Source organism: Triticum dicoccoides, chromosome 2A (genome assembly GCF_002162155.2).
Source record: "Triticum dicoccoides isolate Atlit2015 ecotype Zavitan chromosome 2A, WEW_v2.0, whole genome shotgun sequence".
Lineage (NCBI taxonomy): Eukaryota > Viridiplantae > Streptophyta > Magnoliopsida > Poales > Poaceae > Triticum > Triticum dicoccoides.
This window is the reverse complement of record NC_041382.1, coordinates 272,910,665-272,982,753: the sequence shown is the minus strand read 5'-3', so window position 1 is coordinate 272,982,753 and position 72,089 is coordinate 272,910,665. Positions and strand designations below refer to the sequence as shown.

Sequence of the window (72,089 nt, the reverse complement as noted above, 5' to 3'; positions counted from 1 at the left end):
AGCATGACTCAATCTTGCTCTACTTTTGCTATAAAATGTTCCTGGCGGATTGTTTACATGTTAATCAATTTTGCCAAGGTTGTTGTAGTTGATCCATGAATGCTATGAGATTGTTCTTGCCATGTTTAGATTCTTGATCATGTCTTCTTGCTGGGTGTATGCTTAGTTTGTCATGAAATGCTTTGTGTTGAGTGCGTCGAGCTCGCAAACATGCCTTTGTAATTCTGTTTATGCCATGTCCAGTTTTCTGCTAAGTTTGAATCTGTTAACGAAACTTGCTATATTTACATGGGTGCCATCATATCTTCTGGTCCTTTTTGGCTTATGGTCAGTAAGAGACTTTTGTTATATGCTTTGAGTAGATTCATGCCATGACTTGTATTGCTATGTATTGTTCCTGTAGCATGTTGTTATCTTGCTCTAAACATTGATTCCTGATGTCAAATCCTGACATGTTAGTATTTTCACTAAGTCTGTGATGTTGATATCTTTTGCCCTTTTGCCATGCTTGTTTGAACCTACTCTTGTGTGATTTAGCTATAGCTCAGTGTTCATCTTTTGTCAAGCATCTTGAGTACATCTCTGCCATGTGCTTTGTTGCAATATTGGAGTGCAGTAGCTTAGTTTCTGGTTGCATTCTAGATGGCATCGTGCTGTTAATCGCATATTGTGCCATTCTTGTTTTGCTTGCCATTTGCAAACCGTGCATCCGATTCCGGTGATCTTTATATCGATTTTGACCAAACTCAACTCATCTTTCCAGCGGCACACTTGGTTTGCCAAGTTGAGGCCTGGTTCAATCTTTCCCTTCCGGAGTATGCATATGCATTGCATTTCACATCCCGCATATCATGCCATGTTTTGCATCATGTTGATTGCACATTGCACCGTGGTTGATTGTGGTTTCCTTTGCTTGTGTACTTGCCTTGAGTAGAGCCGGGAGATGAGTTCGTGTTCGAGGAACCCGTTGAGTATGCTTACGAGGATCAAGCCTTTGTCAACTCGGAGGAATTTGCAGGCAAGATGACCATACCCTCGAAATCACTTCTATCTTTGCTTGCTAGTTGCTCGCTCTTTTGTTATGTCGCGATACCTACCACTTGCTATATCATGCCTCCCATATTACCATGTCAAGCCTTTAACCCACCTTGTCCTAGCAAACCGTTGTTTGGCTATGTTACCGCTTTGCTCAGCCCCTCTTATAGCGTTGTTAGTTGCAGGTGAAGATGGAGTTTGTTCCTTGTTGGAACATGATTATTGTTGGGATATCACAATATCTCTTATTTAATTAATGCACCTATATACTTGGTAAAGGGTGGAAGGCTCGGCCTTATGCCTGGTGTTTTGTTCCACTCTTGCCGCCCTAGTTTCCATCATACCGGTGTTATGTTCCTTGATTTGCGTTCCTTACGTGGTTGGGTTATAATGGGAACCCCTTGACAGTTCGCTTTGAATAAACTCCTCCAGCAAGGCCCAACCTTGGTTTTACCATTTGCCACCTAAGCCCTTCCTTTCTGCAAACTCAAGGGTCGTCTTTATTTTAACCCCCCCCCCAGGCCAGTGCTTCTCTAAGTGTTGGTCCAACCTGAGCGATGTCCGGCGCCCCCTGCGCAACCAGGGTCTATGCCAACCCGACGTTTGGCTCATCCGGTGTGCCCTAAGAACGAGATACGTGCGACTCCTATCGGGATTTGTCGGCACATCGGGTGGATTTGCTGGTCTTGTTTTACCATTGTCAAAATGTCTTGTAACCGGGATTACGAGTCTGATCGGGTCTTCCTGGGAGAAGGAATATCCTTCGTTGACCATCAGAGCTTGTGATGGGCTAAGTTGGGACACCCCTGTAGGGTTTTGAACTTTCGAAATCCGTGCCCGTGATTATGGGCAGATGGGAATTATTTAATATCCGGTTGTAGAAAACTTAACACTTAACTTAATTAAAATGCATCAACCACGTGTGTAGCCATGATGGTCTCTTCTCGGCGGAGTCCGGGAAGTGAACACGGTTCTTGTGTTATGCTTGAATGTAAGTAGTTTCAGGATCACTTCTTGATCACTTCTAGATTCACGACCGTGCTTTGCTTCTCTTCTCGCTCTCATTTGCGTAAGTTAGCCACCATATATGCTAGTGCTTGCTGCAGCTCCACCTCACTACCCTTTCCTACCCATAAGCTTAAATAGTCTTGATCACGAGGGTGTGAGATTGTTGATTCCCCGTGACTCACAGATTACTTCCAAAACCAGTTGCAGGTGTTGTTAATACCAGTGCAGATGACGCAGCCGAGCTCAAGGAGGAGCTCGATGAAGATCGTGTTCATTGTCTTGTTTCGTTTTCTAGTTGATCAGTAGTGGAGCCCAGTCGGGGCGATCGGGGATCTAGCATTAGGGGTTGTCTTTCTTTATTTTGGTTTTGTAGTCGGACCTTGATTGTATTCTGGATTATGTAATGCTATATTTATGTATTGTGTGAAGTGGCGATTGTAAGCCAACTATGTATCTCTTTCTTATTCAGTACATGGGATGTGTAAAGATTACCCCTCTTGCGACATGCCTACAATGCGGTTATGCCTCTAAGTCGTGCTCCGATACATGGGAGATATAGCCGCATCATGGGTGTTACACCCCTTTAAGTTCTCGGCATTTATCAATGCCATTTATTTTTATGCCACACCTCGGGTTTGAAGTTGTTCCCGGGCTGCAGCGTCCTCTTGCGTCCGAGCTCCAACGCCGGACTGCATTCGAGGTATCTTTTGCAGCCGAGCACCAACGCCGGACCGCTTCCAAGCTCCAACACTGGAATGTATCCGAGCTCCAACGCCGGACTATGTCCAAGCTCCAACGCCGGACTGTATCCGAGCTCCAACGCCGGACTATATCCGAGGTGTCATAAATCACCTTGGTTCAAAAAAGTTGAAGGAGTTTAGCCAAGCTTAATGCCGGAAATGCCCTCTATGGAGCCAGCCCCTAGCACCCAAGCTTTATGTCGGACTGCTTCCGAGGTGGTGCACCACCTCGACTGCGGGCCGATTTTTTGTGAATATTTTTTATTGGTGCAATTTATTCTCTGCCGAGATATATAGCCAGTAGCCCTCAAGGTGTGCATCGGTCTAAAACCCGAGATGCACCTGAAGGATGACATAAGACCGCTGATCCCAGTAGCCCCTGAGACTCAGGTTGATTCACAAAATCGGCCTGAGGATCAACTCCTAGCTCGGCAGAATACTTCGGGACACAAAAAGCGGTGTGCAAATTCCTCGAGACTCAGGTTGGGTGCGGCCGACCAACCTGAGGATCATAATCTCCTCGAAAGCTATATTGCACTTTAAATTTTCTTCATTGGATTGTCAATGCAGTAGCCCCCGAGACACTGGTCGGGTGGAAACACCAGACCAGGGGATCGATACGCCCCTTTCAATATTAGTGAATGATAAGCCCGAAGCCCAGTAGCCCCCGAGCCTTAATGTGGGCACGGGTGGCTAAATTAAGGATCGATATCCAGAGTAAAACCACAAATTATGTGTAATGATTCTACGTATCCAAGTACTTTACATCATTAATGCTCGGATCCGCATTGTACAAAACTTTGTTGACCGACCATCGGCTTCAACCTCCTCATCCAGAAGCCGGGGAGTGTTTGTCCTACTTTATAAAGCCATTATAAGGGAAAAGATTTATGGAAAACAAGGCAATCCGGCCATACGGTTTTATAAACAAAGGTACGCGGAGAGATATGTTATATTACTTAATGTAAGAAACATCTTCCAAGGAAAATAGTCCCACTATCGGTTCCTTTCTTTGGGTCATCATGCTTATCATGATCATGAAACCTCACCTCCAATCAATGTGGGAGGAAAATATTGAGGATTTAGTTCGGGGAAAGTTCCCGAACTCTGTGGTATTAATGAACCAAAAAATTTACTTTCGTCGTTGCTGACCAATGTGATCCTTTAAGATCGCTAGCTTTCGGCTTCACCCAGTCTGAGGTACTAACTCGGATGACCCGGTAGTAACAATCACAGAGGTGCTCCCTTTACCGCCTAGTCGAACAATCGGGAACGTAGGGGTAAGCACAGGAGCCAGGCAACCCAGCTTGGCAAAAATCTTAAGTCAAATTGATGCATATTTATGGCTTTATAACGATGATTATGGAAGGCAGCCCTTGTATATTAAATACAAATGATGATGATATGTTTATTTTGACTCCGTTGCGACCGATTATCAATTGAAAGTGGCCCATCATTGGCTTCTACCCCTTTGTAGATACTACACGAGGTGTCTCCGCAATAACAAGACAACCCTTAGCCGACATCTCAGTGCCCGAAGGCGGTTCTGTTAGCAGAAACGGGGCAATTAGATATGCGGGCTTCATAACTTTCACTTAGTCATAGGAGCTTTAAACTAGGGAAGCTAGCTATGAGCCCCCGATTAGTGTCTGGCGACATCCGAGGTCAAGCCGTAAACACTTCGGCCAATGTTATGAACGGCCCGTCATTTAACGTAGTCATCGGATCGCTGACCAGTTTACGCTTATTGTGACAGTCAATTTTCGGCTTTCTCCACTGAGGTGCTTAACCAAGCGAGCTGGAAGCACAATCACAGTGGTTCTCCCTTTGCACACCTAGCCGAACAAAGCGGAACGTAGGAGGCAAGCGCAGGAGCCGGGCAACCCAACTATTGACCGAAGACACAATTCGAAACCGATGCATATTTAGCAATATCCGAGAATGTTTTGCCGAATCTCTAAAGGTGTCCGGCGTTGCACTGCGAGACTTGTGCTGAAAACACACAAATAGTTTAAAAGTGCCATAAGCTTGGAAAACCAAAAAACGTCAGTAAAAACTTGACGTCCGAACAAGATCAAGTGTTCAGTGCCAATCCGAGAATTGGAAAAAAAGAAAAAATTGTGCTTCTGCCGTGTTTTAACATGACACACCCGATCTCAACACTTCAAGTGGGCCAGCCTACGGCTTTGAGCTCCTTATCCCAAAGCGGAGTACTTCTTCGAGGCCAGTTTAGCGAACTAAACTCAAGCGGCTTTTTAGAGAGAAGACAGGCTATACGGCTATTGACCATACACTCGAGTCGAAAAAGGAGCGGTAGAAAAAGACTTTACAACGACCAAGAAGAAAACACATTTACTATAAAACAGCTCATATAAATTTTAAGAGCCCCCAAGTGACTTGGGTAAAAGAATTTTATGTATAATGATTGTATGTACCGATGTACTTATATCATATTTGTGTTCACCTAAACTTTAAATGTGTATTAACCGACCATCGGCTTCTCCCTCTTTGGTCAAGGACCGAAAAGTGTCATGTACTCCACCTGTCGAAAGCATCGACGGTGTTTCCGATAACCAGGCAATCAGGACATAAGGCTGTAACAGACAAAGCGCGCTCAGGGAACTTATGCTATATTACTGATGAAGTGTAAGAAGCATCTTCGAAGAAAATAGTACCTCCACCGATACCTTTCATCGGTTGCTCATTGTTACTATGAGACTTCTGCAATAGATTTTTTGTACTCATGAGTTCCGTTGTGTGCCGACCATTATTGAAAACAATAAGAGCGCTAGCTTTCGGCTTCACCCAGTCTGAGGTACTAACTCGGATGACCCGGTAGTAACAATCACAGAGGTGCTCCCTTTACCGCCTAGCCAAACAATCGAGAACGTAGGGGTAAGCACAGGAGCCAGGCAACCCAGCTTGCGAAACACTTAAGTCAACATGGTGCATATTGTGGCATAATACACGAACAAGGAACAAAGTCGTACAAGTATAATCAAATGCAAGAGGAAAGGCTTCATAAAGGAAGCCCCCAAGTAAACGGGGTATTTGAATTTTCTTGCAACAAACAAGGTTTTGACAAAGAAAGTTTTTCGCAAATGACTTTTTGTCAAAAAAGCATAATGCTTGGTCGAACCGAACGAAATTTAAAACTGAAAGTTTTTAAGCATGGAAGCGACTTAGCTGGTTAATGTGCTCGGTGTCGATGCATGGCCCGAGCTTACGGTGGGACAAGGTCCCAGCCCCCAAGCCGGTCCCGAGGTGGCAGAGCGAAGTGCTTGGCACTGCAAAGTGGCGACATAGCATGGCCAATGCAGGCCGGCAGTGTGACGCTGAAGTCCCCGGCGTGGCTTAATGTTGTAATGACGAAGCCCTTGGTCCAGCCGAGGTGACATGGTACGTCGGTACGCCGAGGTGACAGCGCTGCCCGACCCGGATCCTTTACGTGTGCACAGAAAATAGTGCAAGCCGGAGATAATAGGAATAATAATAATAATAAATTGTTGCATAATTAATAATTTACATAAAGTGAGTAATAAAAGAAATATGGCCCGTGTGTCGAACACTCGATGGGGTAGATCTCTCTCAGCGATGCCAAAGTCCCCGAGGCAACCGAATATGTCGATATGGCGATTCGACCAACAAGGTGATCACGCAAGCCAATTGGGACAACGACGTCGACTTGCCAAAGTGACCGCGTGATGCAGTCAAGTCGATCACCTACACACATAAAATAGTGCGGTCCAAAAAGGATAATTGCTTTTCGCAAAAATAATTTATTGAAAGGGATGTGGCCTGGCGCCGAAGTCATATCGATGCAGGGCGTCGGCGTGACGCGGTGAAGGCGTGGCCAAGCCTGAATTCGCAGGCCGGTCTGAGTTCCGGATGCGGCATTTGCCGAATTGTATACGGAAACTGACCAAACCACCACGCGATCGTTGTTAATGCGGCCACCATTTGATATACCTATCTACAGATGATGCAACAAACCAGAGTAATAATTCCTTGGGAAAAGTAAACCCAAGCAAGAAAAAATACTAGGATTAATAGCTCCTGGTTTATCTATTGTAGCAATCTGAAGAAAGGTTACTCTGAAAATTGGGACTCGATCCGCACACCCATTGCCTGATGGGCGATAAAGCGACGGCATGGCGATGCTGGCAAAGGTGGGCTCACTGAGGCAAAGCCCCCGGTCCAGCTAATGTGATGAAGCTAGTCGGCTGGTGACGCCGAAGTCACCGGAGTATGTTGATGAATAAATAACAAAGTCACTGGTCTAGCCGAGATGACGGAGCGGGTTAGTAAGGATACATTGTAGCTGCCATGTCAGCCGAGGTGTTCAAGCAGTTCGGTGTGATGGACATCGGCTTAAAAAAGCAACAGTGCGGCCATGTCGACGCCGGTCATAACTTGTGACGCAGTTAATGCCGGATTGATGAAGTGACCGAGCGGTGATGTCGGCGCGCCTGACCCGTGCAATCTGTGAGGCGATGGTGTTGGTGATGATTTATCCTTCGCGATGCCGAACTCTTGTTCGGCTTGCCGAGCTAATGATCCGATAAGGTTAGGCTCGGCTCGATGAAGCGACGATCTGTCTAGCACAGGTCGGTAGACGTGGAGCAATGTTACTGGACTGGTGTGACACCAGCGCGATGGTGAAGAGTGCCTCAAAGAAGGCTTAAAATTTTATGGGCACGTGTTAGAAACAACGCACAATACCGTAGAAGAAAATTCCTTTAAAAAGGTTGTCCAATATCACGTTCATAAAGAAACATGAATTCTAGTCAGATCTGTATTCGCGTAGAAAACAGATCCAAAAAGTGATGCACTAATCGGAAGGTTCTCGGAGTTTGGACGGTCGGATCGAGCTGAAATTTTGAGGGGTGGTAGATATAGGATTCCGCAGTCGTTCAACGGTTGGATCTTCCAAAGGACGTCCGAGCTAGGTGCTGGAGACCATGCCATAAACTCGTCCAGATTCCCGTCGAGATTTGACAGGGCTCCGGTATATCGTAGATTGCTGGAGATTCCTCCATTAGAACTCGATGAAGTTTTGCATGGTTGTTGTATACTCAATTCCGCCCAATTCCACCTAAGGAATCATCAAAGCAATGATCGAGGAGGTGGTGTCAGCTTATACAAGTTCAATGTTTGGAAAAACAACACGGTCGCCCGAGGGCAATGTTGACGTTGCCCCCGAGCTCCATGGACGGTTCCTCCATGATCTTGATAGAGATCGGAGTTGATGTTGATGAAGGCCCTGGTCCAAACATGACGACCAGAGATGGAGCACGGTCCTCAGCCGAGCCAAGGTGACCAGTCGAGCCGGCGACGAAGATGTCGGTGTAACAGTTGATCTGCGGGCGAGCCATTGATCCTTTGCCGCTCACACAGTGGAACTCTCGATGAAAGCACCATTGTCGGTGTCGAAATCGGCGGATCTTGGGTAGGTGGTCCCGAACTGTGCGTCTAAGGATCGATGGTAACATGAGACAGGGGACACGATGTTTACCCAGGTTCGGGCCCTCTTGATGGAGGTAATACCCTACTTCCTGCTTGATTTACTTTGATGAGTATAGGGGTTACAAGAGTTGATCTACCTCGAGATCGTATGTTGTAGTCTAAACCCTACAGGTATGATGAGTAATGTCATAATAATCTACTGACTAGCCTGGCCTCGGCTTATATAATGTACTAGAGGCCTAGGATAACAAGAGTCCTAGTTGAATACGCCGGTGGAGAGGAGTCCTTGTCTTGATCACCAAGTCTTGTGGAATCTTCCTCGTGTATACATCGGCTGTCCGAACTGGCCCATGAGCATACGGCCATGGGGGTCCTCAGCCTAATCCAACTGATTGGGAGACGACATGGTGAGTACCCCCTAGTCCAGGTCACCGTCACGCGGCAAGGATTGGAGTGCCAAAGGCCTTACCGAGGATAGGTTGTGCCCGGCAATCAATAGGATTACCCTTTTGGCGATTGTCGGGCTAACCATTAAGCACGTGGCGGCAGATTTTTCTTCTCTGCCACATCTCGCCACTACAGGGAAAGGGACAGACCTGCGTGGCTGTATGGTGACGCTGTAGATAGGATGAGGTTGCTCCCAGGGTTGGCCAATAACTTGTCAGTTTATGGTCATGGCTGGTTGTGTGACCAACTGTTTGGTTGCTTCGAGTTGTTCAAGCTCCCGGCAACCATCATGCCTCTAAACATCAATTCTACCCGGGACTAGATATAGAAATGGATGCCGGCCTGCAATGCTGAAGGGGTATCGGGCACTTGGCAGCTCCCTACTTTGGATGAAGAGCTCCAGTGGTCGAACACCCTGGTGGAGAGGGCCACCAGGACTGAAGAGGGGATGTATAAACACACCTCTGCTGTGGAGGTGGCTTATATTCTAAAGAGGGTCGAGGCAGACAAGGCTGCCCGCCGTGTAGATATGGAGAAGGCCACAGAGGCCAGGAAGGGCAAAAGGAAAGCTGGGGACGGAAGTTCTTCCCACGGCAGCGTGGCACAAGCCACGGAAGATGCTGCCGGAGAAGAGCTTGCCGGGGACAATTTTGTCGGGCTAGACACCCTAGCCACAGTAGCAACGGAGTTTCAAGAGGGAGAGGAGGAGGCGGAGGATGCGGTGGTGGCCCCTGACGACGAGTGGCTCACGGCTGGACCGCAAGCCCCGCACTGAACCCAGATCAGTGCACCCGCAGGCGTGTCGCATCTCGAGGGGCGGCAACTTCCAACCCAACGCCAGCCACCAATAGAGTGAAGAAGACCTCCACCAATCCCCTCATTTGGCCCAGAGCAAGGCCTCCTCCGTCTCAAGCTCCTCGTAGAGCTCATCTTCTCCGAAGCTCCTAGCGCCACGGCAAGCACCGAAGCTACCGGGGAGTTCCGCCCTTCCGTCTCTGCAGAGGGGTCGGGAGTCTCCTCCTCCCACGGAGTTCAACTTGAATTCCATGCTAATCGCGGAAGAGTAAGGAAGATTTCCCTTTTTGATAGATATCCCTTAGGTAGGCATGAATGCTTTTGCTGAACAATCCTCTTGTTCTTGTTGTTGCCGGCAGGGAAGTGGAGGAGGACACGGAGACCCTCGTCCATCATTCCCGGAAGAGGCTCCAATGCCTCGGGTCGCTGGAGGGCGTGGAGAGCTCGGCCTTGGTGGGGAAGACGCAGAAGACCCCATGTCGAGCCCCCAGTCCAGCCCTCAGCCCAGGAGCAGAGACTTGGTCCCATCTGCCAGAGGTGATGGGGATGGTCTCCTCGCCCCCCCCCCCTGATGGAGGAGGAGGAGAGGTGACGCGGGGCGGGGCCCTCCCCGAGGGGCGTGCTTCCCCTGCTTCTCAGGCCGAAGATCTTGCCACGGAACACTCCGTGGATGAAGCTGCGCGGAAGGCTGCTGAGACTACCACGGCAGGGGGCAAAGCTCACGGCCTGACAACGGTCATTGCCGGCGAGACAGAGGCTCCTACGCGGCAGACCTCTCCAGGTACCCCACTCATTCCTTCTTTTATTTCTTGCTCTGGTTGGTTCTCCTGATTTTTTATCTACTCAAGACTTTCATTTCTCCGTTATTAACTAGCCCTTTCATGTGTAGCCCCTCAAGCCGATGAACCAGAGCTGTTGGAGGTGGTGGCTGATATAGGAAGGGCTGTCGCGGATGAGGCCATGGAGATTGCTGTTGCTGAGGGGCAGGACTTTGCTTCCGAGAATGCACAGACCTCTTTGGCGGTGGTGGAGCACTCTCTGGAGGATGCCCCGGTAGAGGAAGTGGTTGTCGAGGCGAAAATCACCCTCCAAACCATGGACCCACTTCCCTCCTCCGGGATCATCACTGAGGCCCCGCCGTATTCCTCAAACACATTGTCCATGGTGTTGGCGTTACCTAATATCGGAGCCCCTGGTCTATCTTCGATAGCGGACGCGGAGCTCGATGAAGAGCTCCAGCGCCTCCTGGCATCATATACTTGGGAGCCAGGGAGGCCGATGACTCAGCCGCCATCACAATGGATTTGTCCTTCATGGCGTCCACGGCGGCAGGCATGAAGGAGATGCAGGCCCGGCACTGTTAAAAGTGGCAGGAGCTCAAGGAGCGGCGCGAGTCCACCGGCAAGGTGGACTAGAAGTTGAAGGACAGGTGCCTGGAGCTGCGCGACTGGAACGGCAAGCAATTTAAGGTGCTCGTGAGGTAGCAAGAGATGCCCCTGATGGCGAGGGAGAATTTCATAGCATGGGAGGCGCGACTGGCGAATCACAAGGCATCTCTAAATGCTAGAGAGCGAGAGATCTCCCTTCGGGAGGAGAAACTCGAAGCCATCCTCCGTGCCAAGGACGAAGGCTTAGAGGCTCTAGTGCAGCAACACACCAAGGAATTGGAGGACAAGCATGGGGCTGCTCTGGACACCCGCCACTGACCATGCTGCCCAGTTGAAGAAGCTTACTGAAGATTTGGATGCCGCATCCGCCACCAAGATTGATCTTGACCGGCAGGTGGCTAAGCTGAATGAGGTGCTCACTAAAAGTGCCAAAGAGGTGGAGGCACTCAAAGAGGGAGCTCGGCAGGCACAGATCCACTTGGCTGATGTGCAGTCGCAGCTCTCCTCCAAGACCAGAGCCTTGAGATTGCCAATGGCAACATCACGGATATGAAGGCGAGGATCGGCTCGCTGGAGCGGTCGGCGGAGTCCCTTGAGTCCCGACAGCAGTTGTTGTCCAAGGATTTGGAAACCGCCAAGCGTCTCCGGCAAGATGCAGAGGACAGGTTGAAGAATCAGGTTGATACGAGCAACCTCTGGATCAAAAGCCTGATTGACATTGCTGAACGCCTCGGGGCCCAAGCTGCGATGATGGTCATGGGCGGCCCAGTCTTCTCAGCTAGCATGCAGGAGGTCCCGAGCATCAAGTTGGGGCTCTTCTTCAACGAGCTGATCGACAGGCTAAAGGTGCATGAAGAGGGGAGGCATGAGCGCTTCGCGACCAAGTCCCGGAAGCTTGCCCGCAACGCCCTCTTCATGGTCCTGAGCAATATCATCTGCCGCCATCTAGAGCTCGACCTCGATGATGGATTCAAGAAGCCGCCAGTGGGTGCCGACATTGCAGCTGCTGAGAAGAAAGCCACTCCCCGCGCCAACAGGGTTCTTTGCGTTTAAGCTATTCCTTCTGGACACCGGACCAAGTATCAGGCCACTGTCGTTTCCACTGCGCTCTATAAAGGAACATGATACGTATTTTGCGTTTAGTTATTCTATCTCTAGTGTTTGTGCAAAACTGGTATTTCTAGCTAGATTTTTAAATGTGTGTTTATCCCTTTGAGCCCTACATGTTTGCGTTCATATGATCAATTCATATATATGCTCTGGATGCCTGCTGATATCATATTGTCGCGATTGTCGTAAGGGTCCGGCCCTTAACAGTCATCTTGGCGTGGATGCGTCTCGGCAGGTTTTTCCTAGGTACCTCTCGATGCAGCCTCTCAACCTGTGAGCATGGCTCTAGACAGGATGATGGTGCAATCAAAGAAAATAGCCAAGGTTTCGTCGCATGAGGGCTTTCACGATATGAATGCTCACTAGGGTTAAGGGATAAACGACTGCGAGGATTTGAAAGGCATCAATAGGAGGTGATAATGCAAACTTAGTTTTTGTTTCGAGCCCCCTTTTTCCTCTTCCAGACCGCGCTCCCGGGCGCGCCCGTGGCACTTGGAGGAGCATAAGCCAATCAGGTGATTTCTTTGTTCTCGGCAGGAAGTGATATGCATTTCTTGCGGGTGGCGGGCATTGGGGCATAGCACCCGGATCCTCTGGTTCCTCTCCCTTTTGTTCCCTTCCCTTCGAGTTAGTCCAGCGGCCGCCGTTGCAGAGGTCGTGCCAATGCAGGAGCCTCACTGAAGCATGCTTGCCGAGGCATCAGTCGGCGGACTTGTACCAGTGTTCTGCTCAGGATTACACAAAGTAGGGGGAATACTGGACCGAGCGTCGTGCGGTAATCATCGACACCAACGACGCCGAGGCTGAAGCAGTTCGACTGATGACGAGGGGAAGGGACAGGAAGGAGGGATCTCGCGCCCGCACATCTTGTGCCCCTTCTCCGAATGGTGGGTACGTCATACGGGCCGCCGTGATGGGCATATTGCCACTAGCAATGATCTTTGCCATAACCGCGGCTACGGCGAGGCATGGAGACCAACAAAAATGGTGCAAGGATAGCCCCGCTTTGCTTCTATGTCTCTTTGGGTGCCATGATCGATGGTGTCATCGAAGATGACGATGGTGATGAAGTCGACGCACTACGCACGCCTTGAGGTTCGTGCAAGCGCGCCCCCATCCCTGGCGCCCAAAGATGTCGTGGGAAACCACGGCCACCTATGGGACTAGGAGGTCCCTTGCTGGTTCGGCAGGGGGATGATGCATTGCACAAAGAGCAGACGAGCGTGGGGCAACACGACAGAGATCACACGGGAAATTTACCCAGGTTCGGGCCGCCGTGAGGCGTAAAACCCTACTCCTGCTTTGGTGGATTGATGGTCGAAAAGGTGTTGTCGAGCGTAGTACACTTGCCGAGCAGGGGTCACCTTGGGGTAGTAGCGACTATGCGCGTATGGGGGTGTGAGTTATCCAACCTTCTAACCCTTTCTACAGTTGCCATGGGCCTCCTTTTATAGATCAAGGGGTAGCCACAGTGGCAAAGTGGTCATTACGCACTGATAAGATAGCAAATAGTGCTATCATACTTAACTCTGCGGGCTAACAGGGTGCATTAAATGCACCGCTTAACGTCACATCGTTGGGTGCCCGGCAAGGCTTGCCGGGCTATCTTGCCAGCTCCGCACATGTTCTCTTGACATGTCGCATGATGGGTGTCATCTGTGGGTTTCTCCTGTAGGAAATGGCTACCATGTGGCGAATGGCTGCCACTTAATCACTTTGCGGCTTGACACCGCACTGATCGATGACATGGGTCGTGGTAGAGTGGTTGGCGAGGTGGTTTTGCCTCCGTGAGCCCCGGCAAGCCCTACCAGGGTGCTTTGGTTGTCCGCTTCTAGAGGTGGCCCCACCCCTTGCTGGGCTCACCTGCCCGACAAGGGAGACGTTTCTCTTGACAGTATCCTGCTTCCTTGGTTCATTCTCGGTCCCTCTGATCTACATGTTGATCCTTCAAATCTCTTGGTTTCTTGTATATCTTGGCTCGATCTTGGCTTGTCCGTGCACGAGTCAGGGGAAAACATATACCCTGGTATATTTTCCCCGACATATTGGCTAGCCAACCTAGTCATGGTGTCGAACAAGGATAAATCATGGCGCCTTTGTGTCAATTTCAAAGACCTAAATAACGCTTGCCCCAAAGACCCTTTCCCGTTGCCCCGCATTGACCAGATTATCGATGCGACAGCGGGACATGACTCATTGTGTTTCCTTGATGCTTACTCCAGATACCATCAGATTAATATGAAGGAATCCGACCAGGCCACAACGGTGTTCATTACCCCTTACGGGCCTTTATGTTTCAACACTATGCCTTTCGGGCTTAAAAAGCCGGTGCCACTTACCAGCACATGATTCAAACATGTTTGGAAAAACAAATTGGCAAGAAAGTGGAAGCATATGTGGATGACGTGGTCATTAAGACTAAACACGTTGAATCATTGGTGGACGATCTCCACCTCACATTCGATAACCTCCGAACATACGACATACGGCTCAATCTGTTCAGCGTTCCAGCCGGAAAGCTACTCGGGTTCATTGTCTCCAATAGAGGAATTGAAGCAAACCCAACCAAAATATGAGCCTTGTCGCAACTGGCCATACCAACAGACTTAAAGCAGGTCCAAAAACTAGCAGGGTGCATGGCAGCTTTGAGCCGCTTCATCTCTAGATTAGGAGAAAAGACATTAGAACTTTATAGACTACTTAGACGCACCGACCACTTGGAATGGATGGATGCGGCTACAGTTGGATTGGAAGAAATAAAAACCTTATTAGCAGGCAATCCAATCCTAGCCGCCCCAAGTGTTGGAGAGCCTATGTTACTTTATATATCCGCAACTCACCAGGTAGTGAGCGTCGTACTCACCGTCGAGCGAGGGGAAGAGGGACATAAATTCCCCATCCAGAATCCAGTATACTATGTATCGGCGGTCCTTACACCATGAAAATCCCGATATCCTCACTATCAAAAGATAGCTTACGCGGTCTTTATGGCATCCCGAAAGCTCCGGCACTATCTTCAGGAGTGTTCGATAACGGTGGCATTCGAAGCACCACTCAATGACATTGTAAATAATAGGAACGCCACCAACTGCATAGCTAAATGGGCCATTGAGCTCTTACCATTTGAAATAACGTACAAGCCGCGTGATGCGTCTCCAACGTATCTATAATTTTTCATTGTTCCATGCTATTATATTATCTATTTTGGATGTTTATATGCATTAATATGATATTTTATATGATTTTTGGGACTAACCTATTAACCTAGAGCCCAGTGCCAGTTCCTGTTTTTTCCTTGTTTTAGAGTTTCGCAGAAAAGGAATACCAAACGAAGTCCAAACGGAATAAAACTTTCGCGATGATTTTTCTTGGACCAGAAGACACCAAAGAAACTTGGAGTGCAAGTCACAAGAGCCACGAGGCGGCCACGAGGGTGGAGGGCACGCCCAGGTGTGTGGAGTGCACCCCCCGACCTTGTGGGCCCCTTGATGACCTCCTGACCAAGATCTTCCTCCTATATATACTCACACTGGTACAGTGACGTCCTAAACAAACGGTTTAAAACCCCTTTCCATGATGGCATTTGGAACCGTTGCCAAGTGAGTGTGGGCAATAGGGGGTCCTTCCCACATGACCCAGAAATCGTCGGGGATAGGCCCTCGTGGGATCCAGGCTGGGCCCGTGTGCGATCGGGTGAGGCATGGAAACCCAATCATTTCCGTAGGTATGTACATCCCACACGGTGAATCCTAGAAATCATTTCCGTAGGTATGTACATCCCACATGGTGAATCCTAGAAATCATTTCCGTAGGTATGTACATCCCACACGGTGAATCCCAGAAATCATTTCCATACGTATGTACATCCCACACGGTGAATCCTAGAAAATCATTTCCGTAGGTATGTACATCCCACATAGTTCTTTGTGTGGAAACATTTGTGCAATGTGGCCTAACGCAAACAGTTCGCTGCCGGAAGCCATGTGTGATTGTTAGTTGATCGAACACGCCTACTTTTTAGAAACAGTGCGGGTTGTTTGAGTTCATCGCCCATGGTGCTGTCTGAGTAACCATTTGCAATAGAAAACCCCAATAAGCAGGGTAATTATCCTATTATTGATAATCCATGTACTAATCAAACTGGTATTTCTTATAAAACACGCCAGATATTTCATATCCGTATAAAAGCAACCAAGATTTCATAATCAAATTACATCAGATAGCTTCGGAACTCAGTTACGCCATTACACAACAGCACCAAGTTTCACATGCAGGATCAAAAACCTTTGGAAAGTAGCATCATACACCGTAAATAGACAGATGAATCTCATCTGGGAAACTGCAGAAGCGGGAGGCAAATATTCAGCCTTCAGTGATGTTGAATGTCCTTGCAACTTTAGGCCAGTGGTTATGGATAATTGCCCGCCCAACCTTCGTCCTCTTCAGCAAGACTTCAATATTGTACCGTGGGTGTTGAATGAATACCTTCCTCGCCTCTTGACCATGAAGGTGGTTTGAGAGGTAATCATCGGTGAACTGCTTTGAAAAGTACTGAAAACAAAGCTATGCATAAATCGCTGTTGTAAATTTTGAAATGGCGCAAGGGGTAAAAACAAGGTAAAAGAGTTGGTACCTTCCTATAGTTGACTGGTGTCTTCTTCATTGTGCAAACAAAGATCTTGCTATTATTCGTCGCAAGCTTCTTCATCCTAACAATCTTTCTGAGTTTCTTGACTTGACTGATATTCATGGACATCTCATTTCCCCATATGCAAAATGGGTCGAACAGTGGGTCTAAGCCTCTGACTACTGGACCTACATGTGCAAGATCAAATTGTAAGAAACATAAATATTAGAATGATTCCTGCAACTGCACAATAATGTGCTATTAGCCAAAGGACCCTACTTGAACAAACCTCGATGGTAACCCGCAGTGTCTCCCATTGTTTCCCTGCAACACACATAAGGAAGATTTTGATCAGGTTAACTGACAGTTGCCATACTATCAGTGGAATGTGTATTGAGTACAGCCAAATTCGATTGGTGCCACATGCATAACAATACAAAATTTTACCAACGGCAAATGAAAATCAAATTGCAGAACTGAACCAAACAGTTAAATGGACAGCAGACCAAATGAACCAAAATTGTTAGCTAAGCACGACATTGTAGAGTAGAAACATGTATGAGAAGATAAGACAGTTAACAAAACAAAGAATGCTTGAGAACAGTACTACGAAATGTAGCAATTGTTGGACCAAAGTGTTAACTGAACATTACATTTCAGAGGACCAAACTGTTAACTGAACATCAGATTGCATATTAACATTACAGACGACAAATCACTAGAAGGCACTGGCGATGGCCTCGAGAAAACATCACGAACTGTATTTTAAAGTAGACAACTGCGCGGTGGTGTCGATGGTGGCCTCGAAGACGAGGTGCTCCTCCAAGATCTGGCGGTCAACATGCATGTCAGCCATAGCGACCTCGTTCGCGTGTGCGGCCGCATGCTACTCAGCTCCATGTTATACTGCGTGTAAAATGGTTGTGGCGGCGCTTAATTGGAGGAGGGGGCAGTGATTTCGGTGGAAGGTGTCGCTCCGTCGGTCGGGGCATGTGGGACGGGAAAGGAGGAGGATGGTGTGGGTGGGTGTGGATTACCTGACCATATCAACGAGGCCGCGCAGCAAGAAGAATGGTCGGCAGCGAGGAGGCCACGCAGCAAGAAGAAGGGTCACCGGCGAGGAGGCGGCGCTGCAAGAAGAAGGGTCGCCAGCGAGGAGGCGGCGCTGCAAGAAGAAAGGTAGCTGGCGAGGAGGCGGTACTGCAAGAAGAAGGGTCGCCGGTGAGGAGGCTGAGCTGCCCGTAAGTAGCAGTGAAGGTTTGAACTTGGAAAGCAAGGAGGAACAGTGGAAATGTGGATTTTGGTAGGAGGAAGGGGCGGGGAGATAGATATTTCTGCGGTGGCAAAAAAATTCGCTCGGTGCGGCGAGAAACTGGCGCGCAAGTGTGGTTCAAGTGGAGGCGGTGGACTATACACGACGAAGCTTCCTGCGTAAGCCAGACAAGACGGTGCGCCAAGATATTTTATATCGCATCCCACACGATTCTTTCTAGTAAACTGTTTGTGGTATACCTGATTTTTTTCATTATGTTTTGAAAGACAAAATGGTGTTATGGAGGGAAAGGATGGTGTTTGAATTGCTAGAACATTTACATACAGTGAACATGCAACTAGTACATGAGTGTCGTGTTTAAATTTGAAATTATTCCGGGTTCATTTGGCATTTTTATGCATTAATTGAGTTTCTAGGAATTTAATGTGCATAATTCAAATTTGAACTACAAGCACATGCTCCAATGCACCAAAGTTTGCTGAAAAATCACATGTGTGTCTTTGCGTGAACTTATAGGTCCCATGCAAGAAATGGGAATAAAATTCAAAGATCTGGGTGTCGTGGCTCGGCCGGAATGATTGAGAAACTTGGATTTTTAATTCCTGTAAATCCAAAACACGGCTGAAAATCATGAAACTTGGCACGGTGTCATGACATGGGACCAACATACTGTAGTAAATTTTTTGGCCGAATTGGGACAAGCTTTGGTGTAAGATTCTTGCAAACCGGAGCTTCCCTCAAGAAGGATCATGGTTCCGAGAAGGAACGTGTCACCTCCGTGTGCGAAACGACATACGTACACTGCCTTCTCCCGCCTTAATTTTTTTTACACAGGCACATTAGACCAAATAGAAGTATCTTGATAAATTTTGGAATTATTCCGTGTTCGTTTGGCCTTTTTATACATTAATTGAGTTTTTGGGTATTTAATGTGCATAATTCAAATTTGAACTACAAGCACAGGCTCCAGTGCACCAAAGTTGTTTGAAAATCACATGTGTATCCTTGGATGAATATCTAGGTCCCATGCAAGAGATGGGAGTGAAATTCAAACATCTGGGCGTCGTGGCTTGGCCGGAAAGATTGAGAAACTTGGTTTTTTAATTCCTGTAATTCCAAAACACGCCTGAAAATCATGAAACTTGGCATGGTGTCATGACATGGCACCAACATGTTGCGGTAATTTTTTTGGCCGAATTGGTACAAGCTTTGGTGTAGGCTTCTTACAAACCGGAGCTTCCCTCAAGAAGGCTCGTGGTTCCGAGAGGGGACGTGACACCTCCGTGTTTGAAACGACATAGTACACTGCCTTCTCCCGCCTTAATTTTTTTACACAGCCAGCTTAGACCAAATAGAACTACCGTGCTAAATTTTGGAATTATTCCAGGCTCGTTTCGCCTTTTTATACATTAATTGAGTTTCTGGGCATTTAATGTGCATAATTCAAATTCGAACTGCAAGCACAGGCTCCAATGCACCAAAGTTGTTTGAAAAATCATATGTGTGTCCTTGGGTGAATTTCTAGGTCCCATGCAAGAGATGGGAGTGAAATTCAAACATCTTGGCGTCGTGGCTCGGCCGAAAAGATTGAAAAACTTGGTTTTTTAATTCCTGTAATTCTAAAACACGCCTGAAAATCATGAAACTTGGCATGGTCTCATGACATGGCACCAACATGATGCGGTAATTTTTTTGGCCAAATTGGGACAAGCGTTGGTGTAGGCTTCTTGCAAACCAGAGCTTCCCTCAAGAAGGCTCGTGGTTCCAAGAGGGAACGTGTGACCTCCGTGTGCGAACTGACATACGTACACTGCCTTCTCATGCCTTCATTTTTTTACACAGCCAGATTAGACCAAATAGAAGTATCATGTTAAATTTTGCAATTATTCCGGGCTCATTTTCCCTTTTTTATACATTAATTGAGTTTCTAGGCATTTAATGTGCATAATTCAAATTTGAGCTGCAAGCATAGGCTCCAGTGCACCAAAGTTGTTTGAAAAATCACATGTGTGTCCTTGGGTGAATTTCTAGGTCCCATGCAAGAGATGGGAGTGAAATTCAAACATCTGGGCATCATGGCTCGACCGGAAAGATTGAGAAACTTGGTTTTTTAATTCATGTAATTCCAAAACACGCCTAAAATCATGAAACTTGGCATGGTGTCATGACATGGCACCAACATGCAACGGTATTTTTTTGGCTGAATTGGACAAGCTTTATTGTAAGCTTCTTGCAAACCGGAGCTTCCCTCAAGAAGGCTCGTGGTTCCGAGAGGGAACTATCACCTCCGTGTGTGAAATGACATACGTACACTACCTTCTCCTGCCTTAATTTTTTTACATAGCCAGATTAGACCAAATAGAAGTACCTTGCTAAATTTTGGAATTATTCTGGGCTCGTTTCGCCTTTTTTATAAATTAATTAAGTTTTTGGGCATTAAATGTGCATAATTCAAATTTGAACTGCAAGCACAGGCTCCAGTGCACCAAAGTTGTTTGCAAAATCACATGTGTGTACTTGGGTGAATTTCTAGGTCCCATGCAAGAGATGGGAGTGAAATTCAAACATCTGGGCGTCATGGCTCGGCCGGAAAGATTGAGAAACTTGGTTTTTTAATTCCTGTAATTCCAAAACACGCCGGAAAATCATGAAACTTGGCATAGTGTCATGACATGGCACCAACATGCTGTGGTAATTTTTTTGGCCAAATTGGGACAAGCTTTGGTGTAAGCTTCTTGCAAACCGAAGCTTCCCTCAAGAAGGCTCGTGGTTTCAAGAGGGAATGTGTCACCTCCGTGTGCGAAACGACATACGTACACTGCCTTCTCCCGCCTTAATTTTTTTTACACAGCAAGATTAGACCAAATAGAAGTATCGTGCTAAATTTTAGAATTATTTCGGGTTCGTTTGGCCTTTTTTATACATTAATTGAGTTTCTGGGCATTTAATGTGTATAATTCAAATTTGAACTACAAGCACATGCTACAGTGCACCAAAGTTGTTTGAAAATCACATGTGTGTCCTTGGGTGAATTTCTAGGTCCCATGCAAGAGATGGGAGTGAAATTCAAACATTTGGGCGTTGTGGCTCGGCCGGAAAGATTGAGAAACTTGGTTTTTTAATTTCAGTAATTCCAAAACACACCTGAAAATCATGAAACTTGGCATGATCTCTTGACATGGCACCAACATGATGTGGTAATTTTTCTGTTTGATTTGCGAAGTCGCACACATTAACAATCAACAAAGTCATTTTGGAACAAGTGTTGTCACGTTACAAATCGGAAACACAAGTATTATTGAAACCATGGGCATTTGACTTACCAATTATGTGCAGCCACGCGTCCCCTTTTTTTAGTTGCTAGGAGGTGCCATGCGGGGTAGCTATTTGAGTACGGGAGGCGTGCGATCAGACCCATGCGCCTGCTCATCGGGAGGAGAGCCCTTTTGACCGCTACCCGACACGCACCTCCCTCCCAACGTCTCCAATAATGGCACCCGAGCACCTGTTCTACGGTGTGGCTACATGTCTCACTGGACTGAGATTTGAAAGAGAAAAATGAGAATCTGAAAAGAAATTTTTGCACAGATCTTGATGTAAGATCCGACGGACCTATATAGCATCGACTACGACTTTATAGCAAGCATGGTGAATATAAGGACGATGACATTGGATAATAATTGTCTTACATATTTATAAACATAATTAAAAAAAAGCCACATGCGACAACGCTCGATATACACAAGGGCAAAAGAAGAAGGAAGACAACTAGTCTCCGCGGCGGGCGGCGACGAGCTCTTTCTTGTCCTCAAGATGCTGGTTGAGAGAATCCACGGATTCCTCCACCAGCCTTCTGCGCTCGATGCGCAGCATGGCATTCTCGTCCCTAAGTTTCTCGACGATGATGTCGGTCCTCTTCAACAAGGCAGTGGTCTGCTCCTTCTGTCGTGGTCGGGTTTTGAGTCTTACTCAACTTCACACCTTGTAACACAGGCAAGAACTCCTTCTGTGACTGTTCCATTTTGAACTACTTCAAAATCTTGTCAAGGTATGTACTCATTGAAAAACTTATCAAGCGTCTTGATCTATCTCTATAGATCTTGATGCTCAATATGTAAGAAGCTTCACCGAGGTCTTTCTTTGAAAAACTCCTTTCAAACATTCCTTTATGCTTTGCAGAATAATTCTACATTATCTCCGATCAACAATATGTCATTCATATATACTTATCAGAAATGTTGTAGTGCTCCCACTCACTTTCTTGTAAATACAGGCTTCACTACAAGTCTGTATAAAACTATATGCTTTGATCAACTTATCAAAGTGTATATTCCAACTCCGAGATGCTTGCACCAGTCCATAGATGGATCGCTGGAGCTTGCATATTTTGTTAGTACCTTTAGCATTGACAAAACCTTCTGGTTGCATCATATACAACTCTTCTTTAATAAATCCATTAAAGAATGCAGTTTTGTTTATCCATTTGCCAGATTTCATAAAATGCGGCAATTGCTAACATGATTCGGACAGACTTAAGCATAGATACGAGTGAGAAACTCTCATCGTAGTCAACACCTTGAACTTGTCGAAAACCTTTTTGCGACAATTCTAGCTTTGTAGATAGTAACACTACTATCAGCGTCCGTCTTCCTCTTGAAGATCCATTTAATCTCAATGGCTTGCCGATCATTGGGTAAGTCAATCAAAGTCCATACTTTGTTCTCATACATGGATCTCATCTCAGATTTCATGGCCTCAAGCCATTTCGCGGAATCTGGGCTCATCATCGCTTCCTCATAGTTCGTAGGCTCGTCATGTTCAAGTAACATGACCTCCAGAATAGGATTACCGTACCACTCTGGTGCGGATCTCACTCTGGTTTACCTACGAGGTTTCGGTAGTAACTTGATCTGAAGTTACATGATCTTCATCATTAGCTTCCTCGCTAATTGGTGTAGTAGTCACAGGAACAGATTTCTGTGATGAACTACTTTCCAATAAGGGAGCAGGTACAGTTACCTCATCAAGTTCTAATTTCCTCCCACTCACTTCTTTCGAGAGAAACTCCTTCTCTAGAAAGGATCCATTCTCAGCAATGAATATCTTGCCTTCGGATCTGTGATAGAAGGTGTACCCAACATTTTCTTTGGGGTATCCTATGAAGAGGCACTTCTCCGATTTGGGTTTGAGCTTATCAGGTTGAAACTTTTTCACATAAGCATTGCAACCTCAAACTTTAAGAAACGACAGCTTAGGTTTCTTGCCAAACCATAGTTCATACGGTGTCGTCTCAACGGATTTAGATGGTGCCCTTTTAACGTGAATGTAGCTGTCTCTAATGCATAACCCCAAAACTATAGTGGTTAATCGGTAAGAAACATCATAGATCGCACCATATCTAATAAAGTACGGTTACGACGTTCGGACACACCATTACACTGTGGTGTTCCAGGTGGCGTGAGTAGTGAAACTATTTCACATTGTTTTAACTGAAGGCCAAACTCGTAACTCAAATATTTTACTTCTGCGATCATATCGTAGAAACTTTTATTTTTGTTATGATGATTCTCCACTTCACTCTAAAATTCTTTGAACTTTTCAAATGTTTTAGACTTGTGTTTCATCAAGTAGATATACCCATATCTGCTTAAATCATCTGTGAAGGTCAGAAAATAACGATACCCATCGCGAGCCTCAACACTCATCGGACTGCATACATCAGTATGTATTATTTCCAATATGTCAGTTGCTCGCTCCATTGTTCCGGAGAACGGAGTCTTAGTCATCTTGCCCATGAGGCATGGTTCGCAAGCATCAAAATGATTCATAATCAAGTGATTCCAAAAGCCCATCAGCATGGAGTTTATTCATGCGCATTACACCAATATGACCTAAATGGCAGTGCCACAAATAAGTTGCACTATCATTATTAACTTTGCATCTTTTGGCTTCAATATTATGAATATCTGTATCACTACGATCGAGATCCAACGAACCATTTTCATTGGGTGTATGACCATAGAAGGTTTTATTCATGTAACAGAACAACAATTATTCTCTAACTTAAATGAATAACTGTTTTGTAATAAACATGATCAAATCATATTCATGCTCAACTCAAACACCAAATAACATTTATTTAGGTTTAACACTAATCCCGAAAGTATAGGGAGTGTGCGATGATGATCATATCAATCTTGGAACCACTTCCATCACACATCGTCACTTCACCCTTAACTAGTCTTTGTTCATTCTACAACTCCCGTTTCGAGTTACTACTCTTAGCAACTGAACTGGTATCAAATACCGAGGGGTTGCTATAAACACTAGTAAAGTACACACCAATTACATGTATATCAAATATAGCATTGTTCACTTTGCCATCCTTCTTATCCGCTAAATACTTGGGGTAGTTACGCTTTTAGTGACCAGTCCCTTTGCAGTAGAAGCACTTAGTCTCAGGCTTAGGTCCAGACTTGGGCTTCTTCACTTGAGCAGCAACTTGCTTGCCTTTCTTCTTGAAGTTCCCTTTCTTTCCCTTTGCCCTTTTTTGAAACTAGTGGTCTTGTTAATCATCAACACTTGATGCTCTTTCTTGATTTCTACCTTCATCGATTTCATCATCATGAAAAGCTCGGGAATCGTTTTCGTCATCCCTTGCATACTATAGTTCATCACGAAGTTCTACTAACTTGGTGATGGTGACTAGAGAATTCTGTCAATCGCTATTTTATCTGGAAGATTAACTCCCACTTGATTCAAGCGATTGTAGTACCCCAGACAATCTGAACACATGCTCACTGCTTGAGCTATTCTCCTCCATCTTTTAGCTATAGAACTTGTTGGAGACTTCATATCTCTCAACTCGGGTATTTGCTTAAAATATTAACTTCAACTCCTGGAACATCCATATGATCCATGACGTTCAAAACGTCTTTGAAGTCCCGATTCTAAGTTGTTAAGAATGGTGCACTAAACTATCAAGTAGTCATCATATTGAGCTAGCCAAATGTTCATGACGTCTGCATCTGCTCTTGCAATAGGTCAGTCACCTAGCGGTGCATCAAGGACATAATTCTTTTGTGCAGCAATGAGGATAAACCTCAAATCACGGATCCAATCCGCATCATTGCTACTAACATCTTTCAACTTAGTTTTCTCTAGGAACATATCAAAAATAAAACAGGGGAGCTAAACGCGAGCTACTGATCTACAACATAGATATGCTAATACTACCAGGACTAAGTTCATGATAAATTTAAGTTCAATTAATCATATTACTTAAGAACTCCCACTTAGATAGACATCCCTCTAATCCTCTAAGTGATCACATGATCCAGATCAACTAAACCATAACCGATCATCACGTGAAATGGAGTAGCTTTCAATGGTGAACATCACTTATGTTGATCATATCTACTATATGATTCACGCTCGACCTTTCGGTCTCAGTGTTCCGAGGCCATATCTGCATATGCTAGGCTCGTCAAGTTTAACCTGAGTATTCTGCGTGCAAAACTGGCTTGCACCCGTTCTAGATGGACGTAGAGCTTATCACACCCGATCATCACGTGGTGTCTGGGCACGAGGAACTTTGGCAACGGTGCATACTCAGGGAGAACACTTTTATCTTGAAATTTAGTGAGAGATCATCTTATAATGCTACCGTCAATCAAAGCAAGATAAGATGCATAAAAGGTAAACATCACATGCAATCAAAATATGTGACATGATATGGCCATCATCATCTTGTGCCTTTGATCTCCATCTCCAAAGCATCGTCATGATTTCCATCGTCACCGGCATGACACCATGATCTCCATCATCTTGATCTATATCAATGTGTCATCACATGGTCATCTCGCCAACTATTGCTATCGCATAGCGATAAAGTAAAGCAATTATTTGGCACTTGCATCTTATGCAATAAAGAGACAACCATAAGGCTTCTGCCAGTTGCCGATAACTTCAACAAAACATGATCATCTTATACAACAACTTATATCTCATCATGTCTTGACCATATCACATCACAACATGCCCTGCAAAAACAAGTTAGACGTCCTCTACTTTGTTGTTGCAAGTTTTACGTGGCTGCTACGGGCTGAGCAAGAACCGTTCTTACCTACGCATCGAAAACCACAACGATAGTGTGTCAAGTTAGTGTTGTTTTAACCTTCTCAAGGACCGGGCGTAGCCACACTCGGTTCAACTAAAGTTGGAGAAACTGACACCCGCTAGTCACATGTGTGCATAGCACGGCGGTAAAACCAGTCTCGCGTAAGCGTACGCGTAATGTCGGTCCGGGCCGCTTCATCCAACAATACCACCGAACCAAAGTGTGACATGGTGGTAAGCAGTGTGACTTATATCGCCCACAACTCACTTGTGTTCTACTCGTGCATATGACATCTACGCATAAAACCTGGCTCTGATACCACTGTTGGGGAACGTAGTAATTTCAACAATTTCCTACGCACATGCAAGATCATGGTGATGCATAGCAACGAGACGAGAGAGAGTTGTCCACGTACCCTCGTAGACCGAAAGCAGAAGTGTTAGCACAACGCGGTTGATGTAGTCGTACATTTTCATGATCCGACCGATCAAGTACCGAACGCACAGCACCTTCGAGTTCAGCACACGTTCAGTCCGATGACGTCCATCGAACTCCGATCTAGCCGAGTGTTGAGGGAGAGTTTCGTCAGCACAACGGCGTGGTGACGGTGATGATGTTCTACCGATGCAGGGCTTTGCCTAAGCACCTCTATGATATGATCGAGGTGGATTATGGTGGAGGGGGCACCGCACACGGCTAAGAGATCAAGAGATCAATTGTTGTGTCTTTGGGGTGCCCCTGCCCCCGTATATAAAGGAGTGGAGGAGGGGGAGGGCCGGCCCTCTCTATGGCGCGCCCTAGGGGAGTCCTACTCCCACCGGGAGTAGGATTCCCCTTTTCCTAGTAGAACTAGGAGCCCTTCTAAGTAGTAGGAGTAGGAGGGAAGGAAAGGGAAGGGAAAAGGAGAAGGAAGGAAGGGCCCCCCCCCTCCCTAGTCCAATTCGGACCAGCCCATGGGGAGGGGTGCAGCCACCCTTTGAGGCCTTTCTCTCCTTTCCCGTATGGCCCATTAAGGCCCAATACGAATTCCTGTAACTCCCCGATACTCCTGAAAATACCCGAATCACTCGGAAACTTTCTGATGTCCGAATATAGTTGTACAATATATCGATCTTTACGTCTCGACCATTTCGAGACTCCTCGTCATGTCCCCGATCTCATCCGTGACTCCGAACTGCTTCGGTACATCAAAACACATAAACTCATAATATAACCGTCATCGAACTTTAAGCGTGCGGACCCTACAGGTTCGAGAACTATGTAGACATGACCGAGACACGTCTTCGGTCAATAACCAATAGCGGAACCTGGATGCTCATATTGGCTCCTACATATTCTATGAAGATCTTTATCGGTCAAACCGCATAACAACATATGTTGTTCCCTTTGTCATCGGTATGTTACTTGCCCGAGATTCGATCGTCGGTATCTCAATACCTAGTTCAATCTCGTTACCGGTACGTATCTTTACTCGTTCCGTAACACATCATCCTGCAACTAACTCATTAGTTGCAATGCTTGTAAGGCTTATAGTGATGTGCATTACCGAGTGGGCCCAAAGATACCTCTCCGACAATCGGAGTGACAAATCCTAATCTCGAAATACGCCAACCCAACAAGTACCTTCGGAGACACCTGTAGAGCACCTTTATAATCGCCCAGTTACGTTGTGACATTTGGTAGCACACAAAATGTTCCTCCGATAAACGGGAGTTGCATAATCCCATAGTCATAGGAACATGTATAAGTCATGAAGAAAGCAATAGCAACAAACTAAACAATCAAGTGCTATGCTAACGGAATGGGTCAAGTCAATCACATCATTCTCTAATGATGTGATCCCGTTAATCAAATGACAACTCATGTTTATGGCTAGGAAACTTAACCATCTTTGATTCAACGAGCTAGTCAAGTAGAGGCATACTAGTGACACTCTGTTTGTCTATGTATTCACACATGTATTATGTTTCCGGTTAATACAATTCTAGCATGAATAATAAGCATTTATCATGATATAAGGAAATAAATAATAACTTTATTATTGCCTCTAGGGCATATTTCCTTCAGGATTATCCTCATAGCTGCCAAGAAAGCATATGTCCTTGAAGCACCACTAGGTGATGCACCTTTTTTCCCAGCAACTCAAGATGTTATGAACGTCTGGCAGTCGCGTAGTGATGATTACTCCCTGGTTCAGTGCGGCGTGCTTTACAGCTTATAACTGGGGCTCCAAAAGCGTTTTGAGCAGCACAGAGCATATGAGATGTTCCAAGAGCTGAAAATGGTTTTCCAAGCTCATGCCCGGGTCGAGAGATATGAAGTCTCTGACAAGTTCTATAGTTGTAAGATGGAGGAGAATAGTTCTGTCAACGAGCACATACTCAAAATATCTAGGTTGCACAACCGCATATCTCAGCTGGGAGTTAATCTCCCAGATGATGCGGTCATTGACAGAATCCTTCAGTCGCTCCCACCTAGCTACAAGAGCTTTGTGATGAACTTCAATATGCAGGGGATGGAAAAGACCATTCCTGAGGTATATTCAATGCTGAAATCAGCGGAGGTGGAGATCAAAAAGGAACATCAAGTGTTGGTGGTGAATAAAACCACTAAGTTCAAGAAAGGCAAGGGTAAGGAGAACTTCAAGAAGGATGGCAAGGGAGTTGCCGCGCCCGGTAAGCCAGTTGCCGGGAAGAAGCCAAAGCATGGACCCAAGCCTAAGACTGAGTGCTTTTATTGCAAAGGAAACGGTCACTGGAAGCGAAACTGCCCAAGTACTTAGCGGATAAGAAGGCCGGCAATACCAAAGGTATATGTGATATACATGTTATTGATGTGTACCTAACCAGCGCTCGTAGTAGCTCCTAGGTATTTTATACCGGTGCAGTTTCTCATATTTGTAACTCAAAACACGAGCTGCGGAATAAGCGGAGACTGGCGAAGGACGAGGTGACGATGCGCGTCGGGAATGGTTCCAAGGTCGATGTGATCACCGTCGGCACGCTACCTCTACATTTACCTACGGGATTAGTTTTAAACCTCAATAATTGTTATTTAGTACCAACTTTAAGCATGAACATTTTATCTGGATCTTGTTTAATGCGAGATGGCTACTCATTTAAATCTGAGAATAATTGTTGTTCTATTTATATGAGAGATGTGTTTTATGGTCATGCCCCGCTGGTCAATGGTTTATTCTTATTGAATCTCGAACGTGATGTTACACATATTCATAGTGTGAATGCCAAAAGATGTAAGGTTGATAATGATAGTCCCACATACTTCTGGCACTGCCGCCTTGGTCACATTGGTGTCAAACGCATGAAGAAACTCCATGCAGATGGACTTTTGGAGTCTCTTGATTATGAATCATTTGACACGTGCGAACCATGACTCATGGGCAAAATGACCAAGACTCCGTTCTCCGGAACAATGGAGCGAGCAACCAACTTATTGGAAATCATACATACTGATGTGTGCGGTCCAATGAGCGTTGAGGCTCGCGATGGTTATCGTTATGTTCTACTCTCACTGATGACTTAAGTAGATATGGGTATGTCTACTTAATGAAACACAAGTCTGAGACCTTTGAAAAGTTCAAGGAATTTCAGAGTGAGGTTGAGAATCAACGTGACAGGAAAATCAAGTTCTTACGATCAGATCGTGGGGGAGAATATTTGAGTCACGAATTTGGCACGCACTTAAGGAAATGTGGAATTGTTTCACAACTCATGCCGCCTGGAACACCTCAGCGTAATGGTGTGTCTGAACATCGAAATCGCACTCTATTGGATATGGTGCGATCCATGATGTCTCTTACGGACCTACCACTATCATTTTGGGGTATGCTTTAGAGACTGCCGCATTCACTTTAAATAGGGCTCCGTCGAAATCCGTTGAGACGACACCGTATGAATTATGGTTTGGGAAGAAACCTAAGCTGTCGTTTCTGAAAGTTTGGGGATGCGATGCTTATGTCAAGAAACTTCAACCTAAAAAGCTCGAACCCAAATCGGAAAAATGTGTCTTCATAGGATACCCTAAGGAAACTATTGGGTATACCTTCTACCTCAGATCCGAAGGCAAGATCTTTGTTGCCAAGAATGGATCCTTTCTAGAGAAAGAGTTTCTCTCGAAAGAAGTGGGAGGAAAGTAGAACTTGATGAGGTATTGCCTCTTGAACCGGAGAGTAGCGCGGCTCAAGAAAATGTTTCTGTGGTGCCTGCACCGACTAGAGAGGAAGTTAATGATGATGATCATGAAACTTTAGATCAAGTTGCTACTGAACTTCGTAGGTCCACAAGGACACGTTCCGCACCAGAGTGGTACGGCAACCCTGTCCTGGAAATCATGTTGTTAGACAATGGTGAACCTTCGAACTATGAAGAAGTGATGGCGGGCCCGGATTTCGACAAATGGCTTGAAGCCATGAAATCCGAGATAGGATCCATGTATGAAAATGAAGTATGGACTTTGACTAACTTGCCCGATGATCGGCGAGCCATAGAAAATAAATGGATCTTTAAGAAGAAGACAGACGAGGATGGTAATGTAACCATCTATAAGGCTCGGCTTGTCGCTAGGGGTTATCGACAAGTTCAAGGGGTTGACTACGATGAGACCTTCTCACCCGTAGCGAAGCTGAAGTCTGTCCGAATCATGTTAGCAATTGCCGCATTCCATGATTATGAGATATGGCAAATGGACGTCAAAACGGCATTCCTTAATGGTTTCCTTAAGGAAGAATTGTATATGATGCAGCCGGAAGGTTTTGTCGATCCTAAGAATGCTGACAAGGTATGCAAGCTCCAACACTCGATCTATGGGCTGGTGCAAGCATCTCGGAGTTGGAACATTCGTTTTGATGAGATGATCAAAGTGTTTGGGTTTACGCAGATTTATGGAGAAGCTTGTGTTTACAAGAAAGTGAGTGGGAGCTCTGTAGCATTTCTCATATTATATGTGGATGACATACTATTGATGGGAAATGATATAGAACTCTTGGAAAGCATAAAGGCCTGCTTGAATAAGTGTTTTTCAATGAAGGACCTTGGAGAAGCTGCTTACATATTAGGCATCAAGATCTATAGAGATAGATCGAGATGCCTCATTGGTCTTTCACAAAGCACGTACCTTGACAAGATATTGAAGAAGTTCAATATGGATCAGTCCAAGAAGGGGTTCTTACCTGTATTGCAAGGTGTGAGATTGAGCACGGCTCAATGCCCGACCACGGCAGAAGATAAAGAAAAGATGAGTGTCATCCCCTGTGCCTCGGCCATAGGGTCTATTATGTATGCCATGTTGTGTACCAGACCTGATGTAAACCTTGCCGTAAGTTTGGTAGGAAGGTACCAAAGTAATCCCGGCATGGAACACTGGACAGTGGTCAAGAATATCCTGAAGTACTTGGAAAGGACTAAGGATATGTTTCTCGTTTATGGAGGTGACGAAGAGCTCGTCGTAAAGGGTTACGTCGATGCTAGTTTCAACACAGATCTGGATGACTCCAAGTCACAGACCGGATACGTGTATATTTTGAATGGTGGGGCAATCAGCTGGTGCAGTTGCAAGCAAAGCGTCGTGGCGGGATCTACATGTGAAGCGGAGTACATGGCAGCCTCGGAGTCAGCACATGAAGCAATCTGGATGAAGGAGTTCATTACCGACCTAGGAGTTATTCCCAATGCGTCGGGCCTGATGACTCTCTTCTGTGACAACACTGGAGCTATTTCCCTTGCCAAGGAGCCAGGTTTCACAAGAAGACCAGGCATATCAAGCGTCGCTTCAACTCCATTCGTGAAAATGTTCAAGATGGAGACATAGAGATTTGTAAAGTGCATACGGACCTGAATGTTGCAGATCCATTGACTAAACCTCTTCCACATGCAAAACATGATCAACACCAGAACTCTATGGGTGTTTGATTCATCACAATGTAACTAGGTTATTGACTCTAGTGCAAGTGGGAGACTATTGGAAATATGCACTAGAGGCAATAATAAAATGGTTATTATTATATTTCCTTGTTCATGATAATTGTTTGTTGTTCATGATATAATTGCGTTATCCGGAAATCATAATACATGTGTGAATACATAGGCCCCAACATGTCCCTAGTGAGCCTCTAGTTGACTAGCTCGTTGATCAATAGTTGGTTACGGTTTCCTAACCATGGACATTGGATGTCATTGATAATGGGATCACATCATTAGGAGAATGATGTGATGGACAAGACCCAATCCTAAGCATAGCACAAGATTGTGTAGTTCGTCTGCTATAGCTTTTCTAATGTCAAGTATTTTTTTCCTTAGACCATGAGATTGTGCAACTCCCGGATACCGTAGGAGTACATTGGGTGTGCCAAACGTCACAACGTAACTGGGTGGCTATAAAGGTACACTGCGGGAATCCCCGAAAGTATCTGTTGGGTTGGCACGAATCGAGACTGGGATTTGTCACTCCGTATGACGGAGAGGTATCTCTGGGCCCACTCGGTAGGACATCATCATAATGAGCTCAGTGTGATCAAGGAGTTGATCACGGGATGATGTGTTACAGAACGAGTAAAGAGATTTGCCGTAATGAGATTGAACAAGGTATCGGTATACCGACGATCGAATCTCGGGCAAGTGTTATACTGGTAGACAAAGGGAATCGTATACGGGATTGATTGAATCCTTGACATCGTGGTTCATCCGATGAGATCATCGTGGAGCATGTGGGAGCTAACATGGGTATCCAGAACCCGCTGTTGGCTATTGGCTGGAGAGATGTCTCAGTCATGTCTGCATGCCTCCCGAACCCGTAGGGTCTGCACACTTAAGGTTCGATGACGCTAGGGTTATAGGGAATAGATGTACGTGGTTACTGAATGTTGTTCGGAGTCCCGGATGAGATCCTGGATGTCACGAGGAGTTCCGAAATGGTCCGGAGGTAAAGATTTATATATGGGAAGTCCAGTTTCAGTCACTAGATCTAGGGGGCCGGCCCCCTCTCCCCTTCCCCTATAAATAGTGGGGGTGGGAGGGCAACCGCACCCCTTCTCCTGGCGCAGCCCTACCCCTCTCCCTCCTCGTCTCTCGCAGTGCTTGGCGAAGCCCTGCTGGAGTGCCACGCTCCTCCACCACCACCATGCTGTCGTGCTGCTGCTGGACGGAGTCTTCCCCAACCTCTCCCTCTCTCCTTGCTGGATCAAGGTGCGGGAGACGTCACCGGGTTGCACCTGTGTTGAACGCGGAGGCACCGTTGTTCGGTGCTTAGATCAGAATCGGCCGCGATCTGAATCGCTTCGTGTACGACTCCACCGACCGCGTTCTTGCAACGCTCCCGCATCGCAATCTTCAAAGGTATGAAGATGCACTCCCCTCTCGTTGCTAGTAAACTCCATAGATTGATATTGGTGATGCGTAGAAATTTTTTAATTTCTGCTACGATCCCCAACATGTGCATGGATGGTTCCCATGCCCCACATGTAAGGGAGCTCTTGAGTTTCGTTGGCTTCAGGCCGGTCGCAAGTTTTCTTGCTTCAACGTGCATAGACAGTTTCTTGATCCTCACCATAAGTTCAGGAAAGACAAGAAGAACTTCATCAAAGGTAGAGTTTTCAAAAACTTTGCACCACCTGCATTGACAGGCCAATAGAACCTGGATCGGTTAAACGCTCTCGAGCCAGATCCAAAGCGTTCAGGGTATTTCAAGGGGTATAATTCGAAACACGCCTGGACTCACAAGACATGCTTGTGGGATCTGCCTTACTTCAAAGACCTCCTTTGCCCACACAACATCGACGTGATGCACACTGAAAAGAATATTGCCGAGGCACTTTTCGGTACATTGTTCGGCATAGACGAGAAGTCAAAGGATAATACTAAGGCTAGAGTCGATCTGGAGGCGCTATGTGATAGACCGTTACAAAACATGCAAGAACCGAAAGGAAAGCAGAACTGGACGAAGCCAAAGGCATGGTTCAATCTTGGAAGGCCAGCTATGAGGGAAATTATCTTGGGGGTGCAACAGCAGTTGATGTTCCCTGATGGGTATGCAGTGAACCTAAAGAGGGGAGCAGGTCTTGATAAATTGAAAATATTTGGTCTCAAGAGTCATGATTGGCACATATGAATTGAGCGGGTAATGTCGGTGATGTTGCATGATGAATGGCTAGTACTGGCAGAGCTGAGCTATTTCTTCCATGTTCTTTGTGCGAAAAAACTATCGCCTGGCCTGCTAGAAGAAATGGAAGAGTTGGCGTCGGAGTTGATCTGCAAGTTAGAGAAGATCCTTCCGCGTGGCTTCTTTAATCCAATGTAGCACTTGATTTTGCATCTCCCAACCGAGGCAAGATTGGGGGGGCGTGAAAAATTGTTGGTGCTACGCAACTGAGAGGATGCAGAAGACGCTACGAGCAAAATGAAAAAATAAACGTAGAATTGAAGCATCGACGGCTGAGGCATTCATTACTGAGGAGGCGGCAAACTGCGTGACAGCACACTACGAAGCCAAAAATCGTCATTTGCATAATCTGAAGCCTCGCTAAAATGCTGACGACCCTAAAAAGGGTGGATCCAACCTCAGCATATTCAAAGGGGATCTCGCACGTTGGATTTCGAAGAATGGCAGATCATTTCGTTGTATATCTTCACCAACCTAACAGAAGTGCAGCCGTACATCGATTAAGTTCTCGGTACATTGTTTCGCAACTTCTAATTCCTTTGAACTGCTCTTATTCCCGGATAAATTTGATACAATCGATACATCGCCAAATTCTTGTATGAAGCGGTGATTCAAAAGGATTTCATCGAAGAATATGAGCTTGTGGCAAAGCATGGAGGCAGCTATCCCGGTTTCATCTCTTGGTTCAAACAAACGGTAATTTTCATTAGACCATTTCATTTCTTCGTCTAATTTGTGGTTAATGCAATGATCCCTTTCGTCTACAGTGATATTTTTCATAAACGGAGTTGAAAGTAAGTTACTCGAACATAGTGCCTCTAGTCTTAGTTGAGGGTGCCTTCTCTCGTTCTTGCATTGCTCCCAATAGATAGAATATGCTTTCTTTTTTTTACAATCAATGCCAATGATATATTTATATTATATATTTATAGTACCAAATTGTACATGATAGAGATACTTGAGCTGACTACAACTATTACAAAATGAAGTCTAAAAGAAACGAGCAAATCTTCGAGATCTTCAAACTCTTTCTTCTTCCATGACACAATCATAGGAAATATACTTTTCTAAAGACAACCATAGGAAAACAACAAAGATATCAAACCATAAGCAAGGGTTCTCCCATAGTTTTAATTTGAGCCGCAATACCAAAGTTATGATGCACGCACGCAGCCATTAAAATAATCGACCAACATCACAGATGCTAGTAACGTGTTGAACACAAATGAGAATCGATTTCATGAGAACCAAACACAAATGAGAGTCGATTTCATGAGAACCGAACGGATGTGTAAAGAAAACAATGGTCTTTCATAGATTGAATGATTGGTATTTACCCTTGCACATAGCAAATACATCGGGAGAGGCCATTGACACATGTGGCAACCGGCTAACCAGGGAAGGATACTTAGGCAACATGTGTGGTTATAAATCACAGCAAGTAGGCCAAGCTTAGAAGTACCCAGACCAGTTAACGTTGTCCTACAAGGTGCCCATATACACCTCCAGTATCATCACGAATATATGAACAATCACTTCATAAAATAAAGGATCCCCAACTAACCACGTTGGGGTTGATTTCAGATGTCAAAACCAAAAGCCTCAGGATATCACAGGTTAAAAATCAACCACACACCAATCAGCCTTAAATAGCTGAACCAAGCCATAGTTACACCAAATGATTTAACAGCCCAATAAAACCTCACTTTCCACCAAGAACCACAAGCTATTGCCAAGCAACATTACCTACATCATTTTCTGTAATAATAACATCAAAACTATATAGAAAGCATACATAGTTCTTAAGGCAAGTATCCATGTGCGAGATCTGAGGGTTAGCCACACCACCTCTATACAAGGCCAATCAACAGGCGTCTTCATGATACCATGGAGGCAGGCAATAGCTGCCCACCCTTACTCGGATGGCAGCACATATTCACATTGTACCACTACAAGCCCCATTTGCCTTCTACACAGGTGAAGGGATGTGGGTGTAGCATCGACACCCTTTCTCTTAATGCACAAGTGACGACCTGTTGTTGTCAAGCCCATTGCAAAATTGCCACGGTAAGTAAGGAGAGATACATCTCAGTCCTTGTGCTCCTTAGCAACGGTGTCCAGCGATAGCCACAGCCAATCTTGTACAAGCCTGACCCAATAAACATCCAATGTGTCAAAATATGCTTGTCCTCTTTGCTTGCAACCGATGTCTAGCACCAAACACTTCTGCGTAATACTGTAGCAAGGCATAACCAAGATGCCACAGGCCAAGGGGATGTGATTCATGAAACTTCCAAAACTTAATGCGGCTTCAGCCTTATGTGACAAGCTTTCTTGATCACTGCGGTGGAGGCTGAAGAGACTGAGGTTGAGTGTTATAGTGAGCATATGACTGAGAGTACATAGGATTCATCATGCTCTGCAAACCATTATGTTAGCTCCAGTTACAACAAATTTTCATCAAGTTAAAGAAAACATTAAACACATGAAAATAGATAGATAAACCACCTGTGACTGAAGATGGCCAGGAGCACCCAGTCCATAATGCATCTGAGAAGATTCATCTTGTGATTGGTCGTTGTATCCCGCTTGCGTAAACATTCCATGTGAACCATGGGCCATGTGATCCTGGATCATACAAAACAGGCTTAGCGCAGAGAGGATTAACATGTGCAGGGAAAGGAGTCAAGAGAAAATTTTAGATGTAATGTACTGGTTACCAAAAGCAAACCACAGACCTGAGATACAATGTCATTTGTTGCACCCATATGGGGGTATCCTGGATGTGCACTTTGGTTCAAATAATTCCCAGGATATCCAGATTGGGGCCCTTGTGTATATTCAACAGCATAACCTCCTTGAGAAGCCTGTGTATGACAGTTATTTTATTTTTAGAAGTCCCTTCCCAAACTAATAATGAACTACTACTCCATCCAGAAATGTAAGCAGTATTTTCCTTGGTTAAGAAAAGGCTTTGACTAACAATTACTCAAGTAATATTTTGCCTACATGATACGAAATCATAACCACAGATAAGTACTCTAATTTATATACTACTGCCAATTATTCCATGTCATGTACTCCCTCCGTCCGAAAATGCTTGTCCCAAGCTTGTCTCTCAAATGGATGTATCTAGCACCAAGTTGGTCAAGCCCTTGTCTTAACTAAACAAAATATGCCTTATATATTTGGGAGGGTGGAGTAATACTGTTTACAAAATACAACGCTAGGTCTGTTTATACAAATTACAGAGCTATCTGAAAATAATATTGATCCAAAAACAGCAGAAAAGTGAGCAGACAAATGGGATTACCTGAGTAGAAAAATCTGCAATGTTGTATGCTACGTGAGATCCTTGGCTCTTGAAATCATCTCCAAAGAAGTCCTAGCAGCCAACAAAAGAAAACTCAGTCAAAGGGGAGAACGGTAAGATAGTGGTGCACGCACCTTTTATTGTTTGTACCTGAGACATCCCACCAACAGGAAACCCATCACGGATTGTTTGACTTAGACCTTCGACAGGCATCTATTTCAGAAATGAAAATGTTAATGTAGAAGTACTGTTACTTTGTGCAACAGTATAAAGAAAAAATGAACAAACCTGTGCCATCAGTCCAGATTGGGACATCAGGCCTCCACCAGAAGGCTGACTGCTCGGATCACCAGCAAAGTTATAAGTTGGCCCCACACTTCCCATAGCTTGCTGAGAGTTCTGCTGATGGGCAGCAAGGTGACCACCAATAGGGCCACCGGTATTTGCACGAGGAGCACCAAAGTTCCTATTAACAGGTTGAGGCACCGCCGGAACAGCTCCAATGGGTCCATGCAGGGATCCCCGGGTTGGAATTGCGTAGGGTTGAGAATGTGGAGACCCAGGAAATGGAGGATAAGGCATGCGAGCTAAAGGATAGCCTGATGGGTGCACACCAGGTTTGTGAGCCCCATTTGGTGGCCCAAATGGAACAAATGGGTATCCTGATTTGGTGAAAAGAAGGATGTATTAAGGGTGATAATAAAGAACCATTGTCAACAAAAATGGAAATGCAGGTCATTAAATTATAACTGCACAGACCTTTTCCCCTACCACTTCTCTTATCTCCTGAGCCTACAGTGCCAAAGGCAGATCCCTGCATAACACCTTGACCACCACCCAGGAACAGTCTCCGATCATTGTAGATCTACTCATAAAAATAAAAGTGAGAAACTAGTAAAAGGAAAATAACAAAGAGAATGCTTTTCCAATAGGTATCTGGAAGAGGCACACATATTCACCTTTTTTGGTTTTTGAAATTGCACCATACTCTGCTTCAAATTGTTCAAAGGTCCTTCTACCAAGCACTCATGCTCCTAAACACATAGAAGTTATAAATTATAAATAAAATAATTCAAACCACAATAGTTAGTAATCCGTAGTGTAGCTTGACTGGATATACAGGAGGGGCCAACATTACGTAATGTACAGATTTATATGTATAAAAGTTACTCCCTCCGTAAAGAAATGTAAGAGCGTAGTAGTGATCCAAACGCTCTTATATTTATTTACAGAGGGAGCACAAGTTTGACCACATATTTGACTAGCAAAATGTTAATGCATGTCACCAAAAATTATGTTGTTGGAATCGTATGAATGTAGATTCCAATTATATATATATTGCTACGTATAACTTATATTTTACTCCCTCTGTAAACTAATATAAGAGCGTTTAGATCACTAGATCACTAAAGTAGTGATCTAAACACTCTTATATTAGTTTACGGAGGGAGAATTAGTTAAAATCATGGTCAAAATATGACCCGAAATACAAGGGGGGCTAGTAAACCAGGACAGAGGCAGTAGTAATTCTTAATTTGAGAATTACGATAACATGAATTCTGATTTGTCCTCACATAGCTCCGCCACTGTTAGTAATGCTCCTCGTTTTACTTGTAGCCAGATTATGCACATTACATTTCCTTTGATATTTATCTTCCAGCACAAATTCATATCACAGAAACTACTATGCCACACACAGGAACACAATACACCCCCTAGGAATTTTAATATAAAACTAGTAAATGCGCACATGCAACACACGTTAATATTTAGGCAATATATTGATTGCACGCGTTGCACATTAATATTTAGGATATATATTAATTGCACGCGGATATTAGGTACGCTATTATTTGTGTTAATTCTGTGATTAGTGCAATATTTGGTATGATATTAATTGCACGTTGAATGCTCGCCATTGGAGCAGTCTAGATCGTTGGATTGACTTAGTTTGATGGCCGAGATCAGTTGGATCTGCCCCTTTGGATCTTTTTATATTGGTATAGATATAGATGAAAGATAACCCAACCAAACTACAAAGTTTATAGAGTTTTGATGTGTAAAAGTCTCACCAAAAGGGCAGCAACAAACTAATAAAATACTAATCATTTGCAGCTTAAAGTAAGCATTGGTATGTATCAAGGGAAAGGTGTACCTTGTAATGTGTCAACAAACTATTCCAAAGAGGCTGCTTGCTTAGAACTTTAGGATTCCCAAGAACGACTATACCATACCTAGCACGAGTTAATGCAACATTTAACCTGCGTGGATCATTAAGAAAGCCGATACCCTGAAAAAAAACGTCAAAAGCAGTATGCATCGTCAGCTAAACGATTCGATGTGCAACAGTTGCTCGTCAAGCACTAACAGCCAAGAAACACAACAATAATTAACAAAGAATCATGGCTCAGTTTATATCAAAAATGTAATATATGAAGAAACATAAATGCATAGATGTTTTATATTCAAAGATATATAACTTAACTACACACAAAGCAAATGCCAATTTACAATTGATATGGCCAGATAACAATTAAATAATCCAGCACTAAAAACATATTGTATCACACACAAAATATCTATGGCGATAAACTCCAGATTGCATGTACCAATCTACAAATTGATATGACCAGATAACAATTAAATAATCCAGCACTAAAAACATTTTGTATCACACAAAATATCTATAGCGATAAACTCTAGATTGCATGTACCATATGCTGTGCATATAAATATAAATTACTACTGTATAATGCAAGAAACACACAGCCAACGAAATGATGGGGCCAATATGATAAAAAAAACACCTGGTGTTCATTGCTTCTAACACAAGACAGAATAATGTAATCTTTCTCTCTTCCCTGGAAGGAGTCGACACTTGCCACCTGAAAAACATTATGCATATTATAGCACAAATATTTCTGGAAAGGTAAGGTTAATTCCGTTTGCTAAAGACAAAGCTTTGACCAACAACTAAGGCCCAGTTCTTTTCACTTGATTCTGGACAATCTGGGTCTGAATAATCAAAAGCTTGAAAGAACTCGATTTGATTGTCTAAAATCATCTGAGAATCGCTAGAATCGGTAGTGCAATCCAAAATCGTATGGAGACCTCAATTATGAGTGCTCGCACAAAACAAAACGGTTCGATTTAAGATAGTACCCCTGTTTGAGAGGCAAATTACAAGAGAACTGCCACTGGTGGCCAGCCGCGCCCAGGAAAACGAGTCGCACTCGCACGACTCGTCCCTCTCCTTCGCTCAATCCCCCACCTCCCCGCTCGTGATAGGGTTACAGGGCCGCTGACACCGCACCGCCCGACAGCCCGCCCTCTACTCACCTCCAGGCCCACAGCCGCTGCTCCACCCGACGCCACCTCCGCCAGATCCACCTCCGCCCGACGCTGCCACGCTGGAGTTCGGTCGGGCCGTCGCCTCAGGTGAGTTCTCTCCTCTTTGTCTTCTCTCCTCTCTGTCTTATCTCCTCTCTGTCTTCTCTGTTCCTAGTTCGCACAGAAATTGATGGATGGGTGGCTGGAGGAAATGGATGGATGGACCAGTGAACGGATGTGTTCGTCTCTATAGAATTTGTCACGCCGTTCAATCTCTGTATATAGAAAAAACAATGGATCGATAGATGGATGTATTTGTCTGTACAGAGAACGATCAATCGATAGATGGATCGTATGTGCAACCCCCATTGCCATTTACAGGCGCCAACGCACTAGATGGTACCATGGCCGCAACACGTGAGGCTATTGCTATCAGTCTTGTACCATGAAATTAGTCAATCTATTTGTAGTGGAACTTCTTTTGTAGCAAAGGAAACGTGGAAACCTTCTTTATTGTAATATTTATCAATCTAAGATATTCATAAATCTTATTCATGCTCATATTTGATGATAAATTGTTTGAAACTTCTATGTTTAGCAATTCAACACAAAGTTCCTGTTCGCACTATAGACATTTCAACATACAACTCGTTCCACAATCTCAAACCACAATCTCAAACCACAATCTCAGGAAAGAACTCAGCGGCCGATTCTGGGGGAAATTTCGCAAAAGCTGATTCTGGAGAATCAAAAGCTAAAACGAACTGGGCCTAATAATCTATTAATATTTGATTTGTGAGACAAAACATCATGAACATAGAAGTACTTTAAAATTGAAATATATTAACATTTCATCTGAGGCCATGCATATTATATATCAATATTACCAACCGATGACTGAAGCCTCATCTTAACAAAACAAAATACACCTTATATTTCCGAGTATAGTTTACAGTTTTATGGTTTACCTCAATTTCCTTGTAAAGTTGTTGGCGAAGAGAGCCATTCCTTGACATATAATTTACTATATACGCCCTCTGCCCTTCATAAGGTGTGATAACTCCGATCTGCATATTAAAGATCCATGAGGTACAAATCCAGTTTCAAAATAATTAGTGATGTCTTCTCATACAGAAGGGGCTAGTGCAGAACTTCTAAATGACCATAAGAATAAAGTTCAGGAGATTCATGGAGCCTGACTCTATCCATTGATGTCTGTTAGATCTTGTATTGGAATATGTGCCGTTCATAGTTTTCTTATTTTTATGTGTAATCTGGTATGGTTATCCTTTGTCATGCAGGAAAAATTACAAGCATGTATACACAAATTGGGCCCAGCAAAATGCATGGGCATATACGTGTCAGGTACTGCATGTCTGTGAAGCTATAGCTAGGAGCCTAAGATCCACTCTGGAATCAAGGAAACAAACAACAAAAGGAAATAGGCTGCTTTCTTTTCCACTGGTTTTTGCTCTTCTACTCCAACTCAACCTGACACTCATCTAAATCCACTGGGCCAGCGATAGCAGATTTCATAGGCTGCCACCAAAAAATCATATCCATACTAGCTGGTTGCTTTACACCCTGTTTTCCCCTTCTATCAAGCACTCTAATGTTCTAATTTCTAAGATCCAGGTCTGCTTCTCAATGACAACACTGGAAGATGCATGAACGACTTGGAAGGGAGAGAGCAGCAGCAGCTTGTCAAGTTCGTCCCATTTGAAAACAACGAGCAAGGGTGCTAGCATTATGGCAGGAGGCATGTCAACCGAAGCACGGTGCAGGTCCAGGAATTAGAGAAAATTGTACCGCATGCTATGCCATACTCCTTAACAGGTTAATTCCCTGTGAACCTCACACATTGGCACATGTCCCGGTGCCATCAGCTTTGAAATCGACACCATCCATGAGTGGAGCAGTGGCTCCCTGGTTTTGAAAGAACATCCTTATGATAGTAATCATTTTTACTCAGTACATACCTGGCTTGGCACAACACCACTTCTTAAGAATGTAGTTACAATTTTCTCTACATTTGCAGCTTCAGTCCTATTGAGGTAAGATGTCCCACTAGCACTTATCTCTTCTACTCCCATCTATAGAAAATCAGTTCAAATCAGTATATATAGACCTTTTCCATAAATAGAAATGCAATCAATTTTCCAAAAAAGTACCTGCACATAGAAGAACATCGGTCGATTTGGAACAGGCCAAGGAAAGTCAATTCCAGATGACTGTCTCTCATTTACGGTTACCCCATTTTGCAGTGTGCCTTCATAAAAACAGTTGGATGGAAATTCTGAAAGACAAGGGTGCATTCTATATTGGACCTGTAAAATCAGGGTTATCAAGTTAATAGTACTAGCTTTAAACTGACATAAGTATAGTTTTAAACGAAATATTTCAGCTTTTGACTGCAAAGTTGTAATAATTGTATTAGCTTTCAACTGAAATAAGTCCACCATCTCGAGAACAAATTATTGTCAAAGAATAGTAACAGTTAATCATTGCAATATCATGATTTAAAACTCAGATGTCGCTCGGTTGATTTATTAGCTTATATCATGCGGCGAAATAGGTACAGTTGTACAGACTTCTGTTCATCATAGAACTTATTTCTACTCAATTTGATGTCCAAAATAACAGAAGGGGTGGTAGGAAAAATCTGTGTGAAGTTCAAGGAAATAAGGATGAATACGTCAACACTGATGACTTCCGCATTAAGATAGGACTGCATCAGGGGTCAGCTTTGAGCCCTTATCTTTTTGCCTTGGTGATGGATGAGGTCACAAGGGATATACAAGGAGATATCCCATGGTGTATGCTCTTTGCGGATGATGTGGTGCTAGTTGACGATAGTCGGACGGGGGTAAATAGGAAGTTAGAGTTATGGAGACAAACCTTGGAATCGAAAGGGTTTAGGCTTAGTAGAACTAAAACCGAGTACATGATGTGTGGTTTCAGTACTACTAGGTATGAAGAGGAGGAGGCTAGCCTTGATGGGCAGGTGGTGCCTCAAAAGGACACCTTTCGATATTTGGGGTCAATGCTGCAGGAGGATGGGGGTATTGATGAAGATGTGAACCATCGAATCAAAGCCGGATGGATGAAGTGGCGCCAAGCTTCTGGCATTCTCTGTGATAAGAGAGTGCCACAAAAGCTAAAAGGCAAGTTCTACAGGACAGCGGTTCAACCATCAATGCTGTATGGCGCTGAGTGTTGGCCGACTAAAAGGCGACATCTTCAACAGTTAGGTGTGGCGGAGATGCGTATGTTGAGATGGATGTGTGGCCACGCGAGGAAGGATCGAGTCTAGAATGATGATATACAAGATAGAGTTGGGGTAGCGCCAATTGAAGAGAAGCTTGTCCAACATCATTTGAGATGGTTTGGGCATATTCAACGCAGGCCTCCAGAAGCCCTTCCCTACATTTCTGCAAGAAGCTGCTTCCAGGACTTGAACACGTGACCTCATGTCAGAATTGGGGTAGCGCCAATTGAAGAGAAGCTTGTCCAACATCGTTTGAGATGGTTTGGGCATATTCAACGCAGGCCTCCAGAAGCCCTTCCCTACATTTCTGCAAGAAGCTGCTTCCAGGACTTGAACACGTGACCTCATGTCAGAAGGCTAAAAGAGTAAAAAATATCTTTAGAAAAGAAACATACCGTGAGAAGTACCAACGTAGTTATAATATTATTAATCTGATAACTTGCACAGTTCTGATACTCAATCTAGAATGAACTGGCGAGTTACGGAAAGCGTAGTGGTAACAACATGATGATACTACTAGACACGAAAAGGCAACCATTACCTGTAGCCTGAATGGCTTGACTCCAAGGATAACAAGGCGCTCAAAGAGAGATTGTGCTAATCCTGCTCGGGCTGCCTTTTTGCACATGATGACTGGACCCAGTTGGCAATGATCTCCAACAAGAACAACCTGAATAGCTCAAAAGCATAAATAAATATAATCAAGTTAACCTAAATGAGATCATGATTACATCTTCACCTGCTTAACACCAAGAACCAATGGAATAAGACATTCTGGCTCTGTCGCCTGTGTAGACTCATCGATAAGAACCTGTCAATAACAATTTCCATTGCTTCAGGATACAATATAGAAATAATATGAACACTGCTAACCTAAAGACTAGAGGGTAGAAATCATTACCTGGCGAAAACGGAAGTTTGACAAACGAGGGTCTCCAGCACCAACACAGGTGCAGCAAATCACATCAGCACTTTGTAATATCTCTCTTTCAGTGGCTCGTTTTAGTGCCTTGTACTTCTTCTCATCACTGCTCGACAATTCTCCTGTCGAAATATAACACAGCACATCAGTTCCCAGCCAACCAATTGAGTCATACCGAGTCTCTTCAAAGAAAATGTTCAATGAAAGCATCACGCTTGGTGAGAGACTGAGAGTGGATAAAACACCTTGCTCGTCTTTTAGTTGCTGTAGCTTATGCATTTCGCTCTTCTCGGAATTATCGAGATGTCGAACCTGCATGATTGCAAAAACCCATGATTAGCGTTCACACAAAAATGGTTATTTTGGATGCAAGAGACTAGATAGGAGTCAAAAGTGTACCTGATAATGAAGTGTAAGATGCTCAACAGGTGAAGAAACTGCTTCTCTAGATTTCGCACAAAGTCGAACAACCTGCAGTAAGTAGAGTATTCAACTAAGGTTACTCGTTGAAAGGATAAACCACAAATAAAGACTATTTAATTGCAGTGTGTAGTTCATTACGAAAAAACAAATATCTCGTCAATTCTTGCAATCAGTTGAAGCATATGAGAGCTAACTAAACAGTAACAGTTGCAGTACACGGCAGATGCCATGCTCAATTGATCGCTGACGAGTTGAAAAGGTACAGTTGGAAAACGGTAGATAATCAACATAAACAGTAAATTCATCATTCACCTTGAGACCTGTTGAGCTTATCTTCTCTGCCAACTGATCAACAGCAACATTACTTGGTGCACATACAAGGACCTAAGATTTCAAACCAGAGAGAAGGGGTCAAACAATACTTCCAAGCTATAACAACACATCCCAAGTGTCCACCATGCAGTTCTATACCTGCCCTTGGCCTTGTTTTGCCATGTGGTACACAATTGCAGCTGATGTAACAGTTTTCCCAGTGCCAGGTGGACCTTGAATCAAACTAACGGGCTTCTGGAGAACACTTTTAACTGCCAAGACCTGAATACATACAGCACCAGATCAACAACAGAACAAATATAATAGTTTAAATCATTTGACCATTATTGTGTGTGTAATATGAAAGTGAGATATTATAAAGAATTGTTGTGGAACAGTTTTTTATAAAAAATCTATATACTTGACCAATCAAAATAGTTTTCTATTACTTAGTGGTCAAGATAGAAAAGTTTGTTCGCACACTTTCTTAGAACAGCTTCTATTTTGGGACAGAGGAAGACCATAACGACCCCTCTGACACATCCTAGAACAAGAAGACAGCGTACAAATCTTAACCATAGAAGTGTGTTGATAAAGGATGCACTAATTAGAAGTAGCCTGAGAGGTCACATATTGCTCAACTAAAAATTACTTGGTATGAACACACTAATACATCATGGTACCTGGGAAGCATTTAATTCTGGAAGTCCTGGCGCACCAAAGCGTCTTGGTAGTGTATTGCGTATTATCTGATGCTCAACTTCATGGCCCAAAAGGTGATGATATATGTACCTGTGTTGAGTGAACACCAAAAGTTGAGAATTCACTGAAGGTGACGATCATATGACTAAGACATGCTTTATGAAGAATCTAATTAATTGAAGTTCTAGGTTTGCCCGAAGTCAAACTTCTTTAAGTTTGACCAAGCCTATAGGAAAATGTGGTAGGACAAAACTAGTGTTGTAGCTATATATAGTATAAAGAAAGAATCTGATAAATCTAATTTAGTGTTGTAGATATTGATACTTTTTTCTCTAGACTTGATCAAGCTTAAATAAGCTTGACTTAGGACAAAACTAGAACTCAATTACTTTGGAATGGAAGGAGTATGCCGCAAATTATTGTGAATAAACAAAGAATACAAATACACAGCTTACAGAAGAAAACATTCTGAAGACTAAATCCCCTCCCTTCAACCACATATCCCAATAAGAAGAGGTAAGTAGTAAGTATTAATTAAACGAAGAATCAATGGATTCATAATTACCTCATACTTGTACTCTTTTACAATGTTGGTTAAATGAGGGATCAAATGTGTTGACTTTATTTTCCGGAAGGTGGGAGCCTTAAGGATTAGAAATATGGCTATTGCTTTATAATACCTATTTTGCATTAACAGCAACTCCCTAATAATTATGAAATAACTTCGAGAGCAACTGAAGTACTTGTGGGTTTCATATTGCTGCCCCTTCAACTCATAATCACAACAGAAAACAGACACAAATAAGCATGCCTGCGCGCCCAAGACGCAAAAATATATTAGCAATCCATAGAACTTACCCACTGACACTTGTCTCATCTACAGCAAAAGTCTTCATTGCCCCTTGCATCCTATCAAAGCTAGTACTCTTCCAAACAAAATCCACACTAAATCCATGGTTCAGTTCAACAGGCACTCCCTGAAATCCAGAAAGGTTGAGGGTGGGAACTATACAATAGTGAGGGTATGTTTTAAGGAAACAAGAATAAACTGGTTCCTTATACCTGACTAGCACGAAGCTCAAGTGCTACCTCCTCTTGTGCAGTGAGTTTAATCTGTAGGGAGAATGTGCTTAGCATGAGTGCCAGCATAGAAGCGACACACTAAGGTTACCATACAGCTAACAATCAGCATTTTTAGTACACATACCACGTGCCCCACAGATTGCCATGCAGGGTGTGAAGTACCACCAGAATATCTCAGCCGTAGCTCATCTCCAGGGACAAGTCTCAATTCATTATCTTCCTATAAAATGAGAAATTGATTACCTAAGATTAACTGGTATTGTGAGGTAAACAAGTGCAGTAAAAATTTGACACTCAGAAGAAGAAAAAACTATGATAAGATGATCATAGAGACCACATATTCACATATCATATGTATTTTAGTTCCCAAACTAACCTTTGGAAAGACAAAATAGGCAACACGCTTCTTGTTCAGTCCAATGTCCCACCTCACAGTTACACTGTCCTTGCTCTGTGACTCTTTCATCATCTACAACAAAACAACAAGAGGAAACAAATAAAATAAATCAATTCCCTCAGCAATGTGTGGCAGGGTTCCTCTCAATCCCAAATAAAAAACAAGCACATTAAAAAATATTGTCAAAATACAATACCTTGTCGTAATCAGCCTCAAGCTTTATCAGCGGAGCAAAAACATTTTGATACTGGCACAAACAATAAAGGCATTCTAGTTACAGTGCTAGTTAACAGAAGAAGATTTAACATATAACTGAACACACTATGATAGCTGAAATAAGTTCAAGGAACAAATGCCCGAAGACAATTTCAAAACCTGGTAAGCATCTTCATACTTCAAAACCACCGGCTGGGGTTCATCATCTACTCCAGGTTTTTCAAGATCTTCAAGGGAGGCATCAGGATTTGTTTTCCAGAGCTCTTCCACTTTGTTAATTTGCTGGGCACTAATTTGGCGAGCTCTCAACTGCTCCTGTTCTGAAGGAACCTGGAAGACATAAAATTGTTCACTGTTCAGTTATCAAGAAGAGAAAATAAGGGTATTTAAACGTGCACCCACCACGAAACAACATAAAAAGGAGAGAAATATCTTACCTTGACAAGCCACGATAAGAAACACCTGTCATCAATAAGAGGTGTCCACTGACTGAGATCCCAATTCATATCCTTCAACGCATTAACATTCAAGCAGGGCTCTCTACACAGAAGAACAACAACATTCTCTGCCTTTGCTGAGATAAAACCAAGCAGAAATACATTCCGGCAGCCACAATTGTAGCATTCAAGAATCGTTTCTCCCAGAGGGCTATCCTTGTGAAGGCAGACTTCCTTATGTTTTGCTCTGACCTGCGAAAAAAGAACCACATGCCTTCAGGTATAATTAATAATTGTAGTCAGTTAGCCAAAATGGCCAACAGTTTCCTTAATAAATATAAATACAAGTAGAAGCAGGAATGGTCTTGCGAAAAGGAGTTGTCTGCCTATGACCGCCATATGTTGTTTACCCTGAAGATGTTTATTTAGTGGATGAAGCAAGGGTAATTGATACGATTAGCATAACTATGAACAAAACACAACTGAATCAGAGCTGCTTATGGTAATTAACTAATTATCCAGAGATATGACAGGAGAAAGATATAATAACATAAAACAACAACAACAACAAAGCCTTTAGTCCCAAGCAAGTTGGGGTAGGCTAGAGGTGAAACCCATAAGATCTCGCAACCAACTCATGGCTCTGGCACATGGATAGCAAGCTTCCACGCACCCCTGTCCATAGCTAGCTCTTTGTCGATACTCCAATCCTTCAGGTCTCTCTTAACGGACTCCTCCCATGTCAAAATCGGTCGACCCCGCCCTCTCTTGACATTCTCCGCACGCTTTAGCCGTCCGCTATGCACTGGAGCTTCTGGAGGCCTGCGCTGAATATGCCCAAACCATCTCAAACGATGTTGGACAAGCTTCTCCTCAATTGGTGCTACCCCAACTCTATCTCGTATATCATCATTCCGGACTCGATCCTTCCTCGTGTGGCCACACATCCATCTCAACATACGCATCTCCGCCACACCTAACTGTTGAACATGTCGCCTTTTAGTCGGCCAACACTCCGCGCCATACAACATTGCGGGTCGAACCGCCGTCCTGTAGAACTTGCCTTTTAGCTTTTGTGGCACTCTCTTGTCACAGAGAATGCCAGAAGCTTGGCGCCACTTCATCCATCCGGCTTTGATTCGATGGTTCACATCTTCATCAATACCCCCATCCTCCTGCAACATTGACCCCAAATACCGAAAGGTGTCCTTCCAGGTACCACCTGGCCATCAAGGCTAACCTCCTCCTCCTCACAGCTAGTAGAACTGAAACCGCACATCATGTACTCGGTTTTAGTTCTACTAAGCCTAAACCCTTTCGATTCCAAGGTTTGTCTCCATAACTCTAACTTCCTATTTACCCCCGTCCGACTATCGTCAACTAGCACCACATCATCCGCAAAGAGCATACACCATGGGATATCTCCTTGTATACCCCTTGTGACCTCATCCATCACCAATGCAAAAAGATAAGGGCTCAAAGCTGACCCCTGATGCAGTCCTATCTTAATTGGGAAGTCATCGGTGTCGACATCACTTGTTCGAACACTTGTCACAACATTATTGTACATGTCCTTGATGAGGGTAATGTACTTTGCTGGGACTTTGTGTTTCTCCAAGGCCCACCACATGACATTCCGCGGTATCTTATCATAGGCCTTCTCCAAGTCAATGAACACCATATGCAAGTCCTTCTTATGCTCCCTATATCTCTCCATAAGTTGTCGTACCAAGAAAATGGCTTCCATGGTCGACCTCCTAGGCATGAAACCAAACTGATTTTTGGTCACGCTTGTCATTCTTCTTAAGCGGTGCTCAATGACTCTCTCCCATAGCTTCATTGTATGGCTCATCAGCTTAATTCCACGGTAATTAGTACAACTCTGAACATCCCCCTTGTTCTTGAAGATTGGTACTAATATACTCCGTCTCCATTCTTCTGGCATCTTGTTTGCCTGAAAAATGAGGTTGAAAAGCTTGGTTAGCCATACTATCGCTATGTCCCCGAGACCTTTCCACACCTCAATGGGGATACAATCAGGGCCCATCGCCTTGCCTCCTTTCATCCTTTTTAAAGCCTCCTTCACCTCAGACTCCTGGATGCGCCGCACAAAACGCATGCTGGTCTCATCAAAGGAGTCATTCAGTTCAATGGTAGAACTCTCATTCTCCCCATTGAACAGCTTGTCGAAGTACTCCCGCCATCTATGCTTAATCTCTTCGTCCTTCACCAAGAGTTGGCCTGCTCCGTCCTTGATGCATTTGACTTGGCCAATATCCCTCGTCTTCCTCTCCCGGATCTTAGCCATCTTATAGATGTCCCTTTCACCTTCCTTCGTGCCTAACCGTTGGTAGAGGTCCTCATATGCCCGACCCCTTGCTTCACCAACAGCTCGCTTTGCGGCCTTCTTCGCCATCTTGTACTTCTCTATATTGTCTGCACTCCTATCCAGGTATAGGCGTCTGAAGCAATCTTTCTTCTCTTTAAGCGCCTTCTGGACATCATCATTCCACCACCAGGTATCCTTATCTTCGCTTCTCCTTCCCCTGGACACTCCAAACTCCTCCGAGGCCACCTTACGAATGCAAGTCGCCATCTTCATCCACACATTGTCCGCATCCCCTCCTTCCTCCCAAGGGCCCTCCTTAAATACCCTCTCCTTGAACACCTGAGCTACCTCCCCCTTGAGCTTCCACCACTTCGTTCTAGCGACCTTGGCACGCTTATCCCGCTGGACACGAATCCGAAAGCGGAAGTCAGCAACCACCAGCTTATGCTGGGGTACAACACTCTCCCCAGGTATCACCTTACAGTCTAGGCACGCACGCCTATCTTCTCTTCTCGAGAGGATGAAATCAATCTGGCTAGAATGTTGGCCACTACTAAAAGTCACCAGATGTGATTCTCTCTTTCTAAAGAGGGTGTTAGCTACAATCATGTTGTAGGCTAGAGCAAAGCTTAAGACATCTTCTCCTTCTTGATTCCTGATGCCATAGCCAAAGCCCCCATGCGCCCCTTCAAAACCTGTGTTAGATGTACCCACGTGGCCATTGAGGTCTCCTCCTATGAAGAGCTTCTCACCAATCGGTACACTCCTAACCATGTCTTCCAAGCCTTCCCAGAACTCCCTCTTGGTGTTCTCATGCTTGGTATCTTATGTGCTCTATACAGCCAAAAAGGTATATTTGAAGAGACCATAAGAAACAATGGCAGCTAAGCATAAAGGAAGATAGTGAAATTTCATGTCATTCTCAGAATCACTTGGTGGCAACTGATAGGTGTTGTGGCACAAGTTGTTAAGAAAACACAGTTCAGTCAGTATGCGCTTCCCCTGCTTATCAGATGTATAAATTGAAATTATAGCACTAAACATTGTTAAATAATATTTCGGGTATTCTAAAGACAATCTAAACAAAGTATAATGATATTATGAACCACTTGCAAAATAGAACTACACTGCTAGCATGATTGGGACAAATATTTAAGGGTGTGTCTAGCTCTCATCTAGATGAGACTTAACCAAGTCACACCTAACTCCTATACCACTTGATTTTGATGAAGATTCATGTGAGTTTATTATTTTTATTTTTTGTTTGATTACTCAAATGATCCGTAGGCGTTAGATGAGACTTTGTTATTTCTCATCAAGATGAGATTTAGCAAATCCAATTATTTAGCATAATATTCATATCATCTTATACAACGTAATAACAAAAGTGAACCCAATAAAGACTCCCGACCTAATTTGGCAAAGTCATGAAAAACATTAACAAAATACAACTATAAATGCTGTTAACTTACAGGCCGGGTCAGTTTTCTACACTAAAAGACTAACATGATGGGAAGGTAACTCACTTTAAACAAATTATCGAGGAGAAACTTCACATGTCCACATGCTACCAAAACTGCTGACACATTCACACCAAACTAATCAAACTAGCAAACTAGCCATAACAGAAGACACCGATGACCGGTCAAGTTCACATATATCGCCTACTCAGCAACTTCCGCCTTCTAATCAAGTAAGATTGCATATCCTGGCCTAGACTCTGTCTGGTATCAGTATCATCATCTTAGCACCATCAACCAATCCAACACTAAAAACGGTACCTAGCAAGATAATCTTTATGACCCAATGTAACTAATTTCTCAGTAATTTTGTACTTCACAGTCCACTAGCTTAGAATTCGAAACAACCAAATAAAGGGAAGGAGCCGCACCAGGTGGTTAACGATGTGGGAGCCAGAGGTGTTCCCTCGCGAGTTGCAAAACCACTTGCGGCAGGATGGCACGTTGCAGCGCGCGACACACGCAGGGTTGTGGATCCCGCAGTACCGGCAGGCATGCTCCACGAAGTCGCCCTTGCCATAATCGTACCCGTCATCCCCCGTTCCGGCGCCAGGAGGCTCCTCGAAACTGAGGGCCGCGACCCCCGCGGCGAGCCCGTCCGCCACCGCCGCCCCCGCCCTTGCCTTCGACGCCGACAACCGCGGCGACGGCGAGGACGAAGAGGCCGGCGGGGTCGAGTCCTGCGGCGCGAGATCGGCGTCCGGCAAAGCGTCGGGCGGCAGGGGCGGAGCCGGCCAGGAAGAAGAGGCTGAGGAGGTGACGGGGGCCGGGGGCGGCGGCGCGGATCGCGCGGGCTGGGAGAGCTCCGGGAAGTCGGGGTACTCGAAGTCGTCGCCCTGCGTGTTGAACTCCAGGAAGGTGTATGCGTCCCCGGCGGCGGAGGCGGAGGGGTCGGGCTGCGAGGCCGTCTCGTAGAGGTCGGCGGCCGCAGCCGAGGAAGGCGGCTGCGTCGCCATCAGCAGCTAGGGTTAGGGTTTTGCCGCGGGATGGGGAGGCAGGGAGGGAGACGAGGCGAATCGAGAGGGGAGCGAGGAGAGAGATGTTGAGGTAGTGGTGGGTTTCATTTGATTTTAACCGTCCGGGGTGGACTCTGATTTTGGGATCGCAGGGGTGCACGAGGGGATGGACGGAATTGAATAAGTATATACTGTAACAAAAAGCTTTATATGTTCCCGAACTCTCTGTCTCAAACTATAAAAAACATTCTTAGGCCTCCTTTGATTTGTAGGATTTTTGTAGGAATTAGGCCTCCTTTGGTTTGTACTCCCTTCGTTCCCAAATAATTGTCTTTCTAGTCATCTCAAATGAACTACAACATACGGATGTATGTAGACATGTTTTAGAGTGTAGATTCACTCATTTTGCTCCGTATATAGTCACTTGTTGAAATTTCTAGAAAGACAATTATTTAGGAACGGAGGGAGTAGGATTTTTGTAGGAATTCTATAGGATAGGATTTGCAAAGGAAAAATTCCTTTGAAGCCCTTTGGTTTGTAGGAATGGATTCCTATTTCTATGTAGGATAGAAATCGAATCCTACATAGCCTAGACTCAATGAAAAAAATCATATCCTATGCACCAAATGACATCTCTTTCTCTATAGAAATTGACATACATGTCATCTCACTTCCTATGATTTTTCTATTCCTATAAAATTCCTATCCTATGAACCAAAGAAGGCCTTATATTTTAGGATGGAGGGAATACATAATAGTGCGCGTGCGTTTCCAACTGGTCTTGAGCGACCGGCGTGGCACCGTTTGATCCTCTCGCATCGTATGGTCGCACGTGCCAATATCCCCTGGTCGGTTTTCGCCACCGTCGGCATCTCCCCACACCTGGCCTCATCAAGCCGAGGCACGCGGCGTGCATAACCCTGGTAGGCCCGCCGTGTTATAGACTCTGTAGGTGCGGCCGTTCGTGAGCGTAGACAAGTAATGCGGGGTGGGTAGTTTCGAATTTCGTGCCACTTCCCTTTCCCCTTCAAGCCACTCGTTTCCTCGCCTCATTTTCCCCTCTCTCTCTTAATTCGCCGGGCTTGCCACCGCATCTGCCATTGAAGCTTGCGCAGGAGGCGGAGGCGTAGCGGAGGAGGCATCCGCTGCTCGTCGCCGGCTCAGGTACGGGCGCCGGTCACTGTCTCTAAGCGCTCATCCCCCCCCCCTCTGCGCCCGTACGGTTCTCGCCACGGCCGTAGTAGCGAGGCATCTGCTGCTCGTCAACGGCTCAGGTACGATCGTCGTTTGCCGTCTCAAGCCGCTCACCCCGCTTGCTCGTTCTCCCCGCGCTCGTACTGTTCCCACCGCGCCCATAGTGGGGAGGCCGCGGTTGTACGGGAGGTCGTGCCCGTAGTTCTCTCGAGGCGCCTGTAGCGAGGGAGGCCGCGCTGTAGTGCTCTCGCCGTGCCCGTAGTGGCAAGGCTGCACCCGAAGATGTCGCAGTGATTTTTGGGGGACACACACCCCTGTGGTGTCCCAATATGATTTAGATTTCATTAGATCTGGTGTGATACAGATCATGCACGTATGTCTTGATGTTGTTTTCGCCACGGCCTAGGCTAGCATGCGAGGGGTCCCCTTGAAACCCTAGGTATAGTTGCAATTTAGTTGGTAGATAATTCACCATCGTCATCGAATCCCTTTCATTTTTTTATCTGTTTTTTTTATTTTTTCATGCCCACTTGCGCAATGAGTTGTTGGCAGTTGCACAAGTAAAAGTTGCACAGAAACGTTATGTTGTTTTCTCACCTGTTTTTTTGTGTAAGTGAGTAGTATGATTTGTTCTTATGCAATTGTATATGTGTGTGTGCAACCTGCGCATGTTTTGCGTGCAACTCTTTTTTACGCATTTTGTTGCTGCTATTTTAGTGGTAGAAAAGTACATAGAGTTCATCTAGGTTATTCTGTGGATGAACATTACAATCCATAAACTTGAATAAACATTATAAATTGCCCAGCCCCTAGTTTTTGCAGATCCAGGTGCAATAGTTGCACACAACTGGGATGTGTGTATGTGCATTTTTTTACTTAACATTTCTCCAGTTCCCAGATGGCAGTTCCATGTGCATTAGTGAAAAAGATTGAGAATAGAGGTCTAGAGGGGGTGATTAGACCCTTGACAAGCAAAAGTAGCAGTTTTTTTTATTCTTCAAGTTAAGGTTGAGATTTAGCACAAGTTTAAGCATTCCAATACATTTCAAGCAAGCATGACACGAGTATATGTAGCGGAAAAAGTAAAGCATGCTAATTGCAAGAAAGTAAAGGTGGTGCTATCATTACAACCACGTTGATGGAGACTTCAACCCATGAAAGATAAACGGTTGCGCGAGTCCACGGAGGGCTCCACCCATGAAGGGTCCACGAAGAAGCAACCTTGTTTGTCTCACCATGACCATTTGAAAGAACATGCGGTGCCCCCATGTTTGGTTTTGGTAATTGATGACAATCTCTATGGACTAATGGTTGCCTTGAGTTATATTTGAAGGTTTTGTCCATAGGCTTTTCTTGGAGTACATGTGTTGGTTTCAAGGAGAGTTTGTGTCGACCAAGGTGTTATTCAAGGAATTATCCAAAGATTGGTCATGTGAGAGTTGAGTTATTGCAAGCATGTCTTGAAGAAGAAGATTGTGTGATCATTCATGTCTACCTTCAAGACATCATTCAAATGAAGAGAATTGGAAAGGTTCAAGGATGATCAAGACTAAGTCAAGAGTGAATCAAGTTGATCAACTCACAAAGCGCAGAAGATGTACCGAGAGGGATCAAGTGATCCCATGGTATGGTAAGAATTGTCAATTACGCTTTGTGTACTAACCCATGGTCTTCGTGGGAGTTCTTTGTGGGGTTAGGTTGCGGTGTGCAAGTTCAAGTGGAGCATCACGAAGAGATCAAATGCTTGAAGCTTGCCGTCCTTTGTGGTGATAATGGACTTGTGAAGATGTGCGGAAGAGTGGCTCACCCATAGTGGAGTATGGGGGAGCAATCAACTAGTCTTCATCGAGTCAACACAATCAAAGAAAGGTGGTCCAACTTGAGAGAGTCAAGATTGTCATCATCTAGCTCAAGTGGACCATGTGCAAGGCAAAGGTTTGCCCTTGATAGGTTTTCTATTTTACCGGTCTCATGATGGTAGTTGGGAGACCGGGTTATAGGATCGATTGCCGTACTATCAAGGGGGGCTCTCGATGAGTAGCTTGATCGTATCGTTCGTAGAGAGCTCAAACCATTGCATCCTTGCATCATCTTTCTTGGTTCTTGTTTGGTTCTCTTTGTGAGTCTTAGAGCTTATGGTCATCTTGATGACAAGCTCGAGTTCATCGAAAACGGAGTTCACATGCATCTTCTATGATGTTTTCGATGTTGGAGGTTTTGCCGGTTCTTCTCGGTTGGAGGTTTCACTCCTCTATTTGTTGGCATACCTCCCCTGCCTCTTCTTACTATATCCAGTCGCTGTTTTGATGCTACTCGTCGTCTTGTTTCCAACAAGCTTGAGTTTGCTCAATTCGGAGCTCATATGCAGAAGTTATGGCAGTTCTGGTTTTCTTGAGAGTGGTTTTTGTCTGGTCCCAGCGGTAGTACCGCATGCCCCAGCGGTAGTACCGCTTGGAGCTCTCAGTCGTTGTACCGCTGCTTCTGGGCGGTGGTACCGCCAACTTGCTCAGCAAAGACTTGGGCGGTTGTTCCGGCCAGGCACCGCCCAAGTACCGGTCAGGCCTCTGTTTTGATGCGGTACTCGGGCGGTGGTGGCCCGGTTGGTCCGGTCGTACCGGTACCACCGGTGTCCGGAGCGGTTCGACCGCTCAGGACTTAGCCGCCCGAGCGCTCAAGGCCATGCGGTTGCACCGGCCCGGTACCGCTCGACTACCGCACTCAGGGGTGACTCCCTTCTGTTCCTATGCGGTGGTTGAGCGGTGGCTGGGCGGTTGGTCCGGTTGTTCTTCTCAACCGGTGCTACCGCCTGGTCGCCCGGTTTTACCGCCTGGTAGGGTTCTGCATGTATACTGTGAGTCCCGGTTGTACCGGGACCAGGAGTGGTAGTACCGCTCGTGTGCGGGCTGAGCACATAACGGTTGGATTTTCCCCCTCCTATAAAAGGGGGTCTTCTTCCCCATTGAACCAAAACCTTTTGAGCTCGTGTTCTTCCCCCGTTGTTGACCTTCTTTGAGCTTGCTAACTCTCAATCCCTCCATGGATTCTTGCTAGTTTTTGAGGGAAAAGAGAGAGGAGATCTAGATCCACATTTCCACCAATCACTTTCTCCTCTATGTGAGGGGAACCCCTTGGATCTAGATCTTGGAGTTCTTGGTGTTCTCCTTCTTGTTCTTCCTCTCATTTTCCTCCCTGGCATTAGTTGCTCCGGTGGGATTTGAGAGAGAAGGACTTGGGCACTCCGTGTGCCCTTGCCATTGCATTTGGTGCATCGGTTTGAGTTCTCCACGGTGATACGTGGAAGTGAAGTTTGAGAAGCTTATTACTCTTGGGTGTTTGGGCACCCTAGAGCTCGTTCCTCTTGGGTGCCTTGGCGCCCTAGATGGTTGGTGTTGTTCGGAGCTCAATCATTGTGGTGTAAAGCTCCGGGAAAGCGTCGGGGTCTCCAATTAGGTTGTGGAGATCGCCCCGAGCAATTTGACGGGTACCGGTGTAACACCCTCGATGCGACTATATCTCCCACGTGTCGAGGCACGACTTAGAGGCATAATCACATTGAAGGCATATGTCGCAAGTGAGGTAATCTTCACACAACCCATGTAATATAATAAGGGAAAGAGATACATAGTTGGCTTACAGTCGCCACTTCACACAATTACATGAATAAAGCATTACATCATCCAAATACACTCAAGGTCCGACTACGGAACCAAAATAAAAGAAGAACCCCAAATGCGACAAAGGTCCCCGATCGACCCCAACTGGGCTCCACTACTGATCATCTAGAACGAAACCACACAAAGGACAAGATCTTCATCGAGCTCCTCCTGAGCTTGGTTGCGTCATCTGCAAGGACTCATCGGCACCTGCAAACTGGTTTTGGAAGTATCTATGAGCCACAGGGACTCAGCAATCTCGCACCCTCGCGATCAAGACTATTTAAGCTTATGGGTAAGGTAAAAGTATGAGGTGGAGCTGCGGCAAGCGACTAGCATATATGGTGGCTAACATACGCAAATGCGAGAAGAGAAGGCAAAGCACGGTCGATGAAACTATGATCAAGAAGTGATCCTAAACAACCTACGTCAAACATAACTCCAACACCGTGTTCACTTCCCGGACTCCGCCGGAAAGAGACCATCACGGTTACACATGCGATTGATTCATTTTAATGAAGTTAAGGTTCAAGTTATCTACAACCGGACATTAACAAATTCCCATCTGCCCATAACCGCGGGCACGACTTTCGAAAGTTCAAATCCCTGCAGGGGTGTCCCAACTTAGCCCATGACAAGCTCTCACGGTCAACGAAGGAATAGACCTCCTCCCGAGATATTCCGATCAGACTCGGTATCCCGGTACAACAAGACATTTCGACAGGGTAAAACTAAACCAGCAACACCGCCCGAATGTGCCGACAAATCCCGATAGGAGCTGCACATATCTCTTTCTTAGGGCACACTCAGATGAGACATCCTACGAGTAAAACCAACCCTCAAGTTGCCCCGAGGTGGCCCCGCAGTCTACTCGGTCGGACCAACACTCAGAGGAGCACTGGCCCAGGGGGGTTAAAATAATGATGACCCTTGGGCGCGCGACCCCCAAGGGAAAAGAAAAGGCTAGGCGGCAAATGGTAAAACCAATGTTGGGCATTGCTAGAAAAGCTTTACTTAAGGCGAACTGTCAAGGGGTTCCCATAATAGCCCAACCGCATAAGGAACGCAAAATCTGGGAACATAACACCGATATGACGGAAACTAGGGCGGCAAGAGTGGAACAAAACACCAGGCATAAGGTCGAGCCTTCCACCCTTTACCAAGTATATAGATGCATTAATTAAATAAGATATATAGTGATATCCCAATAAGTAACAGGTTCCAACAAGGAACAACATCTCCATGTTCCAACGAGGAACAAACTTCAATCTTCACCTGCAACTAACAACGCTATAAGAGGGGCTGAGCAAAGCGGTAACATAGCCAAACAACAGTTTGCTAGGACAAGGTGGGTTAGAGGCTTGGTTCAACAATAAGGGAGGCATGATAAGCAAGTGGTAGGTATCGCAGCATAGGCATAGCAAAAGAGCGAGCAACTAAGCAAGCAAAGATAGAAGTAATTTCGAGGGTATGGTCATCTTGCCTGAGATCCCGCAAGGAAGAAGAACGAGTCCATGAAGAAGACAAACGGACGTAGACGAACGGTTCCTCACAATCATGACGTTATCGGAACCAACCCAAAGAAGCAACACCGGAAAGAAGCAAACAACATAGTAAACAACCATCACATAGACATGGCATGATGCACAAACAATTATGATGCATGTCCGGTTTAAAGAGGCATGGCATGGCAAAGTGCACAAACAATCCTACAAATTAAGTGGAGCTCAATATGCAACGGGTTGCATATTGACGAAACACCACATTCAAGTTATTTTTTTCGATCTCTTTTATGTACCCAACAATATTAAATGTTGTCAAACATGGCAAGAGGGTGAAGCAAAGTAAAACTACCTAACTAGTCAAGGTTAAATGAGGCCGGAAGCAACGAACAACAAATCCGGAAACTCCTCATGTGCATATATTAGGTTCGGTATTGTTCTGCCCTAAACATTATTTTAGAGTTGTTAAACATGCAAGATGATGCCACCATGTTAAACTAGGCAAAATTCCACCCCAATTACATATAAAGTTTATTAAATTCGGAGTTACGGTTATTTAGTTATGAAATAAAGCATTTTAGCTAGTTATTTAAACAAATTTAAACAAACAGCATTTTAAACATTTTAAACATGGATGAAAGTGACATATTATGAAACTATATGAAATTCTAAACATTTTACATATAAAGTTTGTTTTAATCTGATGCACGGTTAATTAGTTAGGATATGCATGAAGTGCAAGGTGTTTCTGCAAAACTGGCAGTCTCTGGAAAAATCGCTAAATTCGTCCCGATGGAAAAAATACTATATGGGCCGAATCCGAGACGGGCTGGGCTAAACAAGCATGGTTGCAGAAAAGTAAAAATTGCGCACGGGTGAGGGATAGAGCTGGGCCGGGGCTCACCTAGCTGGGCTCGGCCCAGGTCGGTGGTGGATCGGGTCGGCGGGATCTGCGCCGTGGGGAAGCCCACGTGGCCGGTGGTGCTGGAGATGGGGCCCACATGGGGAGGTGCTGCACAGGCGAGCTCGTCCCTGGCTCTGCGAAGAAGACGGCGGCGGTGGATGGAAGAACTCCGGCGGGATCTGGGACTCCAGCGACATGGGAAGATGGCGGGAATGGGAAGATCCGGTCCCTGGGCACCGGATCCGGCCGGAGGTGGACGAGGACGGCGAGGGGCAGCACGAATCCGAGCGCAGGAACGACGGGGGTTGCGAGATCCGGCGAACTCCATGCGGCGGCGCGACGAGGCTCCGGGATCCTGCGGAACATGGGAGAGAGAGCTCTGAGAGAGGAAGAGGAAGAAGCAGAGGCAGGGGAAGGAGAGAGGAGCAGGTGTCGGGTGTCGGGATTCAGCCTGGTGGTCATCGGCGGCGAGGCGCTGGTCGCCTGCGGGGATCGGGCGCGGGCAGAGCGAAGGTGGAGCTTAGGGCGCGGGGGAGTTGCGGGCGTGCAGCGGCGGCTCGGGCCCGCTTCGGCCCAGGGGCGGGCCGCGGCGAAGTGGGGGCACTGGGGAGGCGACATGGCGCGCTGGGGTTGGCTGCAGGGCGCCGGGAGGCGACGTGTCGCGCCCGGATTGGTCCGGGACACGGCGGCAGCGGCGACAAGTGGCGGAGGTGGAGTGGGGCGGCGCTGAATCCGAGGAGGAGGGGGTTGGCTGCGGCAGGAGGTAGGGGAAGGGGTCTAGGTTGCCCAAAATGGACTAGGGGTGTCTATATATAGCAAATTTGCTAGGGTTTGGGGGTTAGGAGGGGTTTTTGAGCCGTACGATCGCGATCATGCGGCTTCGGACAGAGGGGGGAGTAGTGGGCTGTGAAGAGAGGCCTCGGGCTGAGAGGAGAGAAGAGAAGTGAGGCCCGGCGACTGTTCCGGAGACCGAAACGTCCGGCGAAAATACCGGCAACGGTGCCGCTATAAATTTAACGGTTGGGCTATCAAACGAACTCCGAATGCGATGAAACTTGACAGGCGGTCTATCTACACTAAAATAAGACCACATGCCAACTTTCAACCCAATCCAAGAACATTTGTCGGCCACTTATAAAATACTAATTCGGAGGTGCCGCGGGCGCGTGCAAGTGTTTCTGGGCTCAGAACGGACAACGGACGGAACGAGGAGACCGGGACGGATGCAAGTTTTGAAAACATGATGATGCAATGCACATGATGACGAGATGAAATGCAACACGAAAGCGAATGACATGGCAACAACATCGAATAAGTGGAGGGCACCTGGCACATCGGTCTCGGGGCGTTACAACCGGTGACCGCCCCCAAGGGTTGCCAAAGTGTACGGGTTCGGTGACCGCCCCCAAGGGTTGCCATTTTGTACGGGTTTGGTGACCGCCCTCAAGGGTCCCTTAGTGGAATCATGGCATCTTGCATTGTGCGAGGGCGTGAGGAGATTACGGTGGCCCTAGTGGCTTCTTGGGGAGCATTGTGCCTCCACACCGCTCCAAACGGAGATTAGCATCCGCAAGGGTGTGAACTTCGGGATACATCATCGTCTCCGCGTGCCTCGGTTATCTCTTACCCGAGCTCTTTACTTATGCACTTTACTTTGTGATAGCCATATTGTTTCTTGTCATATATCTTGCTATCACATAGTTGCTTATCTTGCTTAGCATAAGTTTTTGGTGCACATAGGTGAGCCTAGTTGTTTTAGGTTTTGTGCTTGACAAATTAACCGCTAGGTTTATTCCGCATTTGTTCAAGCCTAAATCGTAATTATTTTAAAACGCCTATTCACCCCCCCTCTAGGCGACATCCACGATCTTTCACCATTGCCCACGAAGGACTTGCCTCACTCGGGTAGATCTTCATGAAGTAGACGATCTCCTTGCCCTTACCGACTTCTTGGTTCAACTCCACAACTTGACGGAGGCTCCCAAGCGACACATAACCAATCTAGGAGACACCACTCTCCAAAAGGTAATAGATGACGTGTTGATGATGAACTCCTTGCTCTTGTGCTTCAAATGATAGTCTCCCTAACACTCAACTTTCTGTCATGGATTTGGCTATGGTGGAAAGATGATTTGAGTGGAAAGCAACTTGGGGGAGGCTAGAAATCAACATTCTTGTGGATGGATTGGAATATCTTGATCTCAACACATGAGTAGGTGGTTCTCTCTCAGAAAATGTATGATGGAAGTGTAGGCACGTTCTGATGGCTCTCTCACATATGGAGATGGGGGTGGAGGGGTACATATAGTCTCCACTCAAAATCCAACTGTTACACACATTTGACCAATCTCTGTGAGACCGAATAGCTAAACTCGGTGGGACCGATTAGTTCAAAATGTGAAAGTTAGGAATCTCGATGGGACCGATTGGAACAACTCGGTGGGACCGATGTGCTAGGGCTTAGGGCAAACCTCATCTCGGTGGCGCCGATTGCATCAACTCGGTGAGACCGAAGTGAAGCAATAGCGCAACAGAGAATTGGTCAAGCCATCGCGGTAAGCCATCTCGGTGATAAGCTTTGATGTGCTCATTTGATAAGATTTGGTGTGCTCTCTCTCCCCTTTGACATCAATTTCCAGGAAGGGGGCTTCTAGAGCATGAGCCAAGTAGGTGTGGTCCTTGAGAGTCACTACAAAGTAGCAGGTAACTTAGGATGTTGATAGAGGCAAGAATCATTAAGTGGAGCTGAAGAAAATAGGCAGTAAGAATTGGCAAAACATTTTCTCAGAGTTGAAATCGGTGACGCCGATACGGTTCCATCGGTGACTCCGAGATGACAGAGTCACAGAAGGTGCTTATCGGTGAGACAGAGCTAGTCTGTGTCGGCTGTACCGATGAACTATAGACAAGGAACCCTTGTATTATGGTCGAGCTGATAGATTTGGATAGGAGGGACCGAGTTCAACGCGGACTAAAGATTTTGTCAACTCAGCTCGCTTGACAAGTGAAATCTCACAAGGATTTGCAAAGGAATTTTGGAAAGGTTTGCAATGAATTTGCAAATGAATCACAAATGAAAAGCAGAATAGATCTACATGAAGGGAGACACAAAGGCAAGAAGAACATACAAATGGAAAATTCAACTAAGCAAAAAAGCACTAGAGAACTTCATCTAGAAAAGGTTGGCGACAAAGTCACCTATGTTAGAGTATATCTACTGAGGAGTCAAGTGATAGCACTTGATCGTAGGTCATACTCATCGTTTAAGCTCAAAATGGGGTTACCATTTTTCATTTAAGAATTTTGATGTATTCACATAGTGTTGAGTTGCTTTATCTCATGTCTTGGAGTAAAGCTTCTCTAAGATGGAATGACATACCTTGAGGTGTGGTGTTGATCTTGATCATGTAGTCGAACGTGTGTTGGGTGCTCAAGGTTGATGTTGTTCATCAAGACTTGGGAGCACCACTTGTAGTTTGAGTTCATCTTCCGACATGGGTTAGTCTTGCAAGGAAGAGCACTTGTGTATCAAAATTTACAACCATGAAATATTACATATGGAGATAGTCAAAGGATATGTTGAGTGAGTTCATGCTTCCTTGAGATCAACATCTAAACTATGGGAACTTGGTATGTAGAGATTGCTTGGGATATGAGTGACTCACAATTCCCTAGATTGAAGCTCATCCAAGTACCTACATGGGACAGATAGCATGTTGTAACGCCCTCGATGCGGCTATATCTCCCACGTGTCGAAGCACGACTTAGAGGCATAACCGCATTGAAAGCAATGTTGCAAGTGAGGTAATCTTCACACAACCCATGTAATACATAAGGGAAAGAGATACATAGTTGGCTTACAATCGCCACTTCACACAATTACATGAATAAAGCATTACATCATCCAAATACAATCAAGGTCCGACTATGGAACCAAAATAAAAGAAGAACCCCAAATGCGACAAGGCCCCCGATCGACCCCAACTGGGCTCCACTACTGATCAACTAGAACGAAACAACACAAAGGAAAAGATCTTCATCGAGCTCCTCCTTGAGCTTGGTTGCGTCATCTGCACGGTCTCATCGGCACCTGCAAGCTGGTTTTGGAAGTATCTGTGAGCCACGGGGACTCAGCAATCTCGCACCCTCGCGATCAAGACTATTTAAGCTTATGGGTAAGGTAAAGGTATGAGGTGGAGCTGCAGCAAGCGACTAGCATATATGGTGGCTAACATACGCAAATGAGAGCGATAAGAGAAAGCAAAGCACGGTCGATAAAAGTATGATCAAGAATTGATCCTAAAACAACCTACGTCAAGCATAACTCCAACACCGTGTTCACTTCCCGGACTCCGCCGGAAAGAGACCATCACGGTTACACACGCAGTTGACTCATTTTAATTAAGGTCAACTTCAGGTTTTCTACAACCGGACATTAACAAATTCCCATCTGCCCATAACCGCGGGCATGGCTTTCAAAAGTTCATAACCCTGCAGGGGTGTCCCAACTTAGCCCATCACAAGCTCTCACGGTCAACGAAGGAATAGACCTCCTCCCGAGACATTCTGATCAGACTCGGTATCCCGGTTCTACAAGACATTTCAACAGGGTAAAACTAAACCAGAAACACCGCCCGAATGTGCCGACAAATCCCGATAGGAGCTGCACATATCTCTTTCTCAGGGCACACTCAGATGAGCCAGATGTCGGGTAGGCCAGCCCAGAGTTGCCCCTGGTAGCCCCGGACATCGCTCAGTTGGACCAACACTCAGAGGAGCACTGGCCAGGGGGGGGGGTAAATAAAGATGACCCTTAGGAGCGCGACTCCCAAGGGAAAAGCAAAGGCTAGGTGGCGAATGGTAAAACCAATGTTGGGCATTGCTGGAAGAGCTTTACTTAAGGCGAACTGTCAAGGGGTTCCCATTATAACCCAACCGCGTAAGGGACGCAAAATCCGGGAACATAACACCGATATGACGGAAACTAGGGCGGCAAGAGTGGAACAAAACACCAGGCATAAGGCCGAGCCTTCCACCCTTTACCAAGTATATAGATGCATTAAATAAATAAGATATATTGTGATATCCCAACAAGTAAACATGTTCCAACAAGGAACAACATCTCCATGTTCCAACAAGGGACAAACTTCAATCTTCACCTGCAACTAACAACGCTATAAGAGGGGCCGAGCAAAGCGGTAACATAGCCAATCAACGGTTTGCTAGGACAAGGTGGGTTAGAGGCTTGGTTCAACAATATGGGAGGCATGAAAAGCAAGTGGTAGGTATCACAGCATAGGCATAGCAAAAGAGCGAGCAACTAAGCAAGCTAAGATAGAAGTGATTTCGAGGGTATGGTCATCTTGCCTGAGATCCCGCAAGGAAGAAGAACGAGTCCATGAAGAAGACAAATGGGCGTAGTCGAACGGGTCCTCACAAACGCTACGTTACCGGAACCAACCCGAAGAAGCAAACACCGAAAAGAAACACACAACATAGTAAACAACCAACACATCAACATGGCATGATGCACAAACAAGAATGATGCATGTCCGATTTAAAGAGGGCATGGCATGTCAAAGTGCACAAGCAATCCTACAAATTAAGTGGAGCTCAATATGCAACAAGTTGCATATTGGCGAAACACCACATCAATTATTTAGTTCTCTCTCGTTTATGTACCCAACAATATTAAATGTTGTTAAACATGGCAAGTGAGTGAAGCAAATGAAAACTACCTATCTAGGCAAGTTTAAATGAGGCCGGAACAACAAAACAACAAGTCCGGAAAAGTCCTCATATGCCTATATTAGGTTTGGTACTGTTCTGCCCTAAACACAATTTTTAGAGTTATTAAACATGCAAAATAAAACCACCATGTTAAACTAGGCATTTTTCCATCCCATTTACATATAAAGATTATTAAATTCCGAGTTACGGTTATTTAGTTATGAATTAAAGCATTTTAGCAAGTCATTTAAGCAAATTTAAACAAACAGCATTTTAAACATCTCAAACATGCATGAAAGTTGGATATTATGAATCTAGACAAAATTCTAAACAAGTTTCATATATAAATCATTTTAGTGCACGGTTATTAAGTTATTATATGCATGAAGTTTAGGGACCTTTCTGCAAAACAGCCGTCTCTAGAAAATTAGGGAAAACCTCCTGAACTGAAAGAAAACATAACGGGCTGAATCTGCAGGCTGCCGGGGCGCTCACCCTGGGCTGAGGCCCGGTTCGGTGGAGAGGGGGGGCCGGCATGGGACTGCTGGGCCTTGCGCGGCACAGGTGAGTGGCTGGGCCGGCTGGCCAGGCCGCGGCCCACGTGTCGGCGGCGCCTGTTGTCCTCCTCCTCCTTGATCCAGAGGGGATCGAGCGAAGGCAGGGGCGCCAGGCCTTCGAGCTCCGTCGAAGCAAAGGGCGCGGCGGCAGTGACGAACGGGATCCCTCGGATTTGGTGGGGAGGAGGCCGGAGTGGCCGGATCCGGGGTCTGCGCATCCATTGATGGTCGACGGCGGCAACGGAAGCTTTCGGTGGCGGCGGTGGTTCCCTGCGGGGTAGGAGAGAGAGTGCGAGGTGAGTGAGAGGGAGGAGGAGAAAGAGAGAAGAGACAGGGACGGCGGAGCTCTGGCCTGAGGTGGAGGTCGCCGGCGGCGGCACACCGGTGTCCGACAGAAGGAGGCGAAGCGCGAGGCGAAGCGGGGCTCAAGATGGGTTCCGGCGGGCCCGCGCGGCTGGAGGCGCGAGGGAGGGGCTGAGGCGACGCGTGGCGGCTTGCCACTGGTCCAGGGAGGCGCGCTGACGGTCTCAGGTGGCGGCGCGGCCATTGGAGGCTCGCCAAGTGGCGGGACAATGGTGGCTGGCGCCGGAAAACGAGGGGAGGCGGTTGGTGGCACGGAATTTGAGGAGGGAGGCGGCAGGGAGGTAGGGGAAGGGCTAGGCTGCCAAATTTGGAAGGGGTTGTCCATATATAGGCAGGGATGGCTAGGGTTTGGGTTTAGGGGGGTTTTAGGAGCGTCTCGGAGCCTCCGATCGCGATCTGACGGTCTGGAACGGAGGGGGGTTTAGGTGGGCTGCAGGTGGGTTGTGAAAAGAGGTTGGGCTGAGATGAGAGGAGAGGAGTGCAGCCCGGCAACTGTTTCCGGAGACCGAAAACGTCCGACGTTTTGACCGACTATAATGCCGCTATAGTTATCCGTTGGGGCGTCAAACGAACTCCGATTGCGATGAAACTTGGCAAGCGGTCTATCTACACTATAATAAGACCACACATCAACTCTCATCCCATTCCGAGAACATTTTCCGGCCACTTATAAAATAATATTTCAGACATGCCGCGGGCGCGTGCAAGTGTGTCTGGACTCAGAACGGATAACGGACAGAACTGGGGAACCCGGACGGATGCAGGTTTTGAAAAACATGATGATGCAATGCACATGATGACATGATAAGATGCGACACGCAAGCAAATGACATGACAACGACAGCGAATAACTGGAGGACACCTGGCACATCGGTCTCGGGGCGTTACAACACTCCACCACTATGAGAGGATCTCGTCCCGAGATCTAGAATGGCACCGGAGGGACAACGGAAGAGAAAAGAGGAGAGGTAAGACTAAGTTGCTTCATTGACAAATGAGTGAAACCACAAACCTTGAAGAGGTTAAGCAAATACGAGAAAAGAATACAACGGAGATGAACGAAGTTGAAAACACTCCGTTAGAAAAGAGGGACAAAGAACATTGCGAAAACCTTGAGGTTGAAGGGAAGATATATATAGAAAACACTCCGGTTAAGGAAGGGGATCAAGGAAGACCAAATTCGGGCAGCACTCCGGTTGAAAAGAAAAAATAATTGAATAAGAACTTGATAAGGTGATAGAACTTGAAAAGAGGGCACGACACTCTGGTTAAATGGACAATCATGAAAAGAACATGATCTTGACAAACAACAATATGGTTGAAGAGAGCAACATCACAATGCCTCCGGAACAAAAGAATAGAATATAGATAAATGGAAAAGAATGGAGAAGAAAATGCCATCTTATACCACAAAAGAGCTTGAGAAGGCATCCTTGGGAAACGGGTCGAGCGGAGTTGTTGGAAAACCAATAACGAAAGGATAAGCTTGATATGGTCTTGTGGAGTACATCTCAAATTAAGAGCTGAAAACCTGCCACTCACGGGAAAAGAATTGGATTGATATGAACAAGGAGACGAGAAACTTATCTCACGGAAGGATTAATGAAGAACTTGGAGTATTTATAAGCACCATAGATAGTAACAATCCTTAGGAAAGGCTTAAAGTGAAATATAACCCAAGATAACTCCAATGACGAGATTGATGGATTTGAAATATCTCATTCATGACAACATGTGAATCATGAAACAAGAACTCAAATTATCAAGAATGCCATAATACCAGCTCCAATGACATGGTTGAAAGAATTGCACTCCGGATGCAAGATGAAGAAACTTAAGCTCCTTAGAAAAGAATCTTGATGAACGCTTCGAGAAGGAAATAAGTGCTTGATGAACCATCATGTAGAACCTTCATGAGAACTCCGGTATACAAAAGGTAACGAAAAGAAAGAGAAGTTGAAAACACAAGGTAAAACCTTGTAATGATTTAGATGAAACTCCATGGTGAAATAGTTGAGAGAACTTGGAACTCCGGGAAAAGAAAAAGCTGAACACAATTGGAATCAAGAAGTTGATGCACATCTGGAATAAGGAATTAATCGCTTGGATGAACAAGAATAAGAATTACTTTATGTTTATCCTTCACCAATTTAATTGATGACAAACAATGGATTTGGCACACTACTTATTCTCATGGAAAAGATGAAGATAGATATGGCGCAAACTTAAGAAGGTCTTCGACGAACCACCCGTAGGGTTGAAACAACGAATGAATTGATATGATAAACGAAGGAAGAGAAATCTTGAACCACCGTAAGCATTGACAAAGAACAAAGTAAAGGGATAAATCACCGGAAAGGAATTAGAGAACAAATTGAAATACTTGAGGGAAATTAGATCCACGAGAACAAAAGATCATGAGCTGATTAGAGAATATACTTGAATGATGCATCGGTATGATTGGAGAATGATAACTAGAAGCTGACATGAATAATCCAGAATTGATGGACTCCGGATAACAAACTGAGAAGAATCTTCAATTACTCCGGATGGTGAAAAGAATTTTCACAATCGAAAATAATTATGAGAGGATGGCAACAAACTAGAGCCACGAATCTTGAAGAGAATGAAGCAAGATTGAGAGAAAATCTTCTCTGGTCTCCAAAATCTGAGAATTACGACGAGAAACACCACCATGAATTGTTGAGGCACCGGAATAAAGAAGAATAAAAGTTGAATCAACGATGAAATGAATTTGAAAGATCTTGGAGAAGGACATTTGACTGATGATAATTCATTCTTACGTCAAACTTTGACAAGAAATTTGAGGATATCTCCGGGAAATAAGAAGAGTCAGGTAAGATCCTGGGAAAAGACCTGTGGGTTAGGGCCCACTCAAAAGAAACACCGTTGAACGATTACTTGAAAAGGAGAATGCACCGGTTGAGCTAAATGGCTTGAAAGAGATAACATCCTCGAAAGAGCTTGAACGAAAGCAGAGTGGAAAACACGAATCTTCGAGATATCTTGAGCACTTCGGAACAATAGAATAGCGAGAGGTGAACGATTCAGAATTGCACCGACATGAGAAAACATTGAAATTCGGAAAAGAATATGATCAACACCGAAAGCTTGAATTGGTTCCACCGGAGAAGAAAAAGAATGGATAATGGTGAACTAGAAACTTCGTTAAAATCTTCATGAGCATCACCGGGTACGAACATGAAGGAAGAAGAATGGAGAGACTTCCATAATAAAATGGATATTTGATAAAGAAATCCGAGTCCTCGAAGAAAAAGGGTGGGTGGGTGGGAAAACAAAGGCAACTTGGGATGGAAGAAAACGACACCGTTGAGAAAGCTGAGATTGGATCTTGCGGATGTTGAAATGATCGGATCCACTTGAAGAGAAAACACGCCGGTTGAAAAGGATTGATAAGACAATCTTGATGATCGAGAAGGACTAGTATTCGCATCGGAGTATGAGAACACCATTTGGGGAAGGTATGGAATCAAACACTTGACATTGAAGCAACTCGAATACCACAACTCAAAACAAAACAAAGGATTGGCTTGCAAAATAAGCCGGAACAAACATATGATAGAGATTTCGTCCGAAGTTTTCGTGGTGGGGCCTACACGGGCTCGATCGTACAGCACCATCATGTACAAGGCAGTGCACATGACATACGAAGCGTCCCCGAGTCGGCATAGCCAAGGACTCTTTAAGACACAACGAGACCACTGTAAAACCGACCGTGAATAGGCGGACCACTAGACGTCGAACCCCAATTTCATATCATACATCTGTCGGAAAGATATCCTAAGAGCTACTTGAATTCCCACTTATGAAACTCCCGAACCTTTCCGGATATGCAATCAGGTGTTGGGGATACAGGGGAAGCATAATATCTCACCCAATTCTAGCAAATCCTACATCCAGTTGTATCCATCCTTCAACACATAACCGAGAAAAACTTCGGAAATCGTCTACCTCAACCTTCGAAAAGCATCCGTTATACAAGTTATGGCAATACTCCCGAACTCCCGCCCCAGTACTGGGTGGCGTCGAGGTTATCTCACCAACAACTGCATAAAAGAGATTTTCGATGTCGGCGAAACTAATCTCAGGTATTCTAGAACTGCAACGATATAATTATGATGACAACACCTCAGAGCTCCACTCCCCGGGACACTTCCACAAAACCCCTGACAGGAGGCACCAAGACAATGTTCTCGTCATAAAACCATCGGAACGATTCCAAGATACCCGCGTGATCCTAAATTTTTTTTAGTGAAATTTGAGAAGAGAAGAGTCAAAACTCTACGTCAGGATGCCTTACCAGAGCGATGAGGAGACTGGGGAGTAAAAAGAATTCCTAAACTGTCCGATATATAATTCCTAAATGACTCAAAACATTTTTCTAGACTCAACTCGTCCGCTAATTCGATCAAGCAGTGGGGCTCCTAAGGTCGGGGAAGGCTCTGACTACCAACTTGTAACGCCCTCGATGCGGCTATATCTCCCACGTGTCGAAGCACGACTTAGAGGCATAACCGCATTGAAAGCAATGTCGCAAGTGAGGTAATCTTCACACAACCCATGTAATACATAAGGGAAAGAGATACATAGTTGGCTTACAATCGCCACTTCACACAATTACATGAATAAAGCATTACATCATCCAAATACAATCAAGGTCCGACTACGGAACCAAAATAAAAGAAGAACCCCAAATGCTACAAGGCCCCCGATCGACCCCAACTGGGCTCCACTACTGATCAACTAGAACGAAACA

At 45.2% G+C, this 72,089-nt stretch overlaps 1 protein-coding gene across 1 annotated transcript; it reads right to left on the bottom strand.

The window, feature by feature from the left end:
- Positions 1–35,720: 35,720 nt before the first annotated feature.
- On the bottom strand, positions 35,721–53,516 carry LOC119354394 (regulator of nonsense transcripts 1 homolog). Its single transcript, XM_037621132.1, has 29 exons — positions 52,804–53,516; positions 48,584–48,835; positions 48,306–48,476; positions 48,127–48,177; positions 47,910–48,002; positions 47,658–47,753; positions 47,513–47,563; positions 47,309–47,427; positions 46,432–46,540; positions 45,908–46,030; positions 45,749–45,820; positions 45,413–45,484; positions 45,259–45,325; positions 44,993–45,135; positions 44,831–44,902; positions 44,633–44,761; positions 42,995–43,150; positions 42,803–42,916; positions 41,792–41,890; positions 40,301–40,378; positions 39,649–39,783; positions 38,453–38,527; positions 38,253–38,358; positions 37,782–38,155; positions 37,644–37,706; positions 37,494–37,565; positions 36,919–37,047; positions 36,689–36,808; positions 35,721–36,599 (listed from the first exon to the last, which is right to left on the bottom strand). Exons 1-29 carry the CDS (start codon positions 53,386–53,388, stop codon positions 36,519–36,521), a joined length of 3,807 nt encoding a protein of 1,268 aa, XP_037477029.1. The 5' UTR covers positions 53,389–53,516; the 3' UTR covers positions 35,721–36,518.
- Between the last annotated feature and the right edge of the window lie 18,573 nt (positions 53,517–72,089).

Coding starts and splice junctions, on each gene's coding strand:
- LOC119354394 (XM_037621132.1), bottom strand. CDS start 53,388: ATGGCGACGCAGCCGCCTTCCTCGGCTGCGGCCGCCGACCTCTACGAG. Junction 47,428..47,512: donor TTGAGCTTCGTGCTAGTCAG/GTATAAGGAACC, acceptor TCTGGATTTCAG/GGAGTGCCTGTTGAACTGAA. Junction 44,903..44,992: donor CAAACTTCCGTTTTCGCCAG/GTAATGATTTCT, acceptor TGTTATTGACAG/GTTCTTATCGATGAGTCTAC.